This window comes from Schistocerca gregaria, chromosome 6, assembly GCF_023897955.1.
Source record: "Schistocerca gregaria isolate iqSchGreg1 chromosome 6, iqSchGreg1.2, whole genome shotgun sequence".
Classification (NCBI taxonomy): Eukaryota; Metazoa; Arthropoda; class Insecta; order Orthoptera; family Acrididae; genus Schistocerca; species Schistocerca gregaria.
The window spans coordinates 21,487,843-21,559,931 of record NC_064925.1 but is presented as its reverse complement, the minus strand read 5'-3'; the positions used below and the strand labels follow the sequence as shown (position 1 = coordinate 21,559,931).

At 45.9% G+C, this 72,089-nt stretch overlaps 3 protein-coding genes and 1 non-coding gene across 4 annotated transcripts; all 4 read right to left on the bottom strand.

Moving 5' to 3' along the window:
• Positions 1-30,289: 30,289 nt before the first annotated feature.
• On the bottom strand, positions 30,290-30,849 carry LOC126278113 (40S ribosomal protein S7). The gene has a single exon (XM_049977995.1). It carries the CDS (start codon positions 30,847-30,849, stop codon positions 30,334-30,336), a length of 516 nt encoding a protein of 171 aa, XP_049833952.1. The 3' UTR covers positions 30,290-30,333.
• A 6,387-nt stretch (positions 30,850-37,236) lies between these two features.
• Positions 37,237-37,796, bottom strand: LOC126278112 (40S ribosomal protein S7). The gene has a single exon (XM_049977994.1). It carries the CDS (start codon positions 37,794-37,796, stop codon positions 37,281-37,283), a length of 516 nt encoding a protein of 171 aa, XP_049833951.1. The 3' UTR covers positions 37,237-37,280.
• A 936-nt stretch (positions 37,797-38,732) lies between these two features.
• On the bottom strand, positions 38,733-38,805 carry Trnak-cuu (transfer RNA lysine (anticodon CUU)). Its single transcript has one exon. It is a non-coding gene; the product is annotated as a tRNA-Lys (tRNA).
• A 3,866-nt stretch (positions 38,806-42,671) lies between these two features.
• On the bottom strand, positions 42,672-43,231 carry LOC126278134 (40S ribosomal protein S7). The gene has a single exon (XM_049978022.1). It carries the CDS (start codon positions 43,229-43,231, stop codon positions 42,716-42,718), a length of 516 nt encoding a protein of 171 aa, XP_049833979.1. The 3' UTR covers positions 42,672-42,715.
• Positions 43,232-72,089: the final 28,858 nt, after the last annotated feature.

Sequence of the window (72,089 nt, the reverse complement as noted above, 5' to 3'; positions counted from 1 at the left end):
TCTTAAAAAAACGCCTGTCGCTTATTGTTCGTCATCACAGATACTGTTTGCTATACGGCCACGACGCGCTACTGATTTCCAAAATTCATCTTTCTCCTGTGAGGATGGAACTTACGACACCTGGTTTATTAGAGCAGTGCTCTACCACTGAGCTAAAGAGGCGCGGCCAAGCGGTACTCTTGCATACTTCGGCCTTACGGTCGCCTGCATCATTAGACTTCTGCTGACAACACTTCATATTAGCTTCTAATATTTGCAGATATGGCGACCCATTACTGCTTGGCTACACATCTGACACGTAACCGATATGCTCTCCAAACAACAACACTTGCATTTCAGAACATGTCTTTCACACATGTCTACAAAATCTCCTTCACCTTCAAATACAGTTTCATTGCGACTGACAGAGACGGAGGCAAAGTTTAAAGTTGCTATTTCCATTACATCTCGTTAATCAGAAAAACGGTAATTTACATCTGCAGCGGAACAAAATTCCGTTACGCCCAGCGTGTGGCTCGAACCCACGACCCTGGGATTAAGAGTCTGACGCTCTACCGACTGAGCTAGCCGGCTACCTCGGTGAATAGCTGCCGGGTAGCACGTCACACAATACTCGTTTGGGTTGGGTGGTCCCATACAGAATCTCTCCATGCTGCCTAATGTTTTCCTAACGTCACACTCGTCACGTACTTCACTTTTATGTCATAATCATTTCTGAGAGGTAAAGAAATTGCATGACAACATGCAGAGCTAGTGGCGTCAAAATTAACACACATACTTTATGTGACTCAAAAGCCGAACGAGTTACTTTCCTACGTTGTTTTAGATGTGCAACTGCCAGTCAAAACTCGTGGTGTCGGCACTCTGCCGACCATTTCGCTAGTTAACACCGGTCTTGTTGTGTGTGTTTCAAGCTCAAGAGCATCTCCAAGCAAAAAATGGTCAACAGCAACATTCAGACGGTTTCGTACTGCTCAATTGCTACATGAAAACGGTATGTTTCTTTTTCAGATCTGGAAAAACAAGAGCGTGACAGCATTCGAACCAGTAATCTTCAGATCCGAAATCCGACGCCTTATCCATTAGGCCACACGGTCAATGACGACCAACTATAACATGTATACGACTCATCCCGAAACGCTCACACCCCTGAGGATTTGTGTTTTCGTTCTACACATCCGCTGCCCCTTGCTCTTTCCCACCCATTCGTTACATTCAACCTCTTACGAGACCGACCAAATGTAGACTGAGAAACAAGACCACACACTTTGTGCATTCGGAATCGAAGGCAGGGCGTCCCTCGCCGCATTTGCTACGATGGCCATTTGCTACTTCTGCAGAAGCAGCGGCGGCGGCGACGACGACGACCGCGAGAGGCTCTGAGATATGTGAGAAATACATCTATAAAATGTAATTCAGACTGCCTCGTCCCACCTTATGCTGTACCGCTTTGGCAAATGCTTTATCTGCGCCATTCGCCTTAATCACATCTGAGAGTAATTCTTAAAAAAACGCCTGTCGCTAATTGTTCGTCATCACAGATACTGTTTGCTATACGGCCACGACGCGCTACTGATTTCCAAAATTCATCTTTCTCCTGTGAGGATGGAACTTACGACACCTGGTTTATTAGAGCAGTGCTCTACCACTGAGCTAAAGAGGCGCGGCCTAGCGGTACTTTTGCGTACTTCGGCCTTACGGTCGCCTGCATCATCAGACTTCTGCTGACAACACTTCATATTAGCTTCTGATATTTGCAGATATGGCGACCCATTACTGCTTGGCTACACATCTGACACGTAACCGATATGCTCTCCAAACAACAACACTTGCATTTCAGAACATGTCTTTCACACATGTCTACAAAATCTCCTTCACCTTCAAATACAGTTTCATTGCAACTGACAGAGACGGAGGCAAAGTGTAAAGTTGCTATTTCCATTACATCTCGTTAATCAGAAAAAACGGTAATTTACATCTGCAGCGGAACAAAATTCCATTACGCCCAGCGTGTGGCTCGAACCCACGACCCTGGGATTAAGAGTCTGACGCTCTACCGACTGAGCTAGCCGGCTACCTCGGTGAATACCTGCCGGGTAGCACGTCACACAATACTCGTTTGGGTTGGGTGGTCCCATACAGAATCTCTCCATGCTGCCTAATGTTTTCCTAACGTCACACTCGTCACGTACTTCACTTTTATGTCATAATCATTTCTGAGAGGTAAAGAAATTGCATGACAACATGCAGAGCTAGTGGCGTCAAAATTAACACACATACTTTATGTGACTCAAAAGCCGAACGAGTTACTTTCCTACGTTGTTTTAGATGTGCAACTGCCAGTCAAAACTCGTGGTGTCGGCACTCTGCCGACCATTTCGCTAGTTAACACCGGTCTTGTTGTGTGTGTTTCAAGCTCAAGAGCATCTCCAAGCAAAAAATGGTCAACAGCAACATTCAGACGGTTTCGTACTGCTCAATTGCTACATGAAAACGGTATGTTTCTTTTTCAGATCTGGAAAAACAAGAGCGTGACAGCATTCGAACCTGTAATCTTCAGATCCGAAGTCCGACGCCTTATCCATTAGGCCACACGGTCAATGACGACCAACTATAACATGTCTACGACTCATCCCGAAACGCTCACACCCCTGAGGATTTGTGTTTTCGTTCTACACATCCGCTGCCCCTTGCTCTTTCCCACCCATTCGTTACATTCAACCTCTTACGAGACCGACCAAATATAGACTGAGAAACAAGACCACACACTTTGTGCATTCGGAATCGAAGGCAGGGCGTCCCTCGCCGCATTTGCTACGATGGCCATTTGCTACTTCTGCAGAAGCAGCGGCGGCGGCGACGACGACGACGACGACGACGACGACCGCGAGAGGCTCTGAGATATGTGAGAAATACATCTATAAAATGTAATTCAGACTGCCTCGTCCCACCTTATGCTGTACCGCTTTGGCAAATGCTTTATCTGCGCCATTCGCCTTAATCACATCTGAGAGTAATTCTTAAAAAAACGCCTGTCGCTTATTGTTCGTCATCACAGATACTGTTTGCTATACGGCCACGACGCGCTACTGATTTCCAAAATTCATCTTTCTCCTGTGAGGATGGAACTTACGACACCTGGTTTATTAGAGCAGTGCTCTACCACTGAGCTAAAGAGGCGCGGCCAAGCGGTACTCTTGCATACTTCGGCCTTACGGTCGCCTGCATCATTAGACTTCTGCTGACAACACTTCATATTAGCTTCTAATATTTGCAGATATGGCGACCCATTACTGCTTGGCTACACATCTGACACGTAACCGATATGCTCTCCAAACAACAACACTTGCATTTCAGAACATGTCTTTCACACATGTCTACAAAATCTCCTTCACCTTCAAATACAGTTTCATTGCGACTGACAGAGACGGAGGCAAAGTTTAAAGTTGCTATTTCCATTACATCTCGTTAATCAGAAAAACGGTAATTTACATCTGCAGCGGAACAAAATTCCGTTACGCCCAGCGTGTGGCTCGAACCCACGACCCTGGGATTAAGAGTCTGACGCTCTACCGACTGAGCTAGCCGGCTACCTCGGTGAATACCTGCCGGGTAGCACGTCACACAATACTCGTTTGGGTTGGGTGGTCCCATACAGAATCTCTCCATGCTGCCTAATGTTTTCCTAACGTCACACTCGTCACGTACTTCACTTTTATGTCATAATCATTTCTGAGAGGTAAAGAAATTGCATGACAACATGCAGAGCTAGTGGCGTCAAAATTAACACACATACTTTATGTGACTCAAAAGCCGAACGAGTTACTTTCCTACGTTGTTTTAGATGTGCAACTGCCAGTCAAAACTCGTGGTGTCGGCACTCTGCCGACCATTTCGCTAGTTAACACCGGTCTTGTTGTGTGTGTTTCAAGCTCAAGAGCATCTCCAAGCAAAAAATGGTCAACAGCAACATTCAGACGGTTTCGTACTGCTCAATTGCTACATGAAAACGGTATGTTTCTTTTTCAGATCTGGAAAAACAAGAGCGTGACAGCATTCGAACCTGTAATCTTCAGATCCGAAATCCGACGCCTTATCCATTAGGCCACACGGTCAATGACGACCAACTATAACATGTCTACGACTCATCCCGAAACGCTCACACCCCTGAGGATTTGTGTTTTCGTTCTACACATCCGCTGCCCCTTGCTCTTTCCCACCCATTCGTTACATTCAACCTCTTACGAGACCGACCAAATATAGACTGAGAAACAAGACCACACACTTTGTGCATTCGGAATCGAAGGCAGGGCGTCCCTCGCCGCATTTGCTACGATGGCCATTTGCTACTTCTGCAGAAGCAGCGGCGGCGGCGACGACGACGACGACGACGACGACGACGACGACGACGACGACGACCGCGAGAGGCTCTGAGATATGTGAGAAATACATCTATAAAATGTAATTCAGACTGCCTCGTCCCACCTTATGCTGTACCGCTTTGGCAAATGCTTTATCTGCGCCATTCGCCTTAATCACATCTGAGAGTAATTCTTAAAAAAACGCCTGTCGCTAATTGTTCGTCATCACAGATACTGTTTGCTATACGGCCACGACGCGCTACTGATTTCCAAAATTCATCTTTCTCCTGTGAGGATGGAACTTACTACACCTGGTTTATTAGAGCAGTGCTCTACCACTGAGCTAAAGAGGCGCGGCCTAGCGGTACTTTTGCGTACTTCGGCCTTACGGTCGCCTGCATCATCAGACTTCTGCTGACAACACTTCATATTAGCTTCTGATATTTGCAGATATGGCGACCCATTACTGCTTGGCTATACATCTGACACGTAACCGATATGCTCTCCAAACAACAACACTTGCATTTCAGAACATGTCTTTCACACATGTCTACAAAATCTCCTTCACCTTCAAATACAGTTTCATTGCAACTGACAGAGACGGAGGCAAAGTGTAAAGTTGCTATTTCCATTACATCTCGTTAATCAGAAAAACGGTAATTTACATCTGCAGCGGAACAAAATTCCGTTACGCCCAGCGTGTGGCTCGAACCCACGACCCTGGGATTAAGAGTCTGACGCTCTACCGACTGAGCTAGCCGGCTACCTCGGTGAATACCTGCCGGGTAGCACGTCACACAATACACGTTTGGGTTGGGTGGTCCCATACAGAATCTCTCCATGCTGCCTAATGTTTTCCTAACGTCACACTCGTCACGTACTTCACTTTTATGTCATAATCATTTCTGAGAGGTAAAGAAATTGCATGACAACATGCAGAGCTAGTGGCGTCAAAATTAACACACATACTTTATGTGACTCAAAAGCCGAACGAGTTACTTTCCTACGTTGTTTTAGATGTGCAACTGCCAGTCAAAACTCGTGGTGTCGGCACTCTGCCGACCATTTCGCTAGTTAACACCGGTCTTGTTGTGTGTGTTTCAAGCTCAAGAGCATCTCCAAGCAAAAAATGGTCAACAGCAACATTCAGACGGTTTCGTACTGCTCAATTGCTACATGAAAACGGTATGTTTCTTTTTCAGATCTGGAAAAACAAGAGCGTGACAGCATTCGAACCTGTAATCTTCAGATCCGAAGTCCGACGCCTTATCCATTAGGCCACACGGTCAATGACGACCAATTATAACATGTCTACGACTCATCCCGAAACGCTCACACCCCTGAGGATTTGTGTTTTCGTTCTACACATCCGCTGCCCCTTGCTCTTTCCCACCCATTCGTTACATTCAACCTCTTACGAGACCGACCAAATATAGACTGAGAAACAAGACCACACACTTTGTGCATTCGGAATCGAAGGCAGGGCGTCCCTCGCCGCATTTGCTACGATGGCCATTTGCTACTTCTGCAGAAGCAGCGGCGGCGGCGACGACGACGACGACGACGTCGACGACCGCGAGAGGCTCTGAGATATGTGAGAAATACATCTATAAAATGTAATTCAGACTGCCTCGTCCCACCTTATGCTGTACCGCTTTGGCAAATGCTTTATCTGCGCCATTCGCCTTAATCACATCTGAGAGTAATTCTTAAAAAAACGCCTGTCGCTTATTGTTCGTCATCACAGATACTGTTTGCTATACGGCCACGACGCGCTACTGATTTCCAAAATTCATCTTTCTCCTGTGAGGATGGAACTTACGACACCTGGTTTATTAGAGCAGTGCTCTACCACTGAGCTAAAGAGGCGCGGCCAAGCGGTACTCTTGCATACTTCGGCCTTACGGTCGCCTGCATCATTAGACTTCTGCTGACAACACTTCATATTAGCTTCTAATATTTGCAGATATGGCGACCCATTACTGCTTGGCTACACATCTGACACGTAACCGATATGCTCTCCAAACAACAACACTTGCATTTCAGAACATGTCTTTCACACATGTCTACAAAATCTCCTTCACCTTCAAATACAGTTTCATTGCGACTGACAGAGACGGAGGCAAAGTTTAAAGTTGCTATTTCCATTACATCTCGTTAATCAGAAAAACGGTAATTTACATCTGCAGCGGAGCAAAATTCCGTTACGCCCAGCGTGTGGCTCGAACCCACGACCCTGGGATTAAGAGTCTGACGCTCTACCGACTGAGCTAGCCGGCTACCTCGGTGAATACCTGCCGGGTAGCACGTCACACAATACTCGTTTGGGTTGGGTGGTCCCATACAGAATCTCTCCATGCTGCCTAATGTTTTCCTAACGTCACACTCGTCACGTACTTCACTTTTATGTCATAATCATTTCTGAGAGGTAAAGAAATTGCATGACAACATGCAGAGCTAGTGGCGTCAAAATTAACACACATACTTTATGTGACTCAAAAGCCGAACGAGTTACTTTCCTACGTTGTTTTAGATGTGCAACTGCCAGTCAAAACTCGTGGTGTCGGCACTCTGCCGACCATTTCGCTAGTTAACACCGGTCTTGTTGTGTGTGTTTCAAGCTCAAGAGCATCTCCAAGCAAAAAATGGTCAACAGCAACATTCAGACGGTTTCGTACTGCTCAATTGCTACATGAAAACGGTATGTTTCTTTTTCAGATCTGGAAAAACAAGAGCGTGACAGCATTCGAACCTGTTATCTTCAGATCCGAAATCCGACGCCTTATCCATTAGGCCACACGGTCAATGACGACCAACTATAACACGTATACGACTCATCCCGAAACGCTCACACCCCTGAGGATTTGTGTTTTCGTTCTACACATCCGCTGCCCCTTGCTCTTTCCCACCCATTCGTTACATTCAACCTCTTACGAGACCGACCAAATATAGACTGAGAAACAAGACCACACACTTTGTGCATTCGGAATCGAAGGCAGGGCGTCCCTCGCCGCATTTGCTACGATGGCCATTTGCTACTTCTGCAGAAGCAGCGGCGGCGGCGACGACGACGACGACGACGACGACGACGACGACGACGACCGCGAGAGGCTCTGAGATATGTGAGAAATACATCTATAAAATGTAATTCAGACTGCCTCGTCCCACCTTATGCTGTACCGCTTTGGCAAATGCTTTATCTGCGCCATTCGCCTTAATCACATCTGAGAGTAATTCTTTAAAAAACGCCTGTCGCTAATTGTTCGTCATCACAGATACTGTTTGCTATACGGCCACGACGCGCTACTGATTTCCAAAATTCATCTTTCTCCTGTGAGGATGGAACTTACTACACCTGGTTTATTAGAGCAGTGCTCTAGCACTGAGCTAAAGAGGCGCGGCCTAGCGGTACTCTTGCGTACTTCGGCCTTACGGTCGCCTGCATCATCAGACTTCTGCTGACAACACTTCATATTAGCTTCTGATATTTGCAGATATGGCGACCCATTACTGCTTGGCTACACATCTGACACGTAACCGATATGCTCTCCAAACAACAACACTTGCATTTCAGAACATGTCTTTCACACATGTCTACAAAATCTCCTTCACCTTCAAATACAGTTTCATTGCAACTGACAGAGACGGAGGCAAAGTGTAAAGTTGCTATTTCCATTACATCTCGTTAATCAGAAAAACGGTAATTTACATCTGCAGCGGAACAAAATTCCGTTACGCCCAGCGTGTGGCTCGAACCCACGACCCTGGGATTAAGAGTCTGACGCTCTACCGACTGAGCTAGCCGGCTACCTCGGTGAATACCTGCCGGGTAGCACGTCACACAATACTCGTTTGGGTTGGGTGGTCCCATACAGAATCTCTCCATGCTGCCTAATGTTTTCCTAACGTCACACTCGTCACGTACTTCACTTTTATGTCATAATCATTTCTGAGAGGTAAAGAAATTGCATGACAACATGCAGAGCTAGTGGCGTCAAAATTAACACACATACTTTATGTGACTCAAAAGCCGAACGAGTTACTTTCCTACGTTGTTTTAGATGTGCAACTGCCAGTCAAAACTCGTGGTGTCGGCACTCTGCCGACCATTTCGCTAGTTAACACCGGTCTTGTTGTGTGTGTTTCAAGCTCAAGAGCATCTCCAAGCAAAAAATGGTCAACAGCAACATTCAGACGGTTTCGTACTGCTCAATTGCTACATGAAAACGGTATGTTTCTTTTTCAGATCTGGAAAAACAAGAGCGTGACAGCATTCGAACCTGTAATCTTCAGATCCGAAGTCCGACGCCTTATCCATTAGGCCACACGGTCAATGACGACCAACTATAACATGTCTACGACTCATCCCGAAACGCTCACACCCCTGAGGATTTGTGTTTTCGTTCTACACATCCGCTGCCCCTTGCTCTTTCCCACCCATTCGTTACATTCAACCTCTTACGAGACCGACCAAATATAGACTGAGAAACAAGACCACACACTTTGTGCATTCGGAATCGAAGGCAGGGCGTCCCTCGCCGCATTTGCTACGATGGCCATTTGCTACTTCTGCAGAAGCAGCGGCGGCGGCGACGACGACGACGACGACGACGACGACCGCGAGAGGCTCTGAGATATGTGAGAAATACATCTATAAAATGTAATTCAGACTGCCTCGTCCCACCTTATGCTGTACCGCTTTGGCAAATGCTTTATCTGCGCCATTCGCCTTAATCACATCTGAGAGTAATTCTTAAAAAAACGCCTGTCGCTTATTGTTCGTCATCACAGATACTGTTTGCTATACGGCCACGACGCGCTACTGATTTCCAAAATTCATCTTTCTCCTGTGAGGATGGAACTTACGACACCTGGTTTATTAGAGCAGTGCTCTACCACTGAGCTAAAGAGGCGCGGCCAAGCGGTACTCTTGCATACTTCGGCCTTACGGTCGCCTGCATCATTAGACTTCTGCTGACAACACTTCATATTAGCTTCTAATATTTGCAGATATGGCGACCCATTACTGCTTGGCTACACATCTGACACGTAACCGATATGCTCTCCAAACAACAACACTTGCATTTCAGAACATGTCTTTCACACATGTCTACAAAATCTCCTTCACCTTCAAATACAGTTTCATTGCGACTGACAGAGACGGAGGCAAAGTTTAAAGTTGCTATTTCCATTACATCTCGTTAATCAGAAAAACGGTAATTTACATCTGCAGCGGAACAAAATTCCGTTACGCCCAGCGTGTGGCTCGAACCCACGACCCTGGGATTAAGAGTCTGACGCTCTACCGACTGAGCTAGCCGGCTACCTCGGTGAATACCTGCCGGGTAGCACGTCACACAATACTCGTTTGGGTTGGGTGGTCCCATACAGAATCTCTCCATGCTGCCTAATGTTTTCCTAACGTCACACTCGTCACGTACTTCACTTTTATGTCATAATCATTTCTGAGAGGTAAAGAAATTGCATGACAACATGCAGAGCTAGTGGCGTCAAAATTAACACACATACTTTATGTGACTCAAAAGCCGAACGAGTTACTTTCCTACGTTGTTTTAGATGTGCAACTGCCAGTCAAAACTCGTGGTGTCGGCACTCTGCCGACCATTTCGCTAGTTAACACCGGTCTTGTTGTGTGTGTTTCAAGCTCAAGAGCATCTCCAAGCAAAAAATGGTCAACAGCAACATTCAGACGGTTTCGTACTGCTCAATTGCTACATGAAAACGGTATGTTTCTTTTTCAGATCTGGAAAAACAAGAGCGTGACAGCATTCGAACCTGTAATCTTCAGATCCGAAGTCCGACGCCTTATCCATTAGGCCACACGGTCAATGACGACCAACTATAACATGTCTACGACTCATCCCGAAACGCTCACACCCCTGAGGATTTGTGTTTTCGTTCTACACATCCGCTGCCCCTTGCTCTTTCCCACCCATTCGTTACATTCAACCTCTTACGAGACCGACCAAATATAGACTGAGAAACAAGACCACACACTTTGTGCATTCGGAATCGAAGGCAGGGCGTCCCTCGCCGCATTTGCTACGATGGCCATTTGCTACTTCTGCAGAAGCAGCGGCGGCGGCGACGACGACGACGACGACGACGACGACCGCGAGAGGCTCTGAGATATGTGAGAAATACATCTATAAAATGTAATTCAGACTGCCTCGTCCCACCTTATGCTGTACCGCTTTGGCAAATGCTTTATCTGCGCCATTCGCCTTAATCACATCTGAGAGTAATTCTTAAAAAAACGCCTGTCGCTTATTGTTCGTCATCACAGATACTGTTTGCTATACGGCCACGACGCGCTACTGATTTCCAAAATTCATCTTTCTCCTGTGAGGATGGAACTTACGACACCTGGTTTATTAGAGCAGTGCTCTACCACTGAGCTAAAGAGGCGCGGCCAAGCGGTACTCTTGCATACTTCGGCCTTACGGTCGCCTGCATCATTAGACTTCTGCTGACAACACTTCATATTAGCTTCTAATATTTGCAGATATGGCGACCCATTACTGCTTGGCTACACATCTGACACGTAACCGATATGCTCTCCAAACAACAACACTTGCATTTCAGAACATGTCTTTCACACATGTCTACAAAATCTCCTTCACCTTCAAATACAGTTTCATTGCGACTGACAGAGACGGAGGCAAAGTTTAAAGTTGCTATTTCCATTACATCTCGTTAATCAGAAAAACGGTAATTTACATCTGCAGCGGAACAAAATTCCGTTACGCCCAGCGTGTGGCTCGAACCCACGACCCTGGGATTAAGAGTCTGACGCTCTACCGACTGAGCTAGCCGGCTACCTCGGTGAATACCTGCCGGGTAGCACGTCACACAATACTCGTTTGGGTTGGGTGGTCCCATACAGAATCTCTCCATGCTGCCTAATGTTTTCCTAACGTCACACTCGTCACGTACTTCACTTTTATGTCATAATCATTTCTGAGAGGTAAAGAAATTGCATGACAACATGCAGAGCTAGTGGCGTCAAAATTAACACACATACTTTATGTGACTCAAAAGCCGAACGAGTTACTTTCCTACGTTGTTTTAGATGTGCAACTGCCAGTCAAAACTCGTGGTGTCGGCACTCTGCCGACCATTTCGCTAGTTAACACCGGTCTTGTTGTGTGTGTTTCAAGCTCAAGAGCATCTCCAAGCAAAAAATGGTCAACAGCAACATTCAGACGGTTTCGTACTGCTCAATTGCTACATGAAAACGGTATGTTTCTTTTTCAGATCTGGAAAAACAAGAGCGTGACAGCATTCGAATCTGTAATCTTCAGATCCGAAATCCGACGCCTTATCCATTAGGCCACACGGTCAATGACGACCAACTATAACATGTATACGACTCATCCCGAAACGCTCACACCCCTGAGGATTTGTGTTTTCGTTCTACACATCCGCTGCCCCTTGCTCTTTCCCACCCATTCGTTACATTCAACCTCTTACGAGACCGACCAAATATAGACTGAGAAACAAGACCACACACTTTGTGCATTCGGAATCGAAGGCAGGGCGTCCCTCGCCGCATTTGCTACGATGGCCATTTGCTACTTCTGCAGAAGCAGCGGCGGCGGCGACGACGACGACGACGACGACGACGACGACGACGACGACCGCGAGAGGCTCTGAGATATGTGAGAAATACATCTATAAAATGTAATTCAGACTGCCTCGTCCCACCTTATGCTGTACCGCTTTGGCAAATGCTTTATCTGCGCCATTCGCCTTAATCACATCTGAGAGTAATTCTTAAAAAAACGCCTGTCGCTAATTGTTCGTCATCACAGATACTGTTTGCTATACGGCCACGACGCGCTACTGATTTCCAAAATTCATCTTTCTCCTGTGAGGATGGAACTTACTACACCTGGTTTATTAGAGCAGTGCTCTACCACTGAGCTAAAGAGGCGCGGCCTAGCGGTACTTTTGCGTACTTCGGCCTTACGGTCGCCTGCATCATCAGACTTCTGCTGACAACACTTCATATTAGCTTCTGATATTTGCAGATATGGCGACCCATTACTGCTTGGCTACACATCTGACACGTAACCGATATGCTCTCCAAACAACAACACTTGCATTTCAGAACATGTCTTTCACACATGTCTACAAAATCTCCTTCACCTTCAAATACAGTTTCATTGCAACTGACAGAGACGGAGGCAAAGTGTAAAGTTGCTATTTCCATTACATCTCGTTAATCAGAAAAACGGTAATTTACATCTGCAGCGGAACAAAATTCCGTTACGCCCAGCGTGTGGCTCGAACCCACGACCCTGGGATTAAGAGTCTGACGCTCTACCGACTGAGCTAGCCGGCTACCTCGGTGAATACCTGCCGGGTAGCACGTCACACAATACTCGTTTGGGTTGGGTGGTCCCATACAGAATCTCTCCATGCTGCCTAATGTTTTCCTAACGTCACACTCGTCACGTACTTCACTTTTATGTCATAATCATTTCTGAGAGGTAAAGAAATTGCATGGCAACATGCAGAGCTAGTGGCGTCAAAATTAACACACATACTTTATGTGACTCAAAAGCCGAACGAGTTACTTTCCTACGTTGTTTTAGATGTGCAACTGCCAGTCAAAACTCGTGGTGTCGGCACTCTGCCGACCATTTCGCTAGTTAACACCGGTCTTGTTGTGTGTGTTTCAAGCTCAAGAGCATCTCCAAGCAAAAAATGGTCAACAGCAACATTCAGACGGTTTCGTACTGCTCAATTGCTACATGAAAACGGTATGTTTCTTTTTCAGATCTGGAAAAACAAGAGCGTGACAGCATTCGAACCTGTAATCTTCAGATCCGAAGTCCGACGCCTTATCCATTAGGCCACACGGTCAATGACGACCAACTATAACATGTCTACGACTCATCCCGAAACGCTCACACCCCTGAGGATTTGTGTTTTCGTTCTACACATCCGCTGCCCCTTGCTCTTTCCCACCCATTCGTTACATTCAACCTCTTACGAGACCGACCAAATATAGACTGAGAAACAAGACCACACACTTTGTGCATTCGGAATCGAAGGCAGGGCGTCCCTCGCCGCATTTGCTACGATGGCCATTTGCTACTTCTGCAGAAGCAGCGGCGGCGGCGACGACGACGACGACGACGACGACGACCGCGAGAGGCTCTGAGATATGTGAGAAATACATCTATAAAATGTAATTCAGACTGCCTCGTCCCACCTTATGCTGTACCGCTTTGGCAAATGCTTTATCTGCGCCATTCGCCTTAATCACATCTGAGAGTAATTCTTAAAAAAACGCCTGTCGCTTATTGTTCGTCATCACAGATACTGTTTGCTATACGGCCACGACGCGCTACTGATTTCCAAAATTCATCTTTCTCCTGTGAGGATGGAACTTACGACACCTGGTTTATTAGAGCAGTGCTCTACCACTGAGCTAAAGAGGCGCGGCCAAGCGGTACTCTTGCATACTTCGGCCTTACGGTCGCCTGCATCATTAGACTTCTGCTGACAACACTTCATATTAGCTTCTAATATTTGCAGATATGGCGACCCATTACTGCTTGGCTACACATCTGACACGTAACCGATATGCTCTCCAAACAACAACACTTGCATTTCAGAACATGTCTTTCACACATGTCTACAAAATCTCCTTCACCTTCAAATACAGTTTCATTGCGACTGACAGAGACGGAGGCAAGGTTTAAAGTTGCTATTTCCATTACATCTCGTTAATCAGAAAAACGGTAATTTACATCTGCAGCGGAACAAAATTCCGTTACGCCCAGCGTGTGGCTCGAACCCACGACCCTGGGATTAAGAGTCTGACGCTCTACCGACTGAGCTAGCCGGCTACCTCGGTGAATAGCTGCCGGGTAGCACGTCACACAATACTCGTTTGGGTTGGGTGGTCCCATACAGAATCTCTCCATGCTGCCTAATGTTTTCCTAACGTCACACTCGTCACGTACTTCACTTTTATGTCATAATCATTTCTGAGAGGTAAAGAAATTGCATGACAACATGCAGAGCTAGTGGCGTCAAAATTAACACACATACTTTATGTGACTCAAAAGCCGAACGAGTTACTTTCCTACGTTGTTTTAGATGTGCAACTGCCAGTCAAAACTCGTGGTGTCGGCACTCTGCCGACCATTTCGCTAGTTAACACCGGTCTTGTTGTGTGTGTTTCAAGCTCAAGAGCATCTCCAAGCAAAAAATGGTCAACAGCAACATTCAGACGGTTTCGTACTGCTCAATTGCTACATGAAAACGGTATGTTTCTTTTTCAGATCTGGAAAAACAAGAGCGTGACAGCATTCGAACCTGTAATCTTCAGATCCGAAATCCGACGCCTTATCCATTAGGCCACACGGTCAATGACGACCAACTATAACATGTATACGACTCATCCCGAAACGCTCACACCCCTGAGGATTTGTGTTTTCGTTCTACACATCCGCTGCCCCTTGCTCTTTCCCACCCATTCGTTACATTCAACCTCTTACGAGACCGACCAAATATAGACTGAGAAACAAGACCACACACTTTGTGCATTCGGAATCGAAGGCAGGGCGTCCCTCGCCGCATTTGCTACGATGGCCATTTGCTACTTCTGCAGAAGCAGCGGCGGCGGCGACGACGACGACGACGACGACGACGACGACGACCGCGAGAGGCTCTGAGATATGTGAGAAATACATCTATAAAATGTAATTCAGACTGCCTCGTCCCACCTTATGCTGTACCGCTTTGGGAAATGCTTTATCTGCGCCATTCGCCTTAATCACATCTGAGAGTAATTCTTAAAAAAACGCCTGTCGCTAATTGTTCGTCATCACAGATACTGTTTGCTATACGGCCACGACGCGCTACTGATTTCCAAAATTCATCTTTCTCCTGTGAGGATGGAACTTACTACACCTGGTTTATTAGAGCAGTGCTCTACCACTGAGCTAAAGAGGCGCGGCCTAGCGGTACTTTTGCGTACTTCGGCCTTACGGTCGCCTGCATCATCAGACTTCTGCTGACAACACTTCATATTAGCTTCTGATATTTGCAGATATGGCGACCCATTACTGCTTGGCTACACATCTGACACGTAACCGATATGCTCTCCAAACAACAACACTTGCATTTCAGAACATGTCTTTCACACATGTCTACAAAATCTCCTTCACCTTCAAATACAGTTTCATTGCAACTGACAGAGACGGAGGCAAAGTGTAAAGTTGCTATTTCCATTACATCTCGTTAATCAGAAAAACGGTAATTTACATCTGCAGCGGAACAAAATTCCGTTACGCCCAGCGTGTGGCTCGAACCCACGACCCTGGGATTAAGAGTCTGACGCTCTACCGACTGAGCTAGCCGGCTACCTCGGTAAATACCTGCCGGGTAGCACGTCACACAATACTCGTTTGGGTTGGGTGGTCCCATACAGAATCTCTCCATGCTGCCTAATGTTTTCCTAACGTCACACTCGTCACGTACTTCACTTTTATGTCATAATCATTTCTGAGAGGTAAAGAAATTGCATGACAACATGCAGAGCTAGTGGCGTCAAAATTAACACACATACTTTATGTGACTCAAAAGCCGAACGAGTTACTTTCCTACGTTGTTTTAGATGTGCAAGTGCCAGTCAAAACTCGTGGTGTCGGCACTCTGCCGACCATTTCGCTAGTTAACACCGGTCTTGTTGTGTGTGTTTCAAGCTCAAGAGCATCTCCAAGCAAAAAATGGTCAACAGCAACATTCAGACGGTTTCGTACTGCTCAACTGCTACATGAAAACGGTATGTTTCTTTTTCAGATCTGGAAAAACAAGAGCGTGACAGCATTCGAACCTGTAATCTTTAGATCCGAAGTCCGACGCCTTATCCATTAGGCCACACGGTCAATGACGACCAACTATAACATGTCTACGACTCATCCCGAAACGCTCACACCCCTGAGGATTTGTGTTTTCGTTCTACACATCCGCTGCCCCTTGCTCTTTCCCACCCATTCGTTACATTCAACCTCTTACGAGACCGACCAAATATAGACTGAGAAACAAGACCACACACTTTGTGCATTCGGAATCGAAGGCAGGGCGTCCCTCGCCGCATTTGCTACGATGGCCATTTGCTACTTCTGCAGAAGCAGCGGCGGCGACGACGACGACGACGACGACGACGACGACGACGACGACGACCGCGAGAGGCTCTGAGATATGTGAGAAATACATCTATAAAATGTAATTCAGACTGCCTCGTCCCACCTTATGCTGTACCGCTTTGGCAAATGCTTTATCTGCGCCATTCGCCTTAATCACATCTGAGAGTAATTCTTAAAAAAACGCCTGTCGCTTATTGTTCGTCATCACAGATACTGTTTGCTATACGGCCACGACGCGCTACTGATTTCCAAAATTCATCTTTCTCCTGTGAGGATGGAACTTACGACACCTGGGTTATTAGAGCAGTGCTCTACCACTGAGCTAAAGAGGCGCGGCCAAGCGGTACTCTTGCATACTTCGGCCTTACGGTCGCCTGCATCATTAGACTTCTGCTGACAACACTTCATATTAGCTTCTAATATTTGCAGATATGGCGACCCATTACTGCTTGGCTACACATCTGACACGTAACCGATATGCTCTCCAAACAACAACACTTGCATTTCAGAACATGTCTTTCACACATGTCTACAAAATCTCCTTCACCTTCAAATACAGTTTCATTGCGACTGACAGAGACGGAGGCAAAGTTTAAAGTTGCTATTTCCATTACATCTCGTTAATCAGAAAAACGGTAATTTACATCTGCAGCGGAACAAAATTCCGTTACGCCCAGCGTGTGGCTCGAACCCACGACCCTGGGATTAAGAGTCTGACGCTCTACCGACTGAGCTAGCCGGCTACCTCGGTGAATACCTGCCGGGTAGCACGTCACACAATACTCGTTTGGGTTGGGTGGTCCCATACAGAATCTCTCCATGCTGCCTAATGTTTTCCTAACGTCACACTCGTCACGTACTTCACTTTTATGTCATAATCATTTCTGAGAGGTAAAGAAATTGCATGACAACATGCAGAGCTAGTGGCGTCAAAATTAACACACATACTTTATGTGACTCAAAAGCCGAACGAGTTACTTTCCTACGTTGTTTTAGATGTGCAACTGCCAGTCAAAACTCGTGGTGTCGGCACTCTGCCGACCATTTCGCTAGTTAACACCGGTCTTGTTGTGTGTGTTTCAAGCTCAAGAGCACCTCCAAGCAAAAAATGGTCAACAGCAACATTCAGACGGTTTCGTACTGCTCAATTGCTACATGAAAACGGTATGTTTCTTTTTCAGAACTGGAAAAACAAGAGCGTGACAGCATTCGAACCTGTAATCTTCAGATCCGAAGTCCGACGCCTTATCCATTAGGCCACACGGTCAATGACGACCAACTATAACATGTATACGACTCATCCCGAAACGCTCACACCCCTGAGGATTTGTGTTTTCGTTCTACACATCCGCTGCCCCTTGCTCTTTCCCACCCATTCGTTACATTCAACCTCTTACGAGACCGACCAAATATAGACTGAGAAACAAGACCACACACTTTGTGCATTCGGAATCGAAGGCAGGGCGTCCCTCGCCGCATTTGCTACGATGGCCATTTGCTACTTCTGCAGAAGCAGCGGCGGCGACGACGACGACGACGACGACGACGACGACGACGACGACCGCGAGAGGCTCTGAGATATGTGAGAAATACATCTATAAAATGTAATTCAGACTGCCTCGTCCCACCTTATGCTGTACCGCTTTGGCAAATGCTTTATCTGCGCCATTCGCCTTAATCACATCTGAGAGTAATTCTTAAAAAAACGCCTGTCGCTAATTGTTCGTCATCACAGATACTGTTTGCTATACGGCCACGACGCGCTACTGATTTCCAAAATTCATCTTTCTCCTGTGAGGATGGAACTTACGACACCTGGTTTATTAGAGCAGTGCTCTACCACTGAGCTAAAGAGGCGCGGCCTAGCGGTACTCTTGCGTACTTCGGCCTTACGGTCGCCTGCATCATCAGACTTCTGCTGACAACACTTCATATTAGCTTCTAATATTTGCAGATATGGCGACCCATTACTGCTTGGCTACACATCTGACACGTAACCGATATGCTCTCCAAACAACAACACTTGCATTTCAGAACATGTCTTTCACACATGTCTACAAAATCTCCTTCACCTTCAAATACAGTTTCATTGCAACTGACAGAGACGGAGGCAAAGTTTAAAGTTGCTATTTCCATTACATCTCGTTAATCAGAAAAACGGTAATTTACATCTGCAGCGGAACAAGATTCCGTTACGCCCAGCGTGTGGCTCGAACCCACGACCCTTGGGATTAAGAGTCTGACGCTCTACCGACTGAGCTAGCCGGCTACCTCGGTGAATACCTGCCGGGTAGCACGTCACACAATACTCGTTTGGGTTGGGTGGTCCCATACAGAATCTCTCCATGCTGCCTAATGTTTTCCTAACGTCACACTCGTCACGTACTTCACTTTTATGTCATAATCATTTCTGAGAGGTAAAGAAATTGCATGACAACATGCAGAGCTAGTGGCGTCAAAATTAACACACATACTTTATGTGACTCAAAAGCCGAACGAGTTACTTTCCTACGTTGTTTTAGATGTGCAAGTGCCAGTCAAAACTCGTGGTGTCGGCACTCTGCCGACCATTTCGCTAGTTAACACCGGTCTTGTTGTGTGTGTTTCAAGCTCAAGAACATCTCCAAGCAAAAAATGGTCAACAGCAACATTCAGACGGTTTCGTACTGCTCAATTGCTACATGAAAACGGTATGTTTCTTTTTCAGATCTGGAAAAACAAGAGCGTGACAGCATTCGAACCTGTAATCTTCAGATCCGAAGTCCGACGCCTTATCCATTAGGCCACACGGTCAATGACGACCAACTATAACATGTATACGACTCATTCCGAAACGCTCACACCCCTGAGGATTTGTGTTTTTGTTCTACACATCCGCTGCCCCTTGCTCTTTCCCACCCATTCGTTACATTCAACCTCTTACGAGACCGACCAAATATAGACTGAGAAACAAGACCACACACTTTGTGCATTCGGAATCGAAGGCAGGGCGTCCCTCGCCGCATTTGCTACGATGGCCATTTGCTACTTCTGCAGAAGCAGCGGCGGCGACGACGACGACGACGACGACGACGACGACCGCGAGAGGCTCTGAGATATGTGAGAAATACATCTATAAAATGTAATTCAGACTGCCTCGTCCCACCTTATGCTGTACCGCTTTGGGAAATGCTTTATCTGCGCCATTCGCCTTAATCACATCTGAGAGTAATTCTTAAAAAAACGCCTGTCGCTATTTGCTCGTCATCACAGATACTGTTTGCTATACGGCCACGACGCGCTACTGATTTCCAAAATTCATCTTTCTCCTGTGAGGATGGAACTTACGACACCTGGTTTATTAGAGCAGTGCTCTACCACTGAGCTAAAGAGGCGCGGCCTAGCGGTACTCTTGCGTACTTCGGCCTTACGGTCGCCTGCATCATCAGACTTCTGCTGACAACACTTCATATTAGCTTCTAATATTTGCAGATATGGCGACCCATTACTGTTTGGCTACACATCTGACACGTAACCGATATGCTCTCCAAACAACAACACTTGCATTTCAGAACATGTCTTTCACACATGTCTACAAAATCTCCTTCACCTTCAAATACAGTTTCATTGCAACTGACAGAGACGGAGGCAAAGTTTAAAGTTGCTATTTCCATTACATCTCGTTAATCAGAAAAACGGTAATTTACATCTGCAGCGGAACAAAATTCCGTTACGCCCAGCGTGTGGCTCGAACCCACGACCCTGGGATTAAGAGTCTGACGCTCTACCGACTGAGCTAGCCGGCTACCTCGGTGAATACCTGCCGGGTAGCACGTCACACAATACTCGTTTGGGTTGGGTGGTCCCATACAGAATCTCTCCATGCTGCCTAATGTTTTCCTAACGTCACACTCGTCACGTACTTCACTTTTATGTCATAATCATTTCTGAGAGGTAAAGAAATTGCATGACAACATGCAGAGCTAGTGGCGTCAAAATTAACACACATACTTTATGTGACTCAAAAGCCGAACGAGTTACTTTCCTACGTTGTTTTAGATGTGCAACTGCCAGTCAAAACTCGTGGTGTCGGCACTCTGCCGACCATTTCGCTAGTTAACACCGGTCTTGTTGTGTGTGTTTCAAGCTCAAGAGCACCTCCAAGCAAAAAATGGTCAACAGCAACATTCAGACGGTTTCGTACTGCTCAATTGCTACATGAAAACGGTATGTTTCTTTTTCAGAACTGGAAAAACAAGAGCGTGACAGCATTCGAACCTGTAATCTTCAGATCCGAAGTCCGACGCCTTATCCATTAGGCCACACGGTCAATGACGACCAACTATAACATGTATACGACTCATCCCGAAACGCTCACACCCCTGAGGATTTGTGTTTTCGTTCTACACATCCGCTGCCCCTTGCTCTTTCCCACCCATTCGTTACATTCAACCTCTTACGAGACCGACCAAATATAGACTGAGAAACAAGACCACACACTTTGTGCATTCGGAATCGAAGGCAGGGCGTCCCTCGCCGCATTTGCTACGATGGCCATTTGCTACTTCTGCAGAAGCAGCGGCGGCGACGACGACGACGACGACGACGACGACGACGACGACCGCGAGAGGCTCTGAGATATGTGAGAAATACATCTATAAAATGTAATTCAGACTGCCTCGTCCCACCTTATGCTGTACCGCTTTGGCAAATGCTTTATCTGCGCCATTCGCCTTAATCACATCTGAGAGTAATTCTTAAAAAAACGCCTGTCGCTTATTGTTCGTCATCACAGATACTGTTTGCTATACGGCCACGACGCGCTACTGATTTCCAAAATTCATCTTTCTCCTGTGAGGATGGAACTTACGACACCTGGTTTATTAGAGCAGTGCTCTACCACTGAGCTAAAGAGGCGCGGCCTAGCGGTACTCTTGCGTACTTCGGCCTTACGGTCGCCTGCATCATCAGACTTCTGCTGACAACACTTCATATTAGCTTCTAATATTTGCAGATATGGCGACCCATTACTGCTTGGCTACACATCTGACACGTAACCGATATGCTCTCCAAACAACAACACTTGCATTTCAGAACATGTCTTTCACACATGTCTACAAAATCTCCTTCACCTTCAAATACAGTTTCATTGCAACTGACAGAGACGGAGGCAAAGTTTAAAGTTGCTATTTCCATTACATCTCGTTAATCAGAAAAACGGTAATTTACATCTGCAGCGGAACAAGATTCCGTTACGCCCAGCGTGTGGCTCGAACCCACGACCCTTGGGATTAAGAGTCTGACGCTCTACCGACTGAGCTAGCCGGCTACCTCGGTGAATACCTGCCGGGTAGCACGTCACACAATACTCGTTTGGGTTGGGTGGTCCCATACAGAATCTCTCCATGCTGCCTAATGTTTTCCTAACGTCACACTCGTCACGTACTTCACTTTTATGTCATAATCATTTCTGAGAGGTAAAGAAATTGCATGACAACATGCAGAGCTAGTGGCGTCAAAATTAACACACATACTTTATGTGACTCAAAAGCCGAACGAGTTACTTTCCTACGTTGTTTTAGATGTGCAAGTGCCAGTCAAAACTCGTGGTGTCGGCACTCTGCCGACCATTTCGCTAGTTAACACCGGTCTTGTTGTGTGTGTTTCAAGCTCAAGAGCATCTCCAAGCAAAAAATGGTCAACAGCAACATTCAGACGGTTTCGTACTGCTCAATTGCTACATGAAAACGGTATGTTTCTTTTTCAGATCTGGAAAAACAAGAGCGTGACAGCATTCGAACCTGTAATCTTCAGATCCGAAGTCCGACGCCTTATCCATTAGGCCACACAGTCAATGACGACCAACTATAACATGTATACGACTCATTCCGAAACGCTCACACCCCTGAGGATTTGTGTTTTCGTTCTACACATCCGCTGCCCCTTGCTCTTTCCCACCCATTCGTTACATTCAACCTCTTACGAGACCGACCAAATATAGACTGAGAAACAAGACCACACACTTTGTGCATTCGGAATCGAAGGCAGGGCGTCCCTCGCCGCATTTGCTACGATGGCCATTTGCTACTTCTGCAGAAGCAGCAGCGGCGACGACGACGACGACGACGACGACGACGACGACGACGACGACCGCGAGAGGCTCTGAGATATGTGAGAAATACATCTATAAAATGTAATTCAGACTGCCTCGTCCCACCTTATGCTGTACCTCTTTGGGAAATGCTTTATCTGCGCCATTCGCCTTAATCACATCTGAGAGTAATTCTTAAAAAAACGCCTGTCGCTATTTGCTCGTCATCACAGATACTGTTTGCTATACGGCCACGACGCGCTACTGATTTCCAAAATTCATCTTTCTCCTGTGAGGATGGAACTTACGACACCTGGTTTATTAGAGCAGTGCTCTACCACTGAGCTAAAGAGGCGCGGCCTAGCGGTACTCTTGCGTACTTCGGCCTTACGGTCGCCTGCATCATCAGACTTCTGTTGACAACACTTCATATTAGCTTCTAATATTTGCAGATATGGCGACCCATTACTGTTTGGCTACACATCTGACACGTAACCGATATGCTCTCCAAACAACAACACTTGCATTTCAGAACATGTCTTTCACACATGTCTACAAAATCTCCTTCACCTTCAAATACAGTTTCATTGCAACTGACAGAGACGGAGGCAAAGTTTAAAGTTGCTATTTCCATTACATCTCGTTAATCAGAAAAACGGTAATTTACATCTGCAGCGGAACAAAATTCCGTTACGCCCAGCGTGTGGCTCGAACCCACGACCATGGGATTAAGAGTCTGACGCTCTACCGACTGAGCTAGCCGGCTACCTCGGTGAATACCTGCCGGGTAGCACGTCACACAGTACTCGTTTGGGTTGGGTGGTCCCATACAGAATCTCTCCATGCTGCCTAATGTTTTCCTAACGTCACACTCGTCACGTACTTCACTTTTATGCCATAATCATTTCTGAGAGGTAAAGAAATTGCATGACAACATGCAGAGCTAGTGGCGTCAAAATTAACACACATACTTTATGTGACTCAAAAGCCGAACGAGTTACTTTCCTACGTTGTTTTAGATGTGCAACTGCCAGTCAAAACTCGTGGTGTCGGCACTCTGCCGACCATTTCGCTAGTTAACACCGGTCTTGTTGTGTGTGTTTCAAGCTCAAGAGCATCTCCAAGCAAAAAATGGTCAACAGCAACATTCAGACGGTTTCGTACTGCTCAATTGCTACATGAAAACGGTATGTTTCTTTTTCAGATCTGGAAAAACAAGAGCGTGACAGCATTCGAACCTGTAATCTTCAGATCCGAAGTCCGACGCCTTATCCATTAGGCCACACGGTCAATGACGACCAACTATAACATGTATACGACTCATTCCGAAACGCTCACACCCCTGAGGATTTGTGTTTTCGTTCTACACATCCGCTGCCCCTTGCTCTTTCCCACCCATTCGTTACATTCAACCTCTTACGAGACCGACCAAATATAGACTGAGAAACAAGACCACACACTTTGTGCATTCGGAATCGAAGGCAGGGCGTCCCTCGCCGCATTTGCTACGATGGCCATTTGCTACTTCTGCAGAAGCAGCGGCGGCGACGACGACGACGACGACGACGACGACGACCGCGAGAGGCTCTGAGATATGTGAGAAATACATCTATAAAATGTAATTCAGACTGCCTCGTCCCACCTTATGCTGTACCGCTTTGGGAAATGCTTTATCTGCGCCATTCGCCTTAATCACATCTGAGAGTAATTCTTAAAAAAACGCCTGTCGCTATTTGCTCGTCATCACAGATACTGTTTGCTATACGGCCACGACGCGCTACTGATTTCCAAAATTCATCTTTCTCCTGTGAGGATGGAACTTACGACACCTGGTTTATTAGAGCAGTGCTCTACCACTGAGCTAAAGAGGCGCGGCCTAGCGGTACTCTTGCGTACTTCGGCCTTACGGTCGCCTGCATCATCAGACTTCTGCTGACAACACTTCATATTAGCTTCTAATATTTGCAGATATGGCGACCCATTACTGTTTGGCTACACATCTGACACGTAACCGATATGCTCTCCAAACAACAACACTTGCATTTCAGAACATGTCTTTCACACATGTCTACAAAATCTCCTTCACCTTCAAATACAGTTTCATTGCAACTGACAGAGACGGAGGCAAAGTTTAAAGTTGCTATTTCCATTACATCTCGTTAATCAGAAAAACGGTAATTTACATCTGCAGCGGAACAAAATTCCGTTACGCCCAGCGTGTGGCTCGAACCCACGACCCTGGGATTAAGAGTCTGACGCTCTACCGACTGAGCTAGCCGGCTACCTCGGTGAATACCTGCCGGGTAGCACGTCACACAATACTCGTTTGGGTTGGGTGGTCCCATACAGAATCTCTCCATGCTGCCTAATGTTTTCCTAACGTCACACTCGTCACGTACTTCACTTTTATGTCATAATCATTTCTGAGAGGTAAAGAAATTGCATGACAACATGCAGAGCTAGTGGCGTCAAAATTAACACACATACTTTATGTGACTCAAAAGCCGAACGAGTTACTTTCCTACGTTGTTTTAGATGTGCAACTGCCAGTCAAAACTCGTGGTGTCGGCACTCTGCCGACCATTTCGCTAGTTAACACCGGTCTTGTTGTGTGTGTTTCAAGCTCAAGAGCACCTCCAAGCAAAAAATGGTCAACAGCAACATTCAGACGGTTTCGTACTGCTCAATTGCTACATGAAAACGGTATGTTTCTTTTTCAGAACTGGAAAAACAAGAGCGTGACAGCATTCGAACCTGTAATCTTCAGATCCGAAGTCCGACGCCTTATCCATTAGGCCACACGGTCAATGACGACCAACTATAACATGTATACGACTCATCCCGAAACGCTCACACCCCTGAGGATTTGTGTTTTCGTTCTACACATCCGCTGCCCCTTGCTCTTTCCCACCCATTCGTTACATTCAACCTCTTACGAGACCGACCAAATATAGACTGAGAAACAAGACCACACACTTTGTGCATTCGGAATCGAAGGCAGGGCGTCCCTCGCCGCATTTGCTACGATGGCCATTTGCTACTTCTGCAGAAGCAGCGGCGGCGACGACGACGACGACGACGACGACGACGACGACCGCGAGAGGCTCTGAGATATGTGAGAAATACATCTATAAAATGTAATTCAGACTGCCTCGTCCCACCTTATGCTGTACCGCTTTGGCAAATGCTTTATCTGCGCCATTCGCCTTAATCACATCTGAGAGTAATTCTTAAAAAAACGCCTGTCGCTTATTGTTCGTCATCACAGATACTGTTTGCTATACGGCCACGACGCGCTACTGATTTCCAAAATTCATCTTTCTCCTGTGAGGATGGAACTTACGACACCTGGTTTATTAGAGCAGTGCTCTACCACTGAGCTAAAGAGGCGCGGCCTAGCGGTACTCTTGCGTACTTCGGCCTTACGGTCGCCTGCATCATCAGACTTCTGCTGACAACACTTCATATTAGCTTCTAATATTTGCAGATATGGCGACCCATTACTGCTTGGCTACACATCTGACACGTAACCGATATGCTCTCCAAACAACAACACTTGCATTTCAGAACATGTCTTTCACACATGTCTACAAAATCTCCTTCACCTTCAAATACAGTTTCATTGCAACTGACAGAGACGGAGGCAAAGTTTAAAGTTGCTATTTCCATTACATCTCGTTAATCAGAAAAACGGTAATTTACATCTGCAGCGGAACAAGATTCCGTTACGCCCAGCGTGTGGCTCGAACCCACGACCCTTGGGATTAAGAGTCTGACGCTCTACCGACTGAGCTAGCCGGCTACCTCGGTGAATACCTGCCGGGTAGCACGTCACACAATACTCGTTTGGGTTGGGTGGTCCCATACAGAATCTCTCCATGCTGCCTAATGTTTTCCTAACGTCACACTCGTCACGTACTTCACTTTTATGTCATAATCATTTCTGAGAGGTAAAGAAATTGCATGACAACATGCAGAGCTAGTGGCGTCAAAATTAACACACATACTTTATGTGACTCAAAAGCCGAACGAGTTACTTTCCTACGTTGTTTTAGATGTGCAAGTGCCAGTCAAAACTCGTGGTGTCGGCACTCTGCCGACCATTTCGCTAGTTAACACCGGTCTTGTTGTGTGTGTTTCAAGCTCAAGAGCATCTCCAAGCAAAAAATGGTCAACAGCAACATTCAGACGGTTTCGTACTGCTCAATTGCTACATGAAAACGGTATGTTTCTTTTTCAGATCTGGAAAAACAAGAGCGTGACAGCATTCGAACCTGTAATCTTCAGATCCGAAGTCCGACGCCTTATCCATTAGGCCACACAGTCAATGACGACCAACTATAACATGTATACGACTCATTCCGAAACGCTCACACCCCTGAGGATTTGTGTTTTCGTTCTACACATCCGCTGCCCCTTGCTCTTTCCCACCCATTCGTTACATTCAACCTCTTACGAGACCGACCAAATATAGACTGAGAAACAAGACCACACACTTTGTGCATTCGGAATCGAAGGCAGGGCGTCCCTCGCCGCATTTGCTACGATGGCCATTTGCTACTTCTGCAGAAGCAGCAGCGGCGACGACGACGACGACGACGACGACGACGACGACGACGACGACCGCGAGAGGCTCTGAGATATGTGAGAAATACATCTATAAAATGTAATTCAGACTGCCTCGTCCCACCTTATGCTGTACCTCTTTGGGAAATGCTTTATCTGCGCCATTCGCCTTAATCACATCTGAGAGTAATTCTTAAAAAAACGCCTGTCGCTATTTGCTCGTCATCACAGATACTGTTTGCTATACGGCCACGACGCGCTACTGATTTCCAAAATTCATCTTTCTCCTGTGAGGATGGAACTTACGACACCTGGTTTATTAGAGCAGTGCTCTACCACTGAGCTAAAGAGGCGCGGCCTAGCGGTACTCTTGCGTACTTCGGCCTTACGGTCGCCTGCATCATCAGACTTCTGTTGACAACACTTCATATTAGCTTCTAATATTTGCAGATATGGCGACCCATTACTGTTTGGCTACACATCTGACACGTAACCGATATGCTCTCCAAACAACAACACTTGCATTTCAGAACATGTCTTTCACACATGTCTACAAAATCTCCTTCACCTTCAAATACAGTTTCATTGCAACTGACAGAGACGGAGGCAAAGTTTAAAGTTGCTATTTCCATTACATCTCGTTAATCAGAAAAACGGTAATTTACATCTGCAGCGGAACAAAATTCCGTTACGCCCAGCGTGTGGCTCGAACCCACGACCATGGGATTAAGAGTCTGACGCTCTACCGACTGAGCTAGCCGGCTACCTCGGTGAATACCTGCCGGGTAGCACGTCACACAGTACTCGTTTGGGTTGGGTGGTCCCATACAGAATCTCTCCATGCTGCCTAATGTTTTCCTAACGTCACACTCGTCACGTACTTCACTTTTATGCCATAATCATTTCTGAGAGGTAAAGAAATTGCATGACAACATGCAGAGCTAGTGGCGTCAAAATTAACACACATACTTTATGTGACTCAAAAGCCGAACGAGTTACTTTCCTACGTTGTTTTAGATGTGCAACTGCCAGTCAAAACTCGTGGTGTCGGCACTCTGCCGACCATTTCGCTAGTTAACACCGGTCTTGTTGTGTGTGTTTCAAGCTCAAGAGCATCTCCAAGCAAAAAATAGTCAACAGCAACATTCAGACGGTTTCGTACTGCTCAATTGCTACATGAAAACGGTATGTTTCTTTTTCAGAACTGGAAAACAAGAGCGTGATAGCATTCGAACCTGTAATCTTCAGATCCGAAGTCCGACGTCTTATCCATTAGCCCACACGGTCAATGACGACCAACTATAACATGTATACGACTCATCCCGAAACGCTCACACCCCTGAGGATTTGTGTTTTCGTTCTACACATCCGCTGCCCCTTGCTCTTTCCCACCCATTCGTTACATTCAACCTCTTACGAGACCGACCAAATATAGACTGAGAAACAAGACCACACACTTTGTGCATTCGGAATCGAAGGCAGGGCGTCCCTCGCCGCATTTGCTACGATGGCCATTTGCTACTTCTGCAGAAGCAGCGGCGGCGGCGACGACGACGACGACGACGACGACGACGACCGCGAGAGGCTCTGAGATATGTGAGAAATACATCTATAAAATGTAATTCAGACTGCCTCGTCCCACCTTATGCTGTACCGCTTTGGCAAATGCTTTATCTGCGCCATTCGCCTTAATCACATCTGAGAGTAATTCTTAAAAAAACGCCTGTCGCTAATTGTTCGTCATCACAGATACTGTTTGCTATACGGCCACGACGCGCTACTGATTTCCAAAATTCATCTTTCTCCTGTGAGGATGGAACTTACGACATCTGGTTTATTAGAGCAGTGCTCTACCACTGAGCTAAATAAGCGCGGCCTAGCGGTACTCTTGCGTACTTCGGCCTTACGGTCACCTGCATCTACAGACTTCTGCTGACAACACTTCATATTAGCTTCTAATATTTGCAGATATGGCGACCCATTACTGCTTGGCTACACATCTGACACGTAACCGATATGCTCTCCAAACAACAACACTTGCATTTCAGAACATGTCTTTCACACATGTCTACAAAATCTCCTTCACCTTCAAATACAGTTTCATTGCGACCGACAGAGACGGAGGCAAAGTTTAAAGTTGCTATTTCCATTACATCTCGTTAATCAGAAAAACGGTAATTTACATCTGCAGAGGAACAAAATTCCGTTACGCCCAGAGTGTGGCTCGAACCCACGACCCTGGGACTAAGAGTCTGACGCTCTACCGACTGAGCTAGCCGGCTACCTCGGTGAATACCTGCCGGGTAGCACGTCACACAATACTCGTTTGGGTTGGGTGGTCCCATACAGAATCTCTCCATGCTGCCTAATGTTTTCCTAACGTCACACTCGTCACGTACTTCACTTTTATGTCATAATCATTTCTGAGAGGTAAAGAAATTGCATGACAACATGCAGAGCTAGTGGCGTCAAAATTAACACACATACTTTATGTGACTCAAAAGCCGAACGAGTTACTTTCCTACGTTGTTTTAGATGTGCAAGTGCCAGTCAAAACTCGTGGTGTCGGCACTCTGCCGACCATTTCGCTAGTTAACACCGGTCTTGTTGTGTGTGTTTCAAGCTCAAGAGCATCTCCGAGCAAAAAATGGTCAACAGCAACATTCAGACGGTTTCGTACTGCTCAATTGCTACATGAGAACGGTATGTTTCTTTTTCAGAACTGGAAAAACAAGAGCATGACAGCATTCGAACCTGTAATCTTCAGATCCGAAGTCCGACGCCTTATCCATTTTTTTTTTTTTTTTTCTTTGTTAGAGTATTCGTTCTGACCAATCAAAGTTACAAAAATTTAACTTAAAACTAAAACAATGAAAAATTCCTGGTTTTCTCCCGGAAGAAAAAATTCCCATGTTTTTCCCGAATCTCCCACATCGTATACACGCTGCATTTATCTGAGAATACAATGTTTAAAAAACAATGCATGTACCAGAATGTTCGCCTTCTGCAGCACAATACACAAAGTAAAATCTTAATATAAACTGTATACACAAATGTTTAAAAACTGATGCATCTGGGTTTACTACATAAATAAAAAGTGATTCTCCACATTTTAAATAACCATTTTAATGTCTTACAAATATTGTTACAAATAAGTTTCTGGGAACTCAAATGTCACTTCCCTTCCCGTTAACTTCTTGTAGACAGATGCAAACGTGTCGACCTTATGCTCAATGTTTGTTTGCTGAGTCTTGTCTAGGTGCACTTTGATGAGCTGGGATCCATCCAGCTTCACTCTGATCCTCTTTCCAACAATTTCAGCAGGAAAAACTATATCTTCCAGAATGGCATCATATACTGCTGTCAATGTGCGGCTCCTTGGTCGCTTTTGCTTATTCTTTGTGAGAGTTTTTCTGGTTGGCTTAGGTAAAATTTTCCTTTCTCCAATGAAGACCACATTCTTTCCTGTGAATTTTTTCTCCAATTCTCGCACAAGGCGTATCTGAATCTTACGGAAAGCTTTCAGTTGTGGAATTGGTACATATATTATTATTGACTTTTTGCCGTTGAGTTCAACTTCTTTCGCCTTTGTGATATATAATTCGCGAAGTTGCGCCTTCAAATCACTATTCATTTCCAGTTCGATGAGTGCTTGTGCCATTAGGCCACACGGTCAATGACGACCAACTATAACATGTATACGACTCATCCCGAAACGCTCACACCCCTGAGGATTTGTGTTTTCGTTCTACACATCCGCTGCCCCTTGCTCTTTCCCACCCATTCGTTACATTCAACCTCTTACGAGACCGACCAAATATAGACTGAGAAACAAGACCACACACTTTGTGCATTCGGAATCGAAGGCAGGGCGTCCCTCGCCGCATTTGCTACGATGGCCATTTGCTACTTCTGCAGAAGCAGCGGCGGCGACGACGACGACGACGACGACGACGTCCGCGAGAGGCTCTGAGATATGTGAGAAATACATCTATAAAATGTAATTCAGACTGCCTCGTCCCACCTTATGCTGTACCGCTTTGGCAAATGCTTTATCTGCGCCATTCGCCTTAATCACATCTGAGAGTAATTCTTAAAAAAACGCCTGTCGCTAATTGTTCGTCATCACAGATACTGTTTACTATACGGCCATGACGCGCTACTGATTTCCAAAATTCATCTTTCTCCTGTGAGGATGGAACTTACGACACCTGGTTTATTAGAGCAGTGCTCTACCACTGAGCTAAAGAGGCGCGGCCTAGCGGTACTCTTGCTTACTTCGGCCTTACGGTCGCCTGCATCATCAGACTTCTGCTGACAACACTTCATATTAGCTTCTGATATTTGCAGATATGGCGACCCATTACTGCTTGGCTACACATCTGACACGTAACCGATATGCTCTCCAAACAACAACACTTGCATTTCAGAACATGTCTTTCACACATGTCTACAAAATCTCCTTCACCTTCAAATACAGTTTCATTGCAACTGACAGAGACGGAGGCAAAGTTTAAAGTTGCTATTTCCATTACATCTCGTTAATCAGAAAAACGGTAATTTACATCTGCAGCGGAACAAAATTCCGTTACGCCCAGCGTGTGGCTCGAACCCACGACCCTGGGATTAAGAGTCTGACGCTCTACCGACTGAGCTAGCCGGCTACCTCGGTGAATACCTGCCGGGTAGCACGTCACACAATACTCGTTTGGGTTGGGTGGTCCCATACAGAATCTCTCCATGCTGCCTAATGTTTTCCTAACGTCACACTCGTCACGTACTTCACTTTTATGTCATAATCATTTCTGAGAGGTAAAGAAATTGCATGACAACATGCAGAGCTAGTGGCGTCAAAATTAACACACATACTTTATGTGACTCAAAAGCCGAACGAGTTACTTTCCTACGTTGTTTTAGATGTGCAAGTGCCAGTCAAAACTCGTGGTGTCGGCACTCTGCCGACCATTTCGCTAGTTAACACCGGTCTTGTTGTGTGTGTTTCAAGCTCAAGAGCATCTCCGAGCAAAAAATGGTCAACAGCAACATTCAGACGGTTTCGTACTGCTCAATTGCTACATGAAAACGGTATGTTTCTTTTTCAGAACTGGAAAAACAAGAGCGTGACAGCATTCGAACCTGTAATCTTCAGATCCGAAGTCCGACGCCTTATCCATTAGGCCACACGGTCAATGACGACTAACTATAACATGTATACGACTCATCCCGAAACGCTCACACCCCTGAGGATTTGTGTTTTCGTTCTACACATCCGCTGCCCCTTGCTCTTTCCCACCCATTCGTTACATTCAACCTCTTACGAGACCGACCAAATATAGACTGAGAAACAAGACCACACACTTTGTGCATTCGGAATCGAAGGCAGGGCGTCCCTCGCCGCATTTGCTACGATGGCCATTTGCTACTTCTGCAGAAGCAGCGGCGGCGACGACGACGACGACGACGACGACGACGACGACGACGACCGCGAGAGGCTCTGAGATATGTGAGAAATACATCTATAAAATGTAATTCAGACTGCCTCGTCCCACCTTATGCTGTACCGCTTTGGCAAATGCTTTATCTGCGCCATTCGCCTTAATCACATCTGAGAGTAATTCTTAAAAAAACGCCTGTCGCTAATTGTTCGTCATCACAGATACTGTTTGCTATACGGCCACGACGCGCTACTGATTTCCAAAATTCATCTTTCTCCTGTGAGGATGGAACTTACGACACCTGGTTTATTAGAGCAGTGCTCTACCACTGAGCTAAAGAGGCGCGGCCTAGCGGTACTCTTGCGTACTTCGGCCTTACGGTCGCCTGCATCATCAGACTTCTGCTGACAACACTTCATATTAGCTTCTAATATTTGCAGATATGGCGACCCATTACTGCTTGGCTACACATCTGACACGTAACCGATATGCTCTCCAAACAACAACACTTGCATTTCAGAACATGTCTTTCACACATGTCTACAAAATCTCCTTCACCTTCAAATACAGTTTCATTGCAACTGACAGAGACGGAGGCAAAGTTTAAAGTTGCTATTTCCATTACATCTCGTTAATCAGAAAAACGGTAATTTACATCTGCAGCGTAACAAGATTCCGTTACGCCCAGCGTGTGGCTCGAACCCACGACCCTTGGGATTAAGAGTCTGACGCTCTACCGACTGAGCTAGCCGGCTACCTCGGTGAATACCTGCCGGGTAGCACGTCACACAATACTCGTTTGGGTTGGGTGGTCCCATACAGAATCTCTCCATGCTGCCTAATGTTTTCCTAACGTCACACTCGTCACGTACTTCACTTTTATGTCATAATCATTTCTGAGAGGTAAAGAAATTGCATGACAACATGCAGAGCTAGTGGCGTCAAAATTAACACACATACTTTATGTGACTCAAAAGCCGAACGAGTTACTTTCCTACGTTGTTTTAGATGTGCAAGTGCCAGTCAAAACTCGTGGTGTCGGCACTCTGCCGACCATTTCGCTAGTTAACACCGGTCTTGTTGTGTGTGTTTCAAGCTCAAGAGCATCTCCAAGCAAAAAATGGTCAACAGCAACATTCAGACGGTTTCGTACTGCTCAATTGCTACATGAAAACGGTATGTTTCTTTTTCAGATCTGGAAAAACAAGAGCGTGACAGCATTCGAACCTGTAATCTTCAGATCCGAAGTCCGACGCCTTATCCATTAGGCCACACGGTCAATGACGACCAACTATAACATGTATACGACTCATTCCGAAACGCTCACACCCCTGAGGATTTGTGTTTTCGTTCTACACATCCGCTGCCCCTTGCTCTTTCCCACCCATTCGTTACATTCAACCTCTTACGAGACCGACCAAATATAGACTGAGAAACAAGACCACACACTTTGTGCATTCGGAATCGAAGGCAGGGCGTCCCTCGCCGCATTTGCTACGATGGCCATTTGCTACTTCTGCAGAAGCAGCGGCGGCGACGACGACGACGACGACGACGACGACGACCGCGAGAGGCTCTGAGATATGTGAGAAATACATCTATAAAATGTAATTCAGACTGCCTCGTCCCACCTTATGCTGTACCGCTTTGGGAAATGCTTTATCTGCGCCATTCGCCTTAATCACATCTGAGAGTAATTCTTAAAAAAACGCCTGTCGCTATTTGCTCGTCATCACAGATACTGTTTGCTATACGGCCACGACGCGCTACTGATTTCCAAAATTCATCTTTCTCCTGTGAGGATGGAACTTACGACACCTGGTTTATTAGAGCAGTGCTCTACCACTGAGCTAAAGAGGCGCGGCCTAGCGGTACTCTTGCGTACTTCGGCCTTACGGTCGCCTGCATCATCAGACTTCTGTTGACAACACTTCATATTAGCTTCTAATATTTGCAGATATGGCGACCCATTACTGTTTGGCTACACATCTGACACGTAACCGATATGCTCTCCAAACAACAACACTTGCATTTCAGAACATGTCTTTCACACATGTCTACAAAATCTCCTTCACCTTCAAATACAGTTTCATTGCAACTGACAGAGACGGAGGCAAAGTTTAAAGTTGCTATTTCCATTACATCTCGTTAATCAGAAAAACGGTAATTTACATCTGCAGCGGAACAAAATTCCGTTACGCCCAGCGTGTGGCTCGAACCCACGACCATGGGATTAAGAGTCTGACGCTCTACCGACTGAGCTAGCCGGCTACCTCGGTGAATACCTGCCGGGTAGCACGTCACACAGTACTCGTTTGGGTTGGGTGGTCCCATACAGAATCTCTCCATGCTGCCTAATGTTTTCCTAACGTCACACTCGTCACGTACTTCACTTTTATGCCATAATCATTTCTGAGAGGTAAAGAAATTGCATGACAACATGCAGAGCTAGTGGCGTCAAAATTAACACACATACTTTATGTGACTCAAAAGCCGAACGAGTTACTTTCCTACGTTGTTTTAGATGTGCAAGTGCCAGTCAAAACTCGTGGTGTCGGCACTCTGCCGACCATTTCGCTAGTTAACACCGGTCTTGTTGTGTGTGTTTCAAGCTCAAGAGCATCTCCAAGCAAAAAATAGTCAACAGCAACATTCAGACGGTTTCGTACTGCTCAATTGCTACATGAAAACGGTATGTTTCTTTTTCAGAACTGGAAAAACAAGAGCGTGATAGCATTCGAACCTGTAATCTTCAGATCCGAAGTCCGACGTCTTATCCATTAGGCCACAGGGTCAATGACGACCAACTATAACATGTATACGACTCATCCCGAAACGCTCACACCCCTGAGGATTTGTGTTTTCGTTCTACACATCCGCTGCCCCTTGCTCTTTCCCACCCATTCGTTACATTCAACCTCTTACGAGACCGACCAAATATAGACTGAGAAACAAGACCACACACTTTGTGCATTCGGAATCGAAGGCAGGGCGTCCCTCGCCGCATTTGCTACGATGGCCATTTGCTACTTCTGCAGAAGCAGCGGCGGCGGCGACGACGACGACGACGACGACGACGACGACGACCGCGAGAGGCTCTGAGATATGTGAGAAATACATCTATAAAATGTAATTCAGACTGCCTCGTCCCACCTTACGCTGTACCGCTTTGGCAAATGCTTTATCTGCGCCATTCGCCTTAATCACATCTGAGAGTAATTCTTAAAAAAACGCCTGTCGCTAATTGTTCGTCATCACAGATACTGTTTGCTATACGGCCACGACGCGCTACTGATTTCCAAAATTCATCTTTCTCCTGTGAGGATGGAACTTACGACATCTGGTTTATTAGAGCAGTGCTCTACCACTGAGCTAAATAAGCGCGGCCTAGCGGTACTCTTGCGTACTTCGGCCTTACGGTCACCTGCATCTACAGACTTCTGCTGACAACACTTCATATTAGCTTCTAATATTTGCAGATATGGCGACCCATTACTGCTTGGCTACACATCTGACACGTAACCGATATGCTCTCCAAACAACAACACTTGCATTTCAGAACATGTCTTTCACACATGTCTACAAAATCTCCTTCACCTTCAAATACAGTTTCATTGCGACCGACAGAGACGGAGGCAAAGTTTAAAGTTGCTATTTCCATTACATCTCGTTAATCAGAAAAACGGTAATTTACATCTGCAGAGGAACAAAATTCCGTTACGCCCAGAGTGTGGCTCGAACCCACGACCCTGGGACTAAGAGTCTGACGCTCTACAGACTGAGCTAGCCGGCTACCTCGGTGAATACCTACCGGGTAGCACGTTACACAATACTCGTTTGGGTTGGGTGGTCCCATACAGAATCTCTCCATGCTGCCTAATGTTTTCCTAACGTCACACTCGTCACGTACTTCACTTTTATGTCATAATCATTTCTGAGAGGTAAAGAAATTGCATGACAACATGCAGAGCTAGTGGCGTCAAAATTAACACACATACTTTATGTGACTCAAAAGCCGAACGAGTTACTTTCCTACGTTGTTTTAGATGTGCAAGTGCCAGTCAAAACTCGTGGTGTCGGCACTCTGCCGACCATTTCGCTAGTTAACACCGGTCTTGTTGTGTGTGTTTCAAGCTCAAGAGCATCTCCGAGCAAAAAATGGTCAACAGCAACATTCAGACGGTTTCGTACTGCTCAATTGCTACATGAGAACGGTATGTTTCTTTTTCAGAACTGGAAAAACAAGAGCATGACAGCATTCGAACCTGTAATCTTCAGATCCGAAGTCCGACGCCTTATCCATTTTTTTTTTTTTTTTTTCTTTGTTAGAGTATTCGTTCTGACCAATCAAAGTTACAAAAATTTAACTTAAAACTAAAACAATGAAAAATTCCTGGTTTTCTCCCGGAAGAAAAAATTCCCATGTTTTTCCCGAATCTCCCACATCGTATACACGCTGCATTTATCTGAGAATACAATGTTTAAAAAACAATGCATGTACCAGAATGTTCGCCTTCTGCAGCACAATACACAAAGTAAAATCTTAATATAAACTGTATACACAAATGTTTAAAAACTGATGCATCTGGGTTTACTACATAAATAAAAAGTGATTCTCCACATTTTAAATAACCATTTTAATGTCTTACAAATATTGTTACAAATAAGTTTCTGGGAACTCAAATGTCACTTCCCTTCCCGTTAACTTCTTGTAGACAGATGCAAACGTGTCGACCTTATGCTCAATGTTTGTTTGCTGAGTCTTGTCTAGGTGCACTTTGATGAGCTGGGATCCATCCAGCTTCACTCTGATCCTCTTTCCAACAATTTCAGCAGGAAAAACTATATCTTCCAGAATGGCATCATATACTGCTGTCAATGTGCGGCTCCTTGGTCGCTTTTGCTTATTCTTTGTGAGAGTTTTTCTGGTTGGCTTAGGTAAAATTTTCCTTTCTCCAATGAAGACCACATTCTTTCCTGTGAATTTTTTCTCCAATTCTCGCACAAGGCGTATCTGAATCTTACGGAAAGCTTTCAGTTGTGGAATTGGTACATATATTATTATTGACTTTTTGCCGTTGAGTTCAACTTCTTTCGCCTTTGTGATATATAATTCGCGAAGTTGCGCCTTCAAATCACTATTCATTTCCAGTTCGATGAGTGCTTGTGCCATTACGCCACACGGTCAATGACGACCAACTATAACATGTATACGACTCATCCCGAAACGCTCACACCCCTGAGGATTTGTGTTTTCGTTCTACACATCCGCTGCCCCTTGCTCTTTCCCACCCATTCGTTACATTCAACCACTTACGAGACCGACCAAATATAGACTGAGAAACAAGACCACACACTTTGTGCATTCGGAATCGAAGGCAGGGCGTCCCTCGCCGCATTTGCTACGATGGCCATTTGCTACTTCTGCAGAAGCAGCGGCGGCGACGACGACGACGACGACGACGACGACGACGACCGCGAGAGGCTCTAAGATATGTGAGAAATACATCTATAAAATGTAATTCAGACTGCCTCGTCCCACCTTATGCTGTACCGCTTTGGGAAATGCTTTATCTGCGCCATTCGCCTTAATCACATCTGAGAGTAATTCTTAAAAAAACGCCTGTCGCTAATTGTTCGTCATCACAGATACTGTTTGCTATACGGCCACGACGCGCTACTGATTTCCAAAATTCATCTTTCTCCTGTGAGGATGGAACTTACGACACCTGGTTTATTAGAGCAGTGCTCTACCACTGAGCTAAAGAGGCGCGGCCTAGCGGTACTCTTGCGTACTTCGGCCTTACGGTCGCCTGCATCATCAGACTTCTGCTGACAACACTTCATATTAGCTTCTGATATTTGCAGATATGGCGACCCATTACTGCTTGGCTACACAGCTGACACGTAACCGATATGCTCTCCAAACAACAACACTTGCATTTCAGAACATGTCTTTCACACATGTCTACAAAATCTCCTTCATCTTCAAATACAGTTTCATTGCAACTGACAGAGACGGAGGCAAAGTTTAAAGTTGCTATTTCCATTACATCTCGTTAATCAGAAAAACGGTAATTTACATCTGCAGCGGAACAAAATTCCGTTACGCCCAGCGTGTGGCTCGAACCCACGACCTTGGGATTAAGAGTCTGACGCTCTACCGACTGAGCTAGCCGGCTACCTCGGTGAATACCTGCCGGGTAGCACGTCACACAATACTCGTTTGGGTTGGGTGGTCCCATACAGAATCTCTCCATGCTGCCTAATGTTTTCCTAACGTCACACTCGTCACGTACTTCACTTTTATGTCATAATCATTTCTGAGAGGTAAAGAAATTGCATGACAACATGCAGAGCTAGAGGCGTCAAAATTAACACACATACTTTATGTGACTCAAAAGCCGAACGAGTTACTTTCCTACGTTGTTTTAGATGTGCAACTGCCAGTCAAAACTCGTGGTGTCGGCACTCTGCCGACCATTTCGCTAGTTAACACCGGTCTTGTTGTGTGTGTTTCAAGCTCAAGAGCATCTCCAAGCAAAAAATGGTCAACAGCAACATTCAGACGGTTTCGTACTGCTCAATTGCTACATGAGAACGGTATGTTTCTTTTTCAGAACTGGAAAAACAAGAGCATGACAGCATTCGAACCTGTAATCTTCAGATCCGAAGTCCGACGCCTTATCCATTAGGCCACACGGTCAATGACGACCAACTATAACATGTATACGACTCTTCCCGAAACGCTCACACCCCTGAGGATTTGTGTTTTCGTTCTACACATCCGCTGCCCCTTGCTCTTTCCCACCCATTCGTTACATTCAACCTCTTACGAGACCGACCAAATATAGACTGAGAAACAAGACCACACACTTTGTGCATTCGGAATCGAAGGCAGGGCGTCCCTCGCCGCATTTGCTACGATGGCCATTTGCTACTTCTGCAGAAGCAGCGGCGGCGGCGACGACGACGACGACGACGACGACGACGACGACGACCGCGAGAGGCTCTGAGATATGTGAGAAATACATCTATAAAATGTAATTCAGACTGCCTCGTCCCACCTTATGCTGTACCGCTTTGGCAAATGCTTTATCTGCGCCATTCGCCTTAATCACATCTGAGAGTAATTCTTAAAAAAACGCCTGTCGCTAATTGTTCGTCATCACAGATACTGTTTGCTATACGGCCACGACGCGCTACTGATTTCCAAAATTCATCTTTCTCCTGTGAGGATGGAACTTACGACATCTGGTTTATTAGAGCAGTGCTCTACCACTGAGCTAAATAAGCGCGGCCTAGCGGTACTCTTGCGTACTTCGGCCTTACGGTCACCTGCATCTACAGACTTCTGCTGACAACACTTCATATTAGCTTCTAATATTTGCAGATATGGCGACCCATTACTGCTTGGCTACACATCTGACACGTAACCGATATGCTCTCCAAACAACAACACTTGCATTTCAGAACATGTCTTTCACACATGTCTACAAAATCTCCTTCACCTTCAAATACAGTTTCATTGCGACCGACAGAGACGGAGGCAAAGTTTAAAGTTGCTATTTCCATTACATCTCGTTAATCAGAAAAACGGTAATTTACATCTGCAGAGGAACAAAATTCCGTTACGCCCAGAGTGTGGCTCGAACCCACGACCCTGGGACTAAGAGTCTGACGCTCTACCGACTGAGCTAGCCGGCTACCTCGGTGAATACCTGCCGGGTAGCACGTCACACAATACTCGTTTGGGTTGGGTGGTCCCATACAGAATCTCTCCATGCTGCCTAATGTTTTCCTAACGTCACACTCGTCACGTACTTCACTTTTATGTCATAATCATTTCTGAGAGGTAAAGAAATTGCATGACAACATGCAGAGCTAGTGGCGTCAAAATTAACACACATACTTTATGTGACTCAAAAGCCGAACGAGTTACTTTCCTACGTTGTTTTAGATGTGCAAGTGCCAGTCAAAACTCGTGGTGTCGGCACTCTGCCGACCATTTCGCTAGTTAACACCGGTCTTGTTGTGTGTGTTTCAAGCTCAAGAGCATCTCCGAGCAAAAAATGGTCAACAGCAACATTCAGACGGTTTCGTACTGCTCAATTGCTACATGAGAACGGTATGTTTCTTTTTCAGAACTGGAAAAACAAGAGCATGACAGCATTCGAACCTGTAATCTTCAGATCCGAAGTCCGACGCCTTATCCATTAGGCCACACGGTCAATGACGACCAACTATAACATGTATACGACTCATCCCGAAACGCTCACACCCCTGAGGATTTGTGTTTTCGTTCTACACATCCGCTGCCCCTTGCTCTTTCCCACCCATTCGTTACATTCAACCTCTTACGAGACCGACCAAATATAGACTGAGAAACAAGACCACACACTTTGTGCATTCGGAATCGAAGGCAGGGCGTCCCTCGCCGCATTTGCTACGATGGCCATTTGCTACTTCTGCAGAAGCAGCGGCGGCGGCGACGACGACGACGACGACGACGACGACGACGACGACCGCGAGAGGCTCTGAGATATGTGAGAAATACATCTATAAAATGTAATTCAGACTGCCTCGTCCCACCTTATGCTGTACCGCTTTGGCAAATGCTTTATCTGCGCCATTCGCCTTAATCACATCTGAGAGTAATTCTTAAAAAAACGCCTGTCGCTAATTGTTCGTCATCACAAATACTGTTTGCTATACGGCCACGACGCGCTACTGATTTCCAAAATTCATCTTTCTCCTGTGAGGATGGAACTTACGACATCTGGTTTATTAGAGCAGTGCTCTATCACTGAGCTAAATAAGCGCGGCCTAGCGGTACTCTTGCGTACTTCGGCCTTACGGTCACCTGCATCTACAGACTTCTGCTGACAACACTTCATATTAGCTTCTAATATTTGCAGATATGGCGACCCATTACTGCTTGGCTACACATCTGACACGTAACCGATATGCTCTCCAAACAACAACACTTGCATTTCAGAACATGTCTTTCACACATGTCTACAAAATCTCCTTCACCTTCAAATACAGTTTCATTGCGACCGACAGAGACGGAGGCAAAGTTTAAAGTTGCTATTTCCATTACATCTCGTTAATCAGAAAAACGGTAATTTACATCTGCAGAGGAACAAAATTCCGTTACGCCCAGAGTGTGGCTCGAACCCACGACCCTGGGACTAAGAGTCTGACGCTCTACCGACTGAGCTAGCCGGCTACCTCGGTGAATACCTGCCGGGTAGCACGTTACACAATACTCGTTTGGGTTGGGTGGTCCCATACAGAATCTCTCCATGCTGCCTAATGTTTTCCTAACGTCACACTCGTCACGTACTTCACTTTTATGTCATAATCATTTCTGAGAGGTAAAGAAATTGCATGACAACATGCAGAGCTAGTGGCGTCAAAATTAACACACATACTTTATGTGACTCAAAAGCCGAACGAGTTACTTTCCTACGTTGTTTTAGATGTGCAAGTGCCAGTCAAAACTCGTGGTGTCGGCACTCTGCCGACCATTTCGCTAGTTAACACCGGTCTTGTTGTGTGTGTTTCAAGCTCAAGAGCATCTCCGAGCAAAAAATGGTCAACAGCAACATTCAGACGGTTTCGTACTGCTCAATTGCTACATGAGAACGGTATGTTTCTTTTTCAGAACTGGAAAAACAAGAGCATGACAGCATTCGAACCTGTAATCTTCAGATCCGAAGTCCGACGCCTTATCCATTTTTTTTTTTTTTCTTTGTTAGAGTATTCGTTCTGACCAATCAAAGTTACAAAAATTTAACTTAAAACTAAAACAATGAAAAATTCCTGGTTTTCTCCCGGAAGAAAAAATTCCCATGTTTTTCCCGAATCTCCCACATCGTATACACGCTGCATTTATCTGAGAATACAATGTTTAAAAAACAATGCATGTACCAGAATGTTCGCCTTCTGCAGCACAATACACAAAGTAAAATCTTAATATAAACTGTATACACAAATGTTTAAAAACTGATGCATCTGGGTTTACTACATAAATAAAAAGTGATTCTCCACATTTTAAATAACCATTTTAATGTCTTACAAATATTGTTACAAATAAGTTTCTGGGAACTCAAATGTCACTTCCCTTCCCGTTAACTTCTTGTAGACAGATGCAAACGTGTCGACCTTATGCTCAATGTTTGTTTGCTGAGTCTTGTCTAGGTGCACTTTGATGAGCTGGGATCCATCCAGCTTCACTCTGATCCTCTTTCCAACAATTTCAGCAGGAAAAACTATATCTTCCAGAATGGCATCATATACTGCTGTCAATGTGCGGCTCCTTGGTCGCTTTTGCTTATTCTTTGTGAGAGTTTTTCTGGTTGGCTTAGGTAAAATTTTCCTTTCTCCAATGAAGACCACATTCTTTCCTGTGAATTTTTTCTCCAATTCTCGCACAAGGCGTATCTGAATCTTACGGAAAGCTTTCAGTTGTGGAATTGGTACATATATTATTATTGACTTTTTGCCGTTGAGTTCAACTTCTTTCGCCTTTGTGATATATAATTCGCGAAGTTGCGCCTTCAAATCACTATTCATTTCCAGTTCGATGAGTGCTTGTGCCATTAGGCCACACGGTCAATGACGACCAACTATAACATGTATACGACTCATCCCGAAACGCTCACACCCCTGAGGATTTGTGTTTTCGTTCTACACATCCGCTGCCCCTTGCTCTTTCCCACCCATTCGTTACATTCAACCACTTACGAGACCGACCAAATATAGACTGAGAAACAAGACCACACACTTTGTGCATTCGGAATCGAAGGCAGGGCGTCCCTCGCCGCATTTGCTACGATGGCCATTTGCTACTTCTGCAGAAGCAGCGGCGGCGACGACGACGACGACGACGACGACGACGACGACGACGACCGCGAGAGGCTCTGAGATATGTGAGAAATACATCTATAAAATGTAATTCAGACTGCCTCGTCCCACCTTATGCTGTACCGCTTTGGGAAATGCTTTATCTGCGCCATTCGCCTTAATCACATCTGAGAGTAATTCTTAAAAAAACGCCTGTCGCTAATTGTTCGTCATCACAGATACTGTTTGCTATACGGCCACGACGCGCTACTGATTTCCAAAATTCATCTTTCTCCTGTGAGGATGGAACTTACGACACCTGGTTTATTAGAGCAGTGCTCTACCACTGTGCTAAAGAGGCGCGGCCTAGCGGTACTCTTGCGTACTTCGGCCTTACGGTCGCCTGCATCATCAGACTTCTGCTGACAACACTTCATATTAGCTTCTAATATTTGCAGATATGGCGACCCATTACTGCTTGGCTACACATCTGACACGTAACCGATATGCTCTCCAAACAACAACACTTGCATTTCAGAACATGTCTTTCACACATGTCTACAAAATCTCCTTCACCTTCAAATACAGTTTCATTGCAACTGACAGAGACGGAGGCAAAGTGTAAAGTTGCTATTTTCATTACATCTCGTTAATCAGAAAAACGGTAATTTACATCTGCAGCGGAACAAAATTCCGTTACGCCCAGCGTGTGGCTCGAACCCACGACCCTGGGATTAAGAGTCTGACGCTCTACCGACTGAGCTAGCCGGCTACCTCGGTGAATACCTGCCGGGTAGCACGTCACACAATACTCGTTTGGGTTGGGTGGTCCCATACAGAATCTCTCCATGCTGCCTAATGTTTTCCTAACGTCACACTCGTCACGTACTTCACTTTTATGTCATAATCATTTCTGAGAGGTAAAGAAATTGCATGACAACATGCAGAGCTAGTGGCGTCAAAATTAACACACATACTTTATGTGACTCAAAAGCCGAACGAGTTACTTTCCTACGTTGTTTTAGATGTGCAACTGCCAGTCAAAACTCGTGGTGTCGGCACTCTGCCGACCATTTCGCTAGTTAACACCGGTCTTGTTGTGTGTGTTTCAAGCTCAAGAGCATCTCCAAGCAAAAAATGGTCAACAGCAACATTCAGACGGTTTCGTACTGCTCAATTGCTACATGAAAACGGTATGTTTCTTTTTCAGATCTGGAAAAACAAGAGCGTGACAGCATTCGAACCTGTAATCTTCAGATCCGAAGTCCGACGCCTTATCCATTAGGCCACACGGTCAATGACGACCAACTATAACATGTATACGACTCATCCCGAAACGCTCACACCCCTGAGGATTTGTGTTTTCGTTCTACACATCCGCTGCCCCTTGCTCTTTCCCACCCATTCGTTACATTCAACCTCTTACGAGACCGACCAAATATAGACTGAGAAACAAGACCACACACTTTGTGCATTCGGAATCGAAGGCAGGGCGTCCCTCGCCGCATTTGCTACGATGGCCATTTGCTACTTCTGCAGAAGCGGCGGCGGCGACGACGACGACGACGACGACGACGACGACGACGACGACGACGACGACCGCGAGAGGCTCTGAGATATGTGAGAAATACATCTATAAAATGTAATTCAGACTGCCTCGTCCCACCTTATGCTGTACCGCTTTGGGAAATGCTTTATCTGCGCCATTCGCCTTAATCACATCTGAGAGTAATTCTTAAAAAAACGCCTGTCGCTAATTGTTCGTCATCACAGATACTGTTTGCTATACGGCCACGACGCGCTACTGATTTCCAAAATTCATCTTTCTCCTGTGAGGATGGAACTTACGACACCTGGTTTATTAGAGCAGTGCTCTACCACTGAGCTAAAGAGGCGCGGCCTAGCGGTACTCTTGCGTACTTCGGCCTTACGGTCGCCTGCATCATCAGACTTCTGCTGACAACACTTCATATTAGCTTCTAATATTTGCAGATATGGCGACCCATTACTGCTTGGCTACACATCTGACACGTAACCGATATGCTCTCCAAACAACAACACTTGCATTTCAGAACATGTCTTTCACACATGTCTACAAAATCTCCTTCACCTTCAAATACAGTTTCATTGCAACTGACAGAGACGGAGGCAAAGTGTAAAGTTGCTATTTTCATTACATCTCGTTAATCAGAAAAACGGTAATTTACATCTGCAGCGGAACAAAATTCCGTTACGCCCAGCGTGTGGCTCGAACCCACAAGCCTGGGATTAAGAGTCTGACGCTCTACCGACTGAGCTAGCCGGCTACCTCGGTGAATACCTGCCGGGTAGCACGTCACACAATACTCGTTTGGGTTGGGTGGTCCCATACAGAATCTCTCCATGCTGCCTAATGTTTTCCTAACGTCACACTCGTCACGTACTTCACTTTTAAGTCATAATCATTTCTGAGAGGTAAAGAAATTGCATGACAACATGCAGAGCTAGTGGCGTCAAAATTAACACACATACTTTATGTGACTCAAAAGCCGAACGAGTTACTTTCCTACGTTGTTTTAGATGTGCAACTGCCAGTCAAAACTCGTGGTGTCGGCACTCTGCCGACCATTTCGCTAGTTAACACCGGTCTTGTTGAGTGTGTTTCAAGCTCAAGAGCATCTCCAAGCAAAAAATGGTCAACAGCAACATTCAGACGGTTTCGTACTGCTCAATTGCTACATGAGAACGGTATGTTTCTTTTTCAGAACTGGAAAAACAAGAGCATGACAGCATTCGAACCTGTAATCTTCAGATCCGAAGTCCGACGCCTTATCCATTAGGCCACACGGTCAATGACGACCAACTATAACATGTATACGACTCTTCCCGAAACGCTCACACCCCTGAGGATTTGTGTTTTCGTTCTACACATCCGCTGCCCCTTGCTCTTTCCCACCCATTCGTTACATTCAACCTCTTACGAGACCGACCAAATATAGACTGAGAAACAAGACCACACACTTTGTGCATTCGGAATCGAAGGCAGGGCGTCCCTCGCCGCATTTGCTACGATGGCCATTTGCTACTTCTGCAGAAGCAGCGGCGGCGACGACGACGACGACGACGACGACGACGACGACGACCGCGAGAGGCTCTGAGATATGTGAGAAATACATCTATAAAATGTAATTCAGACTGCCTCGTCCCACCTTATGCTGTACCGCTTTGGGAAATGCTTTATCTGCGCCATTCGCCTTAATCACATCTGAGAGTAATTCTTAAAAAAACGCCTGTCGCTAATTGTTCGTCATCACAGATACTGTTTGCTATACGGCCACGACGCGCTACTGATTTCCAAAATTCATCTTTCTCCTGTGAGGATGGAACTTACGACACCTGGTTTATTAGAGCAGTGCTCTACCACTGTGCTAAAGAGGCGCGGCCTAGCGGTACTCTTGCGTACTTCGGCCTTACGGTCGCCTGCATCATCAGACTTCTGCTGACAACACTTCATATTAGCTTCTAATATTTGCAGATATGGCGACCCATTACTGCTTGGCTACACATCTGACACGTAACCGATATGCTCTCCAAACAACAACACTTGCATTTCAGAACATGTCTTTCACACATGTCTACAAAATCTCCTTCACCTTCAAATACAGTTTCATTGCAACTGACAGAGACGGAGGCAAAGTGTAAAGTTGCTATTTTCATTACATCTCGTTAATCAGAAAAACGGTAATTTACATCTGCAGCGGAACAAAATTCCGTTACGCCCAGCGTGTGGCTCGAACCCACGACCCTGGGATTAAGAGTCTGACGCTCTACCGACTGAGCTAGCCGGCTACCTCGGTGAATACCTGCCGGGTAGCACGTCACACAATACTCGTTTGGGTTGGGTGGTCCCATACAGAATCTGTCCATGCTGCCTAATGTTTTCCTAACGTCACACTCGTCACGTACTTCACTTTTATGTCATAATCATTTCTGAGAGGTAAAGAAATTGCATGACAACATGCAGAGCTAGTGGCGTCAAAATTAACACACATACTTTATGTGACTCAAAAGCCGAACGAGTTACTTTCCTACGTTGTTTTAGATGTGCAACTGCCAGTCAAAACTCGTGGTGTCGGCACTCTGCCGACCATTTCGCTAGTTAACACCGGTCTTGTTGTGTGTGTTTCAAGCTCAAGAGCATCTCCAAGCAAAAAATGGTCAACAGCAACATTCAGACGGTTTCGTACTGCTCAATTGCTACATGAGAACGGTATGTTTCTTTTTCAGAACTGGAAAAACAAGAGCATGACAGCATTCGAACCTGTAATCTTCAGATCCGAAGTCCGACGCCTTATCCATTAGGCCACACGGTCAATGACGACCAACTATAACATGTATACGACTCTTCCCGAAACGCTCACACCCCTGAGGATTTGTGTTTTCGTTCTACACATCCGCTGCCCCTTGCTCTTTCCCACCCATTCGTTACATTCAACCTCTTACGAGACCGACCAAATATAGACTGAGAAACAAGACCACACACTTTGTGCATTCGGAATCGAAGGCAGGGCGTCCCTCGCCGCATTTGCTACGATGGCCATTTGCTACTTCTGCAGAAGCAGCGGCGGCGACGACGACGACGACGACGACGACGACGACGACGACCGCGAGAGGCTCTGAGATATGTGAGAAATACATCTATAAAATGTAATTCAGACTGCCTCGTCCCACCTTATGCTGTACCGCTTTGGGAAATGCTTTATCTGCGCCATTCGCCTTAATCACATCTGAGAGTAATTCTTAAAAAAACGCCTGTCGCTAATTGTTCGTCATCACAGATACTGTTTGCTATACGGCCACGACGCGCTACTGATTTCCAAAATTCATCTTTCTCCTGTGAGGATGGAACTTACGACACCTGGTTTATTAGAGCAGTGCTCTACCACTGTGCTAAAGAGGCGCGGCCTAGCGGTACTCTTGCGTACTTCGGCCTTACGGTCGCCTGCATCATCAGACTTCTGCTGACAACACTTCATATTAGCTTCTAATATTTGCAGATATGGCGACCCATTACTGCTTGGCTACACATCTGACACGTAACCGATATGCTCTCCAAACAACAACACTTGCATTTCAGAACATGTCTTTCACACATGTCTACAAAATCTCCTTCACCTTCAAATACAGTTTCATTGCAACTGACAGAGACGGAGGCAAAGTGTAAAGTTGCTATTTTCATTACATCTCGTTAATCAGAAAAACGGTAATTTACATCTGCAGCGGAACAAAATTCCGTTACGCCCAGCGTGTGGCTCGAACCCACGACCCTGGGATTAAGAGTCTGACGCTCTACCGACTGAGCTAGCCGGCTACCTCGGTGAATACCTGCCGGGTAGCACGTCACTCAATACTCGTTTGGGTTGGGTGGTCCCATACAGAATCTGTCCATGCTGCCTAATGTTTTCCTAACGTCACACTCGTCACGTACTTCACTTTTATGTCATAATCATTTCTGAGAGGTAAAGAAATTGCATGACAACATGCAGAGCTAGTGGCGTCAAAATTAACACACATACTTTATGTGACTCAAAAGCCGAACGAGTTACTTTCCTACGTTGTTTTAGATGTGCAACTGCCAGTCAAAACTCGTGGTGTCGGCACTCTGCCGACCATTTCGCTAGTTAACACCGGTCTTGTTGTGTGTGTTTCAAGCTCAAGAGCATCTCCAAGCAAAAAATGGTCAACAGCAACATTCAGACGGTTTCGTACTGCTCAATTGCTACATGAGAACGGTATGTTTCTTTTTCAGAACTGGAAAAACAAGAGCATGACAGCATTCGAACCTGTAACCTTCAGATCCGAAGTCCGACGCCTTATCCATTAGGCCACACGGTCAATGACGACCAACTATAACATGTATACGACTCTTCCCGAAACGCTCACACCCCTGAGGATTTGTGTTTTCGTTCTACACATCCGCTGCCCCTTGCTCTTTCCCACCCATTCGTTACATTCAACCTCTTACGAGACCGACCAAATATAGACTGAGAAACAAGACCACACACTTTGTGCATTCGGAATCGAAGGCAGGGCGTCCCTCGCCGCATTTGCTACGATGGCCATTTGCTACTTCTGCAGAAGCAGCGGCGGCGACGACGACGACGACGACGACGACGACGACGACCGCGAGAGGCTCTGAGATATGTGAGAAATACATCTATAAAATGTAATTCAGACTGCCTCGTCCCACCTTATGCTGTACCGCTTTGGCAAATGCTTTATCTGCGCCATTCGCCTTAATCACATCTGAGAGTAATTCTTAAAAAAACGCCTGTCGCTAATTGTTCGTCATCACAGATACTGTTTGCTATACGGCCACGACGCGCTACTGATTTCCAAAATTCATCTTTCTCCTGTGAGGATGGAACTTACGACACCTGGTTTATTAGAGCAGTGCTCTACCACTGTGCTAAAGAGGCGCGGCCTAGCGGTACTCTTGCGTACTTCGGCCTTACGGTCGCCTGCATCATCAGACTTCTGCTGACAACACTTCATATTAGCTTCTAATATTTGCAGATATGGCGACCCATTACTGCTTGGCTACACATCTGACACGTAACCGATATGCTCTCCAAACAACAACACTTGCATTTCAGAACATGTCTTTCACACATGTCTACAAAATCTCCTTCACCTTCAAATACAGTTTCATTGCAACTGACAGAGACGGAGGCAAAGTGTAAAGTTGCTATTTTCATTACATCTCGTTAATCAGAAAAACGGTAATTTACATCTGCAGCGGAACAAAATTCCGTTACGCCCAGCGTGTGGCTCGAACCCTCGACCCTGGTATTAAGAGTCTGACGCTCTACCGACTGAGCTAGCCGGCTACCTCGGTGAATACCTGCCGGGTAGCACGTCACACAATACTCGTTTGGGTTGGGTGGTCCCATACAGAATCTGTCCATGCTGCCTAATGTTTTCCTAACGTCACACTCGTCACGTACTTCACTTTTATGTCATAATCATTTCTGAGAGGTAAAGAAATTGCATGACAACATGCAGAGCTAGTGGCGTCAAAATTAACACACATACTTTATGTGACTCAAAAGCCGAACGAGTTACTTTCCTACGTTGTTTTAGATGTGCAACTGCCAGTCAAAACTCGTGGTGTCGGCACTCTGCCGACCATTTCGCTAGTTAACACCGGTCTTGTTGTGTGTGTTTCAAGCTCAAGAGCATCTCCAAGCAAAAAATGGTCAACAGCAACATTCAGACGGTTTCGTACTGCTCAATTGCTACATGAGAACGGTATGTTTCTTTTTCAGAACTGGAAAAACAAGAGCATGACAGCATTCGAACCTGTAATCTTCAGATCCGAAGTCCGACGCCTTATCCATTAGGCCACACGGTCAATGACGACCAACTGTAACATGTATACGACTCTTCCCGAAACGCTCACACCCCTGAGGATTTGTGTTTTCGTTCTACACATCCGCTGCCCCTTGCTCTTTCCCACCCATTCGTTACATTCAACCTCTTACGAGACCGACCAAATATAGACTGAGAAACAAGACCACACACTTTGTGCATTCGGAATCGAAGGCAGGGCGTCCCTCGCCGCATTTGCTACGATGGCCATTTGCTACTTCTGCAGAAGCAGCGGCGGCGACGACGACGACGACGACGACGACGACGACGACGACGACCGCGAGAGGCTCTGAGATATGTGAGAAATACATCTATAAAATGTAATTCAGACTGCCTCGTCCCACCTTATGCTGTACCGCTTTGGGAAATGCTTTATCTGCGCCATTCGCCTTAATCACATCTGAGAGTAATTCTTAAAAAAACGCCTGTCGCTAATTGTTCGTCATCACAGATACTGTTTGCTATACGGCCACGACGCGCTACTGATTTCCAAAATTCATCTTTCTCCTGTGAGGATGGAACTTACGACACCTGGTTTATTAGAGCAGTGCTCTACCACTGTGCTAAAGAGGCGCGGCCTAGCGGTACTCTTGCGTACTTCGGCCTTACGGTCGCCTGCATCATCAGACTTCTGCTGACAACACTTCATATTAGCTTCTAATATTTGCAGATATGGCGACCCATTACTGCTTGGCTACACATCTGACACGTAACCGATATGCTCTCCAAACAACAACACTTGCATTTCAGAACATGTCTTTCACACATGTCTACAAAATCTCCTTCACCTTCAAATACAGTTTCATTGCAACTGACAGAGACGGAGGCAAAGTGTAAAGTTGCTATTTTCATTACATCTCGTTAATCAGAAAAACGGTAATTTACATCTGCAGCGGAACAAAATTCCGTTACGCCCAGCGTGTGGCTCGAACCCACGACCCTGGGATTAAGAGTCTGACGCTCTACCGACTGAGCTAGCCGGCTACCTCGGTGAATACCTGCCGGGTAGCACGTCACACAATACTCGTTTGGGTTGGGTGGTCCCATACAGAATCTGTCCATGCTGCCTAATGTTTTCCTAACGTCACACTCGTCACGTACTTCACTTTTATGTCATAATCATTTCTGAGAGGTAAAGAAATTGCATGACAACATGCAGAGCTAGTGGCGTCAAAATTAACACACATACTTTATGTGACTCAAAAGCCGAACGAGTTACTTTCCTACGTTGTTTTAGATGTGCAACTGCCAGTCAAAACTCGTGGTGTCGGCACTCTGCCGACCATTTCGCTAGTTAACACCGGTCTTGTTGTGTGTGTTTCAAGCTCAAGAGCATCTCCAAGCAAAAAATGGTCAACAGCAACATTCAGACGGTTTCGTACTGCTCAATTGCTACATGAAAACGGTATGTTTCTTTTTCAGATCTGGAAAAACAAGAGCGTGACAGCATTCGAACCTGTTATCTTCAGATCCGAAGTCCGACGCCTTATCCATTAGGCCACACGGTCAATGACGACCAACTATAACATGTATACGACTCATCCCGAAACGCTCACACCCCTGAGGATTTGTGTTTTCGTTCTACACATCCGCTGCCCCTTGCTCTTTCCCACCCATTCGTTACATTCAACCTCTTACGAGACCGACCAAATATAGACTGAGAAACAAGACCACACACTTTGTGCATTCGGAATCGAAGGCAGGGCGTCCCTCGCCGCATTTGCTACGATGGCCATTTGCTACTTCTGCAGAAGCGGCGGCGGCGGCGACGACGACGACGACGACGACGACGACGACGACCGCGAGAGGCTCTGAGATATGTGAGAAATACATCTATAAAATGTAATTCAGACTGCCTCGTCCCACCTTATGCTGTACCGCTTTGGGAAATGCTTTATCTGCGCCATTCGCCTTAATCACATCTGAGAGTAATTCTTAAAAAAACGCCTGTCGCTAATTGTTCGTCATCACAGATACTGTTTGCTATACGGCCACGACGCGCTACTGATTTCCAAAATTCATCTTTCTCCTGTGAGGATGGAACTTACGACACCTGGTTTATTAGAGCAGTGCTCTACCACTGAGCTAAAGAGGCGCGGCCTAGCGGTACTCTTGCGTACTTCGGCCTTACGGTCGCCTGCATCATCAGACTTCTGCTGACAACACTTCATATTAGCTTCTAATATTTGCAGATATGGCGACCCATTACTGCTTGGCTACACATCTGACACGTAACCGATATGCTCTCCAAACAACAACACTTGCATTTCAGAACATGTCTTTCACACATGTCTACAAAATCTCCTTCATCTTCAAATACAGTTTCATTGCAACTGACAGAGACGGAGGCAAAGTTTAAAGTTGCTATTTCCATTACATCTCGTTAATCAGAAAAACGGTAATTTACATCTGCAGCGGAACAAAATTCCGTTACGCCCAGCGTGTGGCTCGAACCCACGACGCTGGGATTAAGAGTCTGACGCTCTACCGACTGAGCTAGCCGGCTACCTCGGTGAATACCTGCCGGGTAGCACGTCACACAATACTCGTTTGGGTTGGGTGGTCCCATACAGAATCTCTCCATGCTGCCTAATGTTTTCCTAACGTCACACTCGTCACGTACTTCACTTTTATGTCATAATCATTTCTGAGAGGTAAAGAAATTGCATGACAACATGCAGAGCTAGTGGCGTCAAAATTAACACACATACTTTATGTGACTCAAAAGCCGAACGAGTTACTTTCCTACGTTGTTTTAGATGTGCAACTGCCAGTCAAAACTCGTGGTGTCGGCACTCTGCCGACCATTTCGCTAGTTAACACCGGTCTTGTTGTGTGTGTTTCAAGCTCAAGAGCATCTCCAAGCAAAAAATGGTCAACAGCAACATTCAGACGGTTTCGTACTGCTCAATTGCTACATGAAAACGGTATGTTTCTTTTTCAGATCTGGAAAAACAAGAGCGTGACAGCATTCGAACCTGTTATCTTCAGATCCGAAGTCCGACGCCTTATCCATTAGGCCACACGGTCAATGACGACCAACTATAACATGTATACGACTCATCCCGAAACGCTCACACCCCTGAGGATTTGTGTTTTCGTTCTACACATCCGCTGCCCCTTGCTCTTTCCCACCCATTCGTTACATTCAACCTCTTACGAGACCGACCAAATATAGACTGAGAAACAAGACCACACACTTTGTGCATTCGGAATCGAAGGCAGGGCGTCCCTCGCCGCATTTGCTACGATGGCCATTTGCTACTTCTGCAGAAGCGGCGGCGGCGGCGACGACGACGACGACGACGACGACGACGACGACGACCGCGAGAGGCTCTGAGATATGTGAGAAATACATCTATAAAATGTAATTCAGACTGCCTCGTCCCACCTTATGCTGTACCGCTTTGGGAAATGCTTTATCTGCGCCATTCGCCTTAATCACATCTGAGAGTAATTCTTAAAAAAACGCCTGTCGCTAATTGTTCGTCATCACAGATACTGTTTGCTATACGGCCACGACGCGCTACTGATTTCCAAAATTCATCTTTCTCCTGTGAGGATGGAACTTACGACACCTGGTTTATTAGAGCAGTGCTCTACCACTGAGCTAAAGAGGCGCGGCCTAGCGGTACTCTTGCGTACTTCGGCCTTACGGTCGCCTGCATCATCAGACTTCTGCTGACAACACTTCATATTAGCTTCTAATATTTGCAGATATGGCGACCCATTACTGCTTGGCTACACATCTGACACGTAACCGATATGCTCTCCAAACAACAACACTTGCATTTCAGAACATGTCTTTCACACATGTCTACAAAATCTCCTTCACCTTCAAATACAGTTTCATTGCAACTGACAGAGACGGAGGCAAAGTGTAAAGTTGCTATTTTCATTACATCTCGTTAATCAGAAAAACGGTAATTTACATCTGCAGCGGAACAAAATTCCGTTACGCCCAGCGTGTGGCTCGAACCCACGACCCTGGGATTAACAGTCTGACGCTCTACCGACTGAGCTAGCCGGCTACCTCGGTGAATACCTGCCGGGTAGCACGTCACACAATACTCGTTTGGGTTGGGTGGTCCCATACAGAATCTCTCCATGCTGCCTAATGTTTTCCTAACGTCACACTCGTCACGTACTTCACTTTTATGTCATAATCATTTCTGAGAGGTAAAGAAATTGCATGACAACATGCAGAGCTAGTGGCGTCAAAATTAACACACATACTTTATGTGACTCAAAAGCCGAACGAGTTACTTTCCTACGTTGTTTTAGATGTGCAACTGCCAGTCAAAACTCGTGGTGTCGGCACTCTGCCGACCATTTCGCTAGTTAACACCGGTCTTGTTGTGTGTGTTTCAAGCTCAAGAGCATCTCCAAGCAAAAAATGGTCAACAGCAACATTCAGACGGTTTCGTACTGCTCAATTGCTACATGAAAACGGTATGTTTCTTTTTCAGATCTGGAAAAACAAGAGCGTGACAGCATTCGAACCTGTAATCTTCAGATCCGAAGTCCGACGCCTTATCCATTAGGCCACACGGTCAATGACGACCAACTATAACATGTATACGACTCTTCCCGAAACGCTCACACCCCTGAGGATTTGTGTTTTCGTTCTACACATCCGCTGCCCCTTGCTCTTTCCCACCCATTCGTTACATTCAACCTCTTACGAGACCGACCAAATATAGACTGAGAAACAAGACCACACACTTTGTGCATTCGGAATCGAAGGCAGGGCGTCCCTCGCCGCATTTGCTACGATGGCCATTTGCTACTTCTGCAGAAGCGGCGGCGGCGGCGACGACGACGACGACGACGACGACCGCGAGAGGCTCTGAGATATGTGAGAAATACATCTATAAAATGTAATTCAGACTGCCTCGTCCCACCTTATGCTGTACCGCTTTGGGAAATGCTTTATCTGCGCCATTCGCCTTAATCACATCTGAGAGTAATTCTTAAAAAAACGCCTGTCGCTAATTGTTCGTCATCACAGATACTGTTTGCTATACGGCCACGACGCGCTACTGATTTCCAAAATTCATCTTTCTCCTGTGAGGATGGAACTTACGACACCTGGTTTATTAGAGCAGTGCTCTACCACTGAGCTAAAGAGGCGCGGCCTAGCGGTACTCTTGCATACTTCGGCCTTACGGTCGCCTGCATCATCAGACTTCTGCTGACAACACTTCATATTAGCTTCTAATATTTGCAGATATGGCGACCCATTACTGCTTGGCTACACATCTGACACGTAACCGATATGCTCTCCAAACAACAACACTTGCATTTCAGAACATGTCTTTCACACATGTCTACAAAATCTCCTTCACCTTCAAATACAGTTTCATTGCAACTGACAGAGACGGAGGCAAAGTGTAAAGTTGCTATTTTCATTACATCTCGTTAATCAGAAAAACGGTAATTTACATCTGCAGCGGAACAAAATTCCGTTACGCCCAGCGTGTGGCTCGAACCCACGACCCTGGGATTAAGAGTCTGACGCTCTACCGACTGAGCTAGCCGGCTACCTCGGTGAATACCTGCCGGGTAGCACGTCACACAATACTCGTTTGGGTTGGGTGGTCCCATACAGAATCTCTCCATGCTGCCTAATGTTTTCCTAACGTCACACTCGTCACGTACTTCACTTTTATGTCATAATCATTTCTGAGAGGTAAAGAAATTGCATGACAACATGCAGAGCTAGTGGCGTCAAAATTAACACACATACTTTATGTGACTCAAAAACCAAACGAGTTACTTTCCTACGTTGTTTTAGATGTGCAACTGCCAGTCAAAACTCGTGGTGTCGGCACTCTGCCGACCATTTCGCTAGTTAACACCGGTCTTGTTGTGTGTGTTTCAAGCTCAAGAGCATCTCCAAGCAAAAAATGGTCAACAGCAACATTCAGACGGTTTCGTACTGCTCAATTGCTACATGAGAACGGTATGTTTCTTTTTCAGATCTGGAAAAACAAGAGCGTGACAGCATTCGAACCTGTAATCTTCAGATCCGAAGTCCGACGCCTTATCCATTAGGCCACACGGTCAATGACGACCAACTATAACATGTATACGACTCATCCCGAAACGCTCACACCCCTGAGGATTTGTGTTTTCGTTCTACACATCCGCTGCCCCTTGCTCTTTCCCACCCATTCGTTACATTCAACCTCTTACGAGACCGACCAAATATAGACTGAGAAACAAGACCACACACTTTGTGCATTCGGAATCGAAGGCAGGGCGTCCCTCGCCGCATTTGCTACGATGGCCATTTGCTACTTCTGCAGAAGCAGCGGCGACGGCGACGACGACGACGACGACGACGACGACGACGACCGCGAGAGGCTCTGAGATATGTGAGAAGTACATCTATAAAATGTAATTCAGACTGCCTCGTCCCACCTTATGCTGTACCGCTTTGGGAAATGCTTTATCTGCGCCATTCGCCTTAATCACATCTGAGAGTAATTCTTAAAAAAACGCCTGTCGCTAATTGTTCGTCATCACAGATACTGTTTGCTATACGGCCACGACGCGCTACTGATTTCCAAAATTCATCTTTCTCCTGTGAGGATGGAACTTACGACACCTGGTTTATTAGAGCAGTGCTCTACCACTGAGCTAAAGAGGCGCGGCCTAGCGGTACTCTTGCGTACTTCGGCCTTACGGTCGCCTGCATCATCAGACTTCTGCTGACAACACTTCATATTAGCTTCTAATATTTGCAGATATGGCGACCCATTACTGCTTGGCTACACATCTGACACGTAACCGATATGCTCTCCAAACAACAACACTTGCATTTCAGAACATGTCTTTCACACATGTCTACAAAATCTCCTTCACCTTCAAATACAGTTTCATTGCAACTGACAGAGACGGAGGCAAAGTGTAAAGTTGCTATTTTCATTACATCTCGTTAATCAGAAAAACGGTAATTTACATCTGCAGCGGAACAAAATTCCGTTACGCCCAGCGTGTGGCTCGAACCCACGACCCTGGGATTAAGAGTCTGACGCTCTACCGACTGAGCTAGCCGGCTACCTCGGTGAATACCTGCCGGGTAGCACGTCACACAATACTCGTTTGGGTTGGGTGGTCCCATACAGAATCTCTCCATGCTGCCTAATGTTTTCCTAACGTCACACTCGTCACGTACTTCACTTTTATGTCATAATCATTTCTGAGAGGTAAAGAAATTGCATGACAACATGCAGAGCTAGTGGCGTCAAAATTAACACACATACTTTATGTGACTCAAAAGCCGAACGAGTTACTTTCCTACGTTGTTTTAGATGTGCAACTGCCAGTCAAAACTCGTGGTGTCGGCACTCTGCCGACCATTTCGCTAGTTAACACCGGTCTTGTTGTGTGTGTTTCAAGCTCAAGAGCATCTCCAAGCAAAAAATGGTCAACAGCAACATTCAGACGGTTTCGTACTGCTCAATTGCTACATGAAAACGGTATGTTTCTTTTTCAGATCTGGAAAAACAAGAGCGTGACAGCATTCGAACCTGTAATCTTCAGATCCGAAGTCCGACGCCTTATCCATTAGGCCACACGGTCAATGACGACCAACTATAACATGTATACGACTCATCCCGAAACGCTCACACCCCTGAGGATTTGTGTTTTCGTTCTACACATCCGCTGCCCCTTGCTCTTTCCCACCCATTCGTTACATTCAACCTCTTACGAGACCGACCAAATATAGACTGAGAAACAAGACCACACACTTTGTGCATTCGGAATCGAAGGCAGGGCGTCCCTCGCCGCATTTGCTACGATGGCCATTTGCTACTTCTGCAGAAGCAGCGGCGACGGCGACGACGACGACGACGACGACGACGACGACGACCGCGAGAGGCTCTGAGATATGTGAGAAATACATCTATAAAATGTAATTCAGACTGCCTCGTCCCACCTTATGCTGTACCGCTTTGGGAAATGCTTTATCTGCGCCATTCGCCTTAATCACATCTGAGAGTAATTCTTAAAAAAACGCCTGTCGCTAATTGTTCGTCATCACAGATACTGTTTGCTATACGGCCACGACGCGCTACTGATTTCCAAAATTCATCTTTCTCCTGTGAGGATGGAACTTACGACACCTGGTTTATTAGAGCAGTGCTCTACCACTGAGCTAAAGAGGCGCGGCCTAGCGGTACTCTTGCGTACTTCGGCCTTACGGTCGCCTGCATCATCAGACTTCTGCTGACAACACTTCATATTAGCTTCTAATATTTGCAGATATGGCGACCCATTACTGCTTGGCTACACATCTGACACGTAACCGATATGCTCTCCAAACAACAACACTTGCATTTCAGAACATGTCTTTCACACATGTCTACAAAATCTCCTTCACCTTCAAATACAGTTTCATTGCAACTGACAGAGACGGAGGCAAAGTGTAAAGTTGCTATTTTCATTACATCTCGTTAATCAGAAAAACGGTAATTTACATCTGCAGCGGAACAAAATTCCGTTACGCCCAGCGTGTGGCTCGAACCCACGACCCTGGGATTAAGAGTCTGACGCTCTACCGACTGAGCTAGCCGGCTACCTCGGTGAATACCTGCCGGGTAGCACGTCACACAATACTCGTTTGGGTTGGGTGGTCCCATACAGAATCTCTCCATGCTGCCTAATGTTTTCCTAACGTCACACTCGTCACGTACTTCACTTTTATGTCATAATCATTTCTGAGAGGTAAAGAAATTGCATGACAACATGCAGAGCTAGTGGCGTCAAAATTAACACACATACTTTATGTGACTCAAAAGCCGAACGAGTTACTTTCCTACGTTGTTTTAGATGTGCAACTGCCAGTCAAAACTCGTGGTGTCGGCACTCTGCCGACCATTTCGCTAGTTAACACCGGTCTTGTTGTGTGTGTTTCAAGCTCAAGAGCATCTCCAAGCAAAAAATGGTCAACAGCAACATTCAGACGGTTTCGTACTGCTCAATTGCTACATGAAAACAGTATGTTTCTTTTTCAGATCTGGAAAAACAAGAGCGTGACAGCATTCGAACCTGTAATCTTCAGATCCGAAGTCCGACGCCTTATCCATTAGGCCACACGGTCAATGACGACCAACTATAACATGTATACGACTCATCCCGAAACGCTCACACCCCTGAGGATTTGTGTTTTCGTTCTACACATCCGCTGCCCCTTGCTCTTTCCCACCCATTCGTTACATTCAACCTCTTACGAGACCGACCAAATATAGACTGAGAAACAAGACCACACACTTTGTGCATTCGGAATCGAAGGCAGGGCGTCCCTCGCCGCATTTGCTACGATGGCCGTTTGCTACTTCTGCAGAAGCAGCGGCGGCGGCGACGACGACGACGACGACGACGACGACGACCGCGAGAGGCTCTGAGATATGTGAGAAATACATCTATAAAATGTAATTCAGACTGCCTCGTCCCACCTTATGCTGTACCGCTTTGGGAAATGCTTTATCTGCGCCATTCGCCTTAATCACATCTGAGAGTAATTCTTAAAAAAACGCCTGTCGCTAATTGTTCGTCATCACAGATACTGTTTGCTATACGGCCACGACGCGCTACTGATTTCCAAAATTCATCTTTCTCCTGTGAGGATGGAACTTACGACACCTGGTTTATTAGAGCAGTGCTCTACCACTGAGCTAAAGAGGCGCGGCCTAGCGGTACTCTTGCATACTTCGGCCTTACGGTCGCCTGCATCATCAGACTTCTGCTGACAACACTTCATATTAGCTTCTAATATTTGCAGATATGGCGACCCATTACTGCTTGGCTACACATCTGACACGTAACCGATATGCTCTCCAAACAACAACACTTGCATTTCAGAACATGTCTTTCACACATGTCTACAAAATCTCCTTCACCTTCAAATACAGTTTCATTGCAACTGACAGAGACGGAGGCAAAGTGTAAAGTTGCTATTTTCATTACATCTCGTTAATCAGAAAAACGGTAATTTACATCTGCAGCGGAACAAAATTCCGTTACGCCCAGCGTGTGGCTCGAACCCACGACCCTGGGATTAAGAGTCTGACGCTCTACCGACTGAGCTAGCCGGCTACCTCGGTGAATACCTGCCGGGTAGCACGTCACACAATACTCGTTTGGGTTGGGTGGTCCCATACAGAATCTCTCCATGCTGCCTAATGTTTTCCTAACGTCACACTCGTCACGTACTTCACTTTTATGTCATAATCATTTCTGAGAGGTAAAGAAATTGCATGACAACATGCAGAGCTAGTGGCGTCAAAATTAACACACATACTTTATGTGACTCAAAAGCCAAACGAGTTACTTTCCTACGTTGTTTTAGATGTGCAACTGCCAGTCAAAACTCGTGGTGTCGGCACTCTGCCGACCATTTCGCTAGTTAACACCGGTCTTGTTGTGTGTGTTTCAAGCTCAAGAGCATCTCCAAGCAAAAAATGGTCAACAGCAACATTCAGACGGTTTCGCACTGCTCAATTGCTACATGAAAACGGTATGTTTCTTTTTCAGATCTGGAAAAACAAGAGCGTGACAGCATTCGAACCTGTAATCTTCAGATCCGAAGTCCGACGCCTTATCCATTAGGCCACACGGTCAATGACGACCAACTATAACATGTATACGACTCATCCCGAAACGCTCACACCCCTGAGGATTTGTGTTTTCGTTCTACACATCCGCTGCCCCTTGCTCTTTCCCACCCATTCGTTACATTCAACCTCTTACGAGACCGACCAAATATAGACTGAGAAACAAGACCACACACTTTGTGCATTCGGAATCGAAGGCAGGGCGTCCCTCGCCGCATTTGCTACGATGGCCATTTGCTACTTCTGCAGAAGCAGCGGCGACGGCGACGACGACGACGACGACGACGACCGCGAGAGGCTCTGAGATATGTGAGAAATACATCTATAAAATGTAATTCAGACTGCCTCGTCCCACCTTATGCTGTACCGCTTTGGGAAATGCTTTATCTGCGCCATTCGCCTTAATCACATCTGAGAGTAATTCTTAAAAAAACGCCTGTCGCTAATTGTTCGTCATCACAGATACTGTTTGCTATACGGCCACGACGCGCTACTGATTTCCAAAATTCATCTTTCTCCTGTGAGGATGGAACTTACGACACCTGGTTTATTAGAGCAGTGCTCTACCACTGAGCTAAAGAGGCGCGGCCTAGCGGTACTCTTGCGTACTTCGGCCTTACGGTCGCCTGCATCATCAGACTTCTGCTGACAACACTTCATATTAGCTTCTAATATTTGCAGATATGGCGACCCATTACTGCTTGGCTACACATCTGACACGTAACCGATATGCTCTCCAAACAACAACACTTGCATTTCAGAACATGTCTTTCACACATGTCTACAAAATCTCCTTCACCTTCAAATACAGTTTCATTGCAACTGACAGAGACGGAGGCAAAGTGTAAAGTTGCTATTTTCATTACATCTCGTTAATCAGAAAAACGGTAATTTACATCTGCAGCGGAACAAAATTCCGTTACGCCCAGCGTGTGGCTCGAACCCACGACCCTGGGATTAAGAGTCTGACGCTCTACCGACTGAGCTAGCCGGCTACCTCGGTGAATACCTGCCGGGTAGCACGTCACACAATACTCGTTTGGGTTGGGTGGTCCCATACAGAATCTCTCCATGCTGCCTAATGTTTTCCTAACGTCACACTCGTCACGTACTTCACTTTTATGTCATAATCATTTCTGAGAGGTAAAGAAATTGCATGACAACATGCAGAGCTAGTGGCGTCAAAATTAACACACATACTTTATGTGACTCAAAAGCCGAACGAGTTACTTTCCTACGTTGTTTTAGATGTGCAACTGCCAGTCAAAACTCGTGGTGTCGGCACTCTGCCGACCATTTCGCTAGTTAACACCGGTCTTGTTGTGTGTGTTTCAAGCTCAAGAGCATCTCCAAGCAAAAAATGGTCAACAGCAACATTCAGACGGTTTCGTACTGCTCAATTGCTACATGAAAACGGTATGTTTCTTTTTCAGATCTGGAAAAACAAGAGCGTGACAGCATTCGAACCTGTAATCTTCAGATCCGAAGTCCGACGCCTTATCCATTAGGCCACACGGTCAATGACGACCAACTATAACATGTATACGACTCATCCCGAAACGCTCACACCCCTGAGGATTTGTGTTTTCGTTCTACACATCCGCTGCCCCTTGCTCTTTCCCACCCATTCGTTACATTCAACCTCTTACGAGACCGACCAAATATAGACTGAGAAACAAGACCACACACTTTGTGCATTCGGAATCGAAGGCAGGGCGTCCCTCGCCGCATTTGCTACGATGGCCATTTGCTACTTCTGCAGAAGCAGCGGCGGCGGCGACGACGACGACGACGACGACGACGACGACGACGACGACGACCGCGAGAGGCTCTGAGATATGTGAGAAATACATCCATAAAATGTAATTCAGACTGCCTCGTCCCACCTTATGCTGTACCGCTTTGGCAAATGCTTTATCTGCGCCATTCGCCTTAATCACATCTGAGAGTAATTCTTAAAAAAACGCCTGTCGCTAATTGTTCGTCATCACAGATACTGTTTGCTATACGGCCACGACGCGCTACTGATTTCCAAAATTCATCTTTCTCCTGTGAGGATGGAACTTACGACACCTGGTTTATTAGAGCAGTGCTCTACCACTGAGCTAAAGAGGCGCGGCCTAGCGGTACTCTTGCGTACTTCGGCCTTACGGTCGCCTGCATCATCAGACTTCTGCTGACAACACTTCATATTAGCTTCTAATATTTGCAGATATGGCGACCCATTACTGCTTGGCTACACATCTGACACGTAACCGATATGCTCTCCAAACAACAACACTTGCATTTCAGAACATGTCTTTCACACATGTCTACAAAATCTCCTTCACCTTCAAATACAGTTTCATTGCAACTGACAGAGACGGAGGCAAAGTGTAAAGTTGCTATTTTCATTACATCTCGTTAATCAGAAAAACGGTAATTTACATCTGCAGCGGAACAAAATTCCGTTACGCCCAGCGTGTGGCTCGAACCCACGACCCTGGGATTAAGAGTCTGACGCTCTACCGACTGAGCTAGCCGGCTACCTCGGTGAATACCTGCCGGGTAGCACGTCACACAATACTCGTTTGGGTTGGGTGGTCCCATACAGAATCTCTCCATGCTGCCTAATGTTTTCCTAACGTCACACTCGTCACGTACTTCACTTTTATGTCATAATCATTTCTGAGAGGTAAAGAAATTGCATGACAACATGCAGAGCTAGTGGCGTCAAAATTAACACACATACTTTATGTGACTCAAAAGCCGAACGAGTTACTTTCCTACGTTGTTTTAGATGTGCAACTGCCAGTCAAAACTCGTGGTGTCGGCACTCTGCCGACCATTTCGCTAGTTAACACCGGTCTTGTTGTGTGTGTTTCAAGCTCAAGAGCATCTCCAAGCAAAAAATGGTCAACAGCAACATTCAGACGGTTTCGTACTGCTCAATTGCTACATGAAAACAGTATGTTTCTTTTTCAGATCTGGAAAAACAAGAGCGTGACAGCATTCGAACCTGTAATCTTCAGATCCGAAGTCCGACGCCTTATCCATTAGGCCACACGGTCAATGACGACCAACTATAACATGTATACGACTCATCCCGAAACGCTCACACCCCTGAGGATTTGTGTTTTCGTTCTACACATCCGCTGCCCCTTGCTCTTTCCCACCCATTCGTTACATTCAACCTCTTACGAGACCGACCAAATATAGACTGAGAAACAAGACCACACACTTTGTGCATTCGGAATCGAAGGCAGGGCGTCCCTCGCCGCATTTGCTACGATGGCCGTTTGCTACTTCTGCAGAAGCAGCGGCGGCGGCGACGACGACGACGACGACGACGACGACGACCGCGAGAGGCTCTGAGATATGTGAGAAATACATCTATAAAATGTAATTCAGACTGCCTCGTCCCACCTTATGCTGTACCGCTTTGGGAAATGCTTTATCTGCGCCATTCGCCTTAATCACATCTGAGAGTAATTCTTAAAAAAACGCCTGTCGCTAATTGTTCGTCATCACAGATACTGTTTGCTATACGGCCACGACGCGCTACTGATTTCCAAAATTCATCTTTCTCCTGTGAGGATGGAACTTACGACACCTGGTTTATTAGAGCAGTGCTCTACCACTGAGCTAAAGAGGCGCGGCCTAGCGGTACTCTTGCATACTTCGGCCTTACGGTCGCCTGCATCATCAGACTTCTGCTGACAACACTTCATATTAGCTTCTAATATTTGCAGATATGGCGACCCATTACTGCTTGGCTACACATCTGACACGTAACCGATATGCTCTCCAAACAACAACACTTGCATTTCAGAACATGTCTTTCACACATGTCTACAAAATCTCCTTCACCTTCAAATACAGTTTCATTGCAACTGACAGAGACGGAGGCAAAGTGTAAAGTTGCTATTTTCATTACATCTCGTTAATCAGAAAAACGGTAATTTACATCTGCAGCGGAACAAAATTCCGTTACGCCCAGCGTGTGGCTCGAACCCACGACCCTGGGATTAAGAGTCTGACGCTCTACCGACTGAGCTAGCCGGCTACCTCGGTGAATACCTGCCGGGTAGCACGTCACACAATACTCGTTTGGGTTGGGTGGTCCCATACAGAATCTCTCCATGCTGCCTAATGTTTTCCTAACGTCACACTCGTCACGTACTTCACTTTTATGTCATAATCATTTCTGAGAGGTAAAGAAATTGCATGACAACATGCAGAGCTAGTGGCGTCAAAATTAACACACATACTTTATGTGACTCAAAAGCCAAACGAGTTACTTTCCTACGTTGTTTTAGATGTGCAACTGCCAGTCAAAACTCGTGGTGTCGGCACTCTGCCGACCATTTCGCTAGTTAACACCGGTCTTGTTGTGTGTGTTTCAAGCTCAAGAGCATCTCCAAGCAAAAAATGGTCAACAGCAACATTCAGACGGTTTCGCACTGCTCAATTGCTACATGAAAACGGTATGTTTCTTTTTCAGATCTGGAAAAACAAGAGCGTGACAGCATTCGAACCTGTAATCTTCAGATCCGAAGTCCGACGCCTTATCCATTAGGCCACACGGTCAATGACGACCAACTATAACATGTATACGACTCATCCCGAAACGCTCACACCCCTGAGGATTTGTGTTTTCGTTCTACACATCCGCTGCCCCTTGCTCTTTCCCACCCATTCGTTACATTCAACCTCTTACGAGACCGACCAAATATAGACTGAGAAACAAGACCACACACTTTGTGCATTCGGAATCGAAGGCAGGGCGTCCCTCGCCGCATTTGCTACGATGGCCATTTGCTACTTCTGCAGAAGCAGCGGCGACGGCGACGACGACGACGACGACGACGACCGCGAGAGGCTCTGAGATATGTGAGAAATACATCTATAAAATGTAATTCAGACTGCCTCGTCCCACCTTATGCTGTACCGCTTTGGGAAATGCTTTATCTGCGCCATTCGCCTTAATCACATCTGAGAGTAATTCTTAAAAAAACGCCTGTCGCTAATTGTTCGTCATCACAGATACTGTTTGCTATACGGCCACGACGCGCTACTGATTTCCAAAATTCATCTTTCTCCTGTGAGGATGGAACTTACGACACCTGGTTTATTAGAGCAGTGCTCTACCACTGAGCTAAAGAGGCGCGGCCTAGCGGTACTCTTGCGTACTTCGGCCTTACGGTCGCCTGCATCATCAGACTTCTGCTGACAACACTTCATATTAGCTTCTAATATTTGCAGATATGGCGACCCATTACTGCTTGGCTACACATCTGACACGTAACCGATATGCTCTCCAAACAACAACACTTGCATTTCAGAACATGTCTTTCACACATGTCTACAAAATCTCCTTCACCTTCAAATACAGTTTCATTGCAACTGACAGAGACGGAGGCAAAGTGTAAAGTTGCTATTTTCATTACATCTCGTTAATCAGAAAAACGGTAATTTACATCTGCAGCGGAACAAAATTCCGTTACGCCCAGCGTGTGGCTCGAACCCACGACCCTGGGATTAAGAGTCTGACGCTCTACCGACTGAGCTAGCCGGCTACCTCGGTGAATACCTGCCGGGTAGCACGTCACACAATACTCGTTTGGGTTGGGTGGTCCCATACAGAATCTCTCCATGCTGCCTAATGTTTTCCTAACGTCACACTCGTCACGTACTTCACTTTTATGTCATAATCATTTCTGAGAGGTAAAGAAATTGCATGACAACATGCAGAGCTAGTGGCGTCAAAATTAACACACATACTTTATGTGACTCAAAAGCCGAACGAGTTACTTTCCTACGTTGTTTTAGATGTGCAACTGCCAGTCAAAACTCGTGGTGTCGGCACTCTGCCGACCATTTCGCTAGTTAACACCGGTCTTGTTGTGTGTGTTTCAAGCTCAAGAGCATCTCCAAGCAAAAAATGGTCAACAGCAACATTCAGACGGTTTCGTACTGCTCAATTGCTACATGAAAACGGTATGTTTCTTTTTCAGATCTGGAAAAACAAGAGCGTGACAGCATTCGAACCTGTAATCTTCAGATCCGAAGTCCGACGCCTTATCCATTAGGCCACACGGTCAATGACGACCAACTATAACATGTATACGACTCATCCCGAAACGCTCACACCCCTGAGGATTTGTGTTTTCGTTCTACACATCCGCTGCCCCTTGCTCTTTCCCACCCATTCGTTACATTCAACCTCTTACGAGACCGACCAAATATAGACTGAGAAACAAGACCACACACTTTGTGCATTCGGAATCGAAGGCAGGGCGTCCCTCGCCGCATTTGCTACGATGGCCATTTGCTACTTCTGCAGAAGCAGCGGCGGCGGCGACGACGACGACGACGACGACGACGACGACGACGACGACCGCGAGAGGCTCTGAGATATGTGAGAAATACATCCATAAAATGTAATTCAGACTGCCTCGTCCCACCTTATGCTGTACCGCTTTGGCAAATGCTTTATCTGCGCCATTCGCCTTAATCACATCTGAGAGTAATTCTTAAAAAAACGCCTGTCGCTAATTGTTCGTCATCACAGATACTGTTTGCTATACGGCCACGACGCGCTACTGATTTCCAAAATTCATCTTTCTCCTGTGAGGATGGAACTTACGACACCTGGTTTATTAGAGCAGTGCTCTACCACTGAGCTAAAGAGGCGCGGCCTAGCGGTACTCTTGCATACTTCGGCCTTACGGTCGCCTGCATCATCAGACTTCTGCTGACAACACTTCATATTAGCTTCTAATATTTGCAGATATGGCGACCCATTACTGCTTGGCTACACATCTGACACGTAACCGATATGCTCTCCAAACAACAACACTTGCATTTCAGAACATGTCTTTCACACATGTCTACAAAATCTCCTTCACCTTCAAATACAGTTTCATTGCAACTGACAGAGACGGAGGCAAAGTGTAAAGTTGCTATTTTCATTACATCTCGTTAATCAGAAAAACGGTAATTTACATCTGCAGCGGAACAAAATTCCGTTACGCCCAGCGTGTGGCTCGAACCCACGACCCTGGGATTAAGAGTCTGACGCTCTACCGACTGAGCTAGCCGGCTACCTCGGTGAATACCTTCCGGGTAGCACGTCACACAATACTCGTTTGGGTTGGGTGGTCCCATACAGAATCTCTCCATGCTGCCTAATGTTTTCCTAACGTCACACTCGTCACGTACTTCACTTTTATGTCATAATCATTTCTGAGAGGTAAAGAAATTGCATGACAACATGCAGAGCTAGTGGCGTCAAAATTAACACACATACTTTATGTGACTCAAAAGCCAAACGAGTTACTTTCCTACGTTGTTTTAGATGTGCAACTGCCAGTCAAAACTCGTGGTGTCGGCACTCTGCCGACCATTTCGCTAGTTAACACCGGTCTTGTTGTGTGTGTTTCAAGCTCAAGAGCATCTCCAAGCAAAAAATGGTCAACAGCAACATTCAGACGGTTTCGTACTGCTCAATTGCTACATGAGAACGGTATGTTTCTTTTTCAGATCTGGAAAAACAAGAGCGTGACAGCATTCGAACCTGTAATCTTCAGATCCGAAGTCCGACGCCTTATCCATTAGGCCACACGGTCAATGACGACCAACTATAACATGTATACGACTCATCCCGAAACGCTCACACCCCTGAGGATTTGTGTTTTCGTTCTACACATCCGCTGCCCCTTGCTCTTTCCCACCCATTCGTTACAATCAACCTCTTACGAGACCGACCAAATATAGACTGAGAAACAAGACCACACACTTTGTGCATTCGGAATCGAAGGCAGGGCGTCCCTCGCCGCATTTGCTACGATGGCCATTTGCTACTTCTGCAGAAGCAGCGGCGACGGCGACGACGACGACGACGACGACGACCGCGAGAGGCTCTGAGATATGTGAGAAATACATCTATAAAATGTAATTCAGACTGCCTCGTCCCACCTTATGCTGTACCGCTTTGGGAAATGCTTTATCTGCGCCATTCGCCTTAATCACATCTGAGAGTAATTCTTAAAAAAACGCCTGTCGCTAATTGTTCGTCATCACAGATACTGTTTGCTATACGGCCACGACGCGCTACTGATTTCCAAAATTCATCTTTCTCCTGTGAGGATGGAACTTACGACACCTGGTTTATTAGAGCAGTGCTCTACCACTGAGCTAAAGAGGCGCGGCCTAGCGGTACTCTTGCGTACTTCGGCCTTACGGTCGCCTGCATCATCAGACTTCTGCTGACAACACTTCATATTAGCTTCTAATATTTGCAGATATGGCGACCCATTACTGCTTGGCTACACATCTGACACGTAACCGATATGCTCTCCAAACAACAACACTTGCATTTCAGAACATGTCTTTCACACATGTCTACAAAATCTCCTTCACCTTCAAATACAGTTTCATTGCAACTGACAGAGACGGAGGCAAAGTGTAAAGTTGCTATTTTCATTACATCTCGTTAATCAGAAAAACGGTAATTTACATCTGCAGCGGAACAAAATTCCGTTACGCCCAGCGTGTGGCTCGAACCCACGACCCTGGGATTAAGAGTCTGACGCTCTACCGACTGAGCTAGCCGGCTACCTCGGTGAATACCTGCCGGGTAGCACGTCACACAATACTCGTTTGGGTTGGGTGGTCCCATACAGAATCTCTCCATGCTGCCTAATGTTTTCCTAACGTCACACTCGTCACGTACTTCACTTTTATGTCATAATCATTTCTGAGAGGTAAAGAAATTGCATGACAACATGCAGAGCTAGTGGCGTCAAAATTAACACACATACTTTATGTGACTCAAAAGCCGAACGAGTTACTTTCCTACGTTGTTTTAGATGTGCAACTGCCAGTCAAAACTCGTGGTGTCGGCACTCTGCCGACCATTTCGCTAGTTAACACCGGTCTTGTTGTGTGTGTTTCAAGCTCAAGAGCATCTCCAAGCAAAAAATGGTCAACAGCAACATTCAGACGGTTTCGTACTGCTCAATTGCTACATGAAAACGGTATGTTTCTTTTTCAGATCTGGAAAAACAAGAGCGTGACAGCATTCGAACCTGTAATCTTCAGATCCGAAGTCCGACGCCTTATCCATTAGGCCACACGGTCAATGACGACCAACTATAACATGTATACGACTCATCCCGAAACGCTCACACCCCTGAGGATTTGTGTTTTCGTTCTACACATCCGCTGCCCCTTGCTCTTTCCCACCCATTCGTTACATTCAACCTCTTACGAGACCGACCAAATATAGACTGAGAAACAAGACCACACACTTTGTGCATTCGGAATCGAAGGCAGGGCGTCCCTCGCCGCATTTGCTACGATGGCCATTTGCTACTTCTGCAGAAGCGGCGGCGGCGACGACGACGACGACGACGACGACGACGACGACCGCGAGAGGCTCTGAGATATGTGAGAAATACATCTATAAAATGTAATTCAGACTGCCTCGTCCCACCTTATGCTGTACCGCTTTGGGAAATGCTTTATCTGCGCCATTCGCCTTAATCACATCTGAGAGTAATTCTTAAAAAAACGCCTGTCGCTAATTGTTCGTCATCACAGATACTGTTTGCTATACGGCCACGACGCGCTACTGATTTCCAAAATTCATCTTTCTCCTGTGAGGATGGAACTTACGACACCTGGTTTATTAGAGCAGTGCTCTACCACTGAGCTAAAGAGGCGCGGCCTAGCGGTACTCTTGCGTACTTCGGCCTTACGGTCGCCTGCATCATCAGACTTCTGCTGACAACACTTCATATTAGCTTCTAATATTTGCAGATATGGCGACCCATTACTGTTTGGCTACACATCTGACACGTAACCGATATGCTCTCCAAACAACAACACTTGCATTTCAGAACATGTCTTTCACACATGTCTACAAAATCTCCTTCACCTTCAAATACAGTTTCATTGCAACTGACAGAGACGGAGGCAAAGTGTAAAGTTGCTATTTTCATTACATCTCGTTAATCAGAAAAACGGTAATTTACATCTGCAGCGGAACAAAATTCCGTTACGCCCAGCGTGTGGCTCGAACCCACGACCCTGGGATTAAGAGTCTGACGCTCTACCGACTGAGCTAGCCGGCTACCTCGGTGAATACCTGCCGGGTAGCACGTCACACAATACTCGTTTGGGTTGGGTGGTCCCATACAGAATCTCTCCATGCTGCCTAATGTTTTCCTAACGTCACACTCGTCACGTACTTCACTTTTATGTCATAATCATTTCTGAGAGGTAAAGAAATTGCATGACAACATGCAGAGCTAGTGGCGTCAAAATTAACACACATACTTTATGTGACTCAAAAGCCGAACGAGTTACTTTCCTACGTTGTTTTAGATGTGCAAGTGCCAGTCAAAACTCGTGGTGTCGGCACTCTGCCGACCATTTCGCTAGTTAACACCGGTCTTGTTGTGTGTGTTTCAAGCTCAAGAGCATCTCCAAGCAAAAAATGGTCAACAGCAACATTCAGACGGTTTCGTACTGCTCAATTGCTACATGAAAACGGTATGTTTCTTTTTCAGATCTGGAAAAACAAGAGGGTGACA

Coding starts and splice junctions, on each gene's coding strand:
- LOC126278113 (XM_049977995.1), bottom strand. CDS start 30,849: ATGGCACAAGCACTCATCGAACTGGAAATGAATAGTGATTTGAAGGCG.
- LOC126278112 (XM_049977994.1), bottom strand. CDS start 37,796: ATGGCACAAGCACTCATCGAACTGGAAATGAATAGTGATTTGAAGGCG.
- LOC126278134 (XM_049978022.1), bottom strand. CDS start 43,231: ATGGCACAAGCACTCATCGAACTGGAAATGAATAGTGATTTGAAGGCG.